This window comes from Trichechus manatus, unplaced genomic scaffold (assembly GCF_000243295.1).
Source record: "Trichechus manatus latirostris isolate Lorelei unplaced genomic scaffold, TriManLat1.0 scaffold00127, whole genome shotgun sequence".
In the NCBI taxonomy this organism is placed as follows: domain Eukaryota; kingdom Metazoa; phylum Chordata; class Mammalia; order Sirenia; family Trichechidae; genus Trichechus; species Trichechus manatus.
Genome location: NW_004444063.1, coordinates 4058630 through 4123127, shown reverse-complemented (window position 1 = coordinate 4123127; position 64498 = coordinate 4058630). Strand labels below are relative to the sequence as shown.

At 52.7% G+C, this 64498-nt stretch overlaps 1 protein-coding gene across 6 annotated transcripts; it reads left to right on the top strand.

The window, feature by feature from the left end:
• Positions 1-6080: 6080 nt before the first annotated feature.
• JADE2 (jade family PHD finger 2) lies at positions 6081-54268 on the top strand. Of its 6 annotated transcripts, none has more exons than XM_023738983.1 (12): positions 6081-6372; positions 16623-16680; positions 18843-18931; positions 31127-31284; positions 35858-36018; positions 36745-36956; positions 38254-38421; positions 39990-40106; positions 41621-42085; positions 48032-48149; positions 50813-50941; positions 52340-54265. In XM_023738983.1, the coding sequence occupies exons 2-12, from the start codon at positions 16623-16625 to the stop codon at positions 53152-53154; spliced, it is 2490 nt and encodes an 829-aa protein (XP_023594751.1). In that variant the 5' UTR covers positions 6081-6372; the 3' UTR covers positions 53155-54265. The 6 variants fall into 6 exon arrangements, with proteins under 6 accessions (XP_023594751.1, XP_004384770.1, XP_023594752.1 ...); XM_004384713.2 differs by lacking the exon at positions 6081-6372 and adding an exon at positions 7060-7246; XM_023738981.1 differs by lacking the exon at positions 6081-6372 and adding an exon at positions 7267-7522.
• The last annotated feature ends 10230 nt before the right edge of the window (positions 54269-64498 follow it).

The following is a 64498-nucleotide window of genomic DNA, read 5'->3' as shown; positions in this document are numbered from 1 at the left end:
TGTACTGGACTCAGTCCGGTGGAGGCCTTGGTAGCTGTGGACAATTAGTCCTTTGGACTAATCTTTTCCTTGTATCCTGTTCTCTTCATTCTCCGAATGGGATATTCTTAAGCGAAGAGAACCACATTTTCTTAAGTTTGATCACTCAAAAAATAATTTCCATATGGTGGAGACAGTGTACTGAATTGATACCAATTGAATAAACGTAAAAATAACTTGGAAAAACAAAAACCTGGTGGTGCAGTGGTTAAGAGCTCAGTTGCTAACCAAAAGGTTGGCAGTTGGAATCCACCATGCGCTCTTTGGAAACCCTGTGAGGAAATTCTGCTCTGTCCTGTAGGGTTGCTATGAGTCTGAACGGACTCCACAGCAACTTTTTTTTTTTTTATATAGAGCACAGTTCTACTCTGACACATGTGGAGTCACCATAAGCTGGAATCAACTGGCAGGCAACTATTTATTTTATTTTATTTTATTTTTAGTTTACAGGAGGAAACCAAGGCACAATGTGGCTAAGTGATTTGTGCAAAGTCACAGAGCTAGCAAATGGTGGAGACAAGATTCAAACCCAGGACTGCCTGACTTTGGAAGCCACAGTCTTAACCATAATGCCCACTACACTGGAAAAACTGATGCTGGAAATGACTGTGTATATTTAGCCATATATATTGCTTCATATGTATTTCATGTGTCAGAGAGGTTTGCTAGACTATGAACTCTTATGAGCTCTTGGAAGGCAGTGAACGTTTTGTTTCTTTCAGTATCTGTGGCAGCCATCACCATGCCTAGCACATGGAAGCTCCTCAACAAAAGTTATTTGAATTGAATGTCTACAGATACATGGTTATCCATCTTTATACACATTCACAAAGATATGTATAGAAAGAGGACATCTTATTTTCTGGCAGCATCTTGGAACAAGCTGGTAACAAGTATAAACTCTCCCACTCTCTCCTGAACCCACTCCGATCAAGCTTTTGCTTACACCACTGCACTGACATGGCTCTTGTCAAGGTCACCTATGACCTCCACACTGCTGAACCTAATGATCAATTCTCAGCCCTCGTCTTCCTTGACCCATCAGCAGCTTTGGACATAGGGCTTTCCTCCCTCCTGAAACTCTCTCTTCACTTGTATTCCAGGACATCATACTCTTTAGACTTTCCTCCTGTCTCTCTGGATGCTTCGTTTTAACAACATCTTTGCTGATTCCTCTGCGTCTTCCAGATCTCTTAACCTTGCAATGCCTGAGGGCACCGTCGTTGGGCCTCTTCTCTTTCTACGCTCATTTCCTTGGTGACCTCAAACAGCCCTATAGTTTTAAATACCATTTATCTGCCGACTACTCTCAAATGACATCTTCAGCCCAGACCTCGCCCCTGAGCTGAGACTGCCATGTCCAGCTGCCTACCAGATAACTGCACTTGAGTGTCTAATAGGCATCTCAAGCTTCACATGTCATCCTTCTCTAAAGCCAACTCCTTCCACAGTTTCCACATCTCAGTTCATGGTAACTCCATCCTTTCACTGGCTCAAGAAAAAAGTCTTGAAGTCATCTCCACTTCTTTCTCTCACACACCACAGCTAATCGATCACCAGATCCTATCAGAGCTACCTTCAAAATATACACATAATTCAACCACTTCTCACCAATTCCACCGCTACCACCCTGGTCCAAGTTAACATCATCTCTCATCTGGTTTGTTGCAGTGACCTCTTAACTGGTTTTCCTGCTTCTGCCCTTGCCCCTTTCAGTCTGTTCTCCCCAAGGAGGTCACCAGTAATTCAGTAAGTCAGATCATGTCATTCTTCTGCTCAAAACCCTTCACTAGGCTTCTCATCTCACTCCCAGCAAAAGGCAAATTCCTAACAATGCCCTATATAATTTCTTCCTTGTATATATTAAGCACATTCCTGCCTCAGGGCCTTTGCACTTGCTAGTCTCACTGCAGAGACAGTGGTTCTCAGCCTTTGTTTGCCAGTCTGTGAAGCCTGTGGACTTGTTCTGAGTATACAATTTTTAAATCTGTAAAATAAGTTATAAAAATTACAAAGAAAACCAATTCTATTGAAATATAATTCTAAAGTATTTTTAAAATGTGTAACATATATAGTAATATGTGTACTTCTTATTAGTTCATTACATTACAAGAGCTAGCAGTATAATTTGGAAGTACTGGTGAGTGTGATGATATTTTAAGAGATCTGCAACAACTGTAATGTGATATGAAAGTATCTGTGATTTCTACTAGCAACAACATCACAGGTGCTGCTAGTACCACTGTGATTTGTTGCCTACATTCATAATTGAAGAACATGCTAAATTTTAATTAGTGAAAATAAAGATGGAATTTTGTCCCCATCGAAGATCAAGACCCTCTGAATTTTATCCACAGACCTCTTGGGGGGTCTCCAGGTTAAGAATCTTTGGCCTAGAATGCTCTTACCCCACAGCTTGCTCCTTCACCTCCTTTTACTCAGCCATCTTCTCCTCGAGGTCTTCCCGGACTACCTTGTTTAAAATTGCATCCCCACGACTATGGTCTCGAGGAACATCTAGCTCAACTGGCATAACATAGTTTATAAAGAAAATGTTCTACGTTCTAGTTTGGTGAGTAGCGTCTGGGATCTTAAAAGCTTGTGAGCGGCCATCTAAGATACTCCATTGGTCTTACCCCAACTGGAGCAAAGGAGAATGAAGAAAACCAAAAAACAAGGGAAAGATTAGTTGAAAGGACTAATGGACCACAACTACCACAGCCTCCACCAAACTGAGTCCAGTACAACTAGATGGTGCCCAGCTACCACCACCGACTGCTCTGACAGGGATCACAATAGAAGGTCCTGGACAGAGCTGGAGAAAAATGTAGAACAAAATTCTAACTCACAAAAAAAAAAAAAAAAAAAAAAGACCAGACTTACTGGTCTGACAGACTGGAGAAACCCCTGAGAGTATCGCCCTCAGGCACCCTTATAGCTCAGTAATGAAGTCACTCCTGAGGTTCACCCTTCAGCCAAAGATTAGACAGGCCCATAAAACAAAATGAGACTAAATGGGCACACCAGCCCAGGGGCAAGGACAAGAAGGCAGGGGGGACAGGAAAGCTGGTATTGGGGAACCCAAGGTCGAGACGGGCAGAGTGTTGCCATGTCATGGGGTTGGCAACCAATGACCAATGTCATAAAACAATATGCATATTAATTGTTTAATGAGAAACTAGTTTGCTCTATAAACCTTCATCTAAAGTACAATAAAAAAAACTTCCTTTTTGCTTTAAAAAAATAAAGTACAATTAAAAAATGAGTAGGAAAATTGCAAAAATAAATAAATATAAAACCCTGATATGAGATCATATTTGCCTTTTATATTTATGAGTGTATCTATTGTCTAAATATACCATCATTTTTATAAATTATTTGTTTGCATTTGGAGGAACAAAACATTCCTTATCATACTAAAAAATTGCATCCCCACTCCTTATCCCACTTTCCTATTAATTTTTTTTCTGTAGCATGTATTCACCTTCAAACATAGTATATATTTTACTTATTTTTTACATAGTGTATCTCTTTCCACTAGAAAGTAATTTCTCCAAGACAAGAGCAGAAATTCTTCTGTTTTGTTGTGCTGCGACCCCCGTACCTACAACAGTGCCTGGCATAGGAGGGCCCCCTCAATAAATGTCCTTTGAATAAATGATTACATCTCCAAGAACTTTGCTTCTTCTCAGTTTTCTTCTGTAAAAAGTTAATGAATGATTTGTAAGACTTTTAATAAAGATCAAAGAGTTATAATTAGCCTTATCGTTATCATTATGTTAATATTTCCAAGGTTAACCTTAAACAGTAGCAGAGGCCTGTTGGAAACTGAGGGCCCTGATAGGGCTTCCAGACCTCAACAAGAGATATCTCCCAAGGATCCTTTAGGGGGCCTAGGTCTCACCCAAGCTTGAGGAACATCTCAGAGGAAAAGTGCCACCAGTAAAATCCTGCTCAGTCTTGCCAAGATGGCAGTCAGGCCCCCATCTCCAATCAAACCAATAATACAGCACTTTTTATTTCTGGCATTGTGGTAAATGGAAACCTGTGTAGTAGCCTTGGGGTCAGCTGGACCTAGGTGGTGCCCATTCTGCCACCACTTACAAGCTGTGTGCCTGGTGGTAAGTTACTAACCCTTTCTGAACAGGTAAGACAGGGTTTTTGTGAGGAAGAAATGGAATGGCTCACAGCGCACAGCACATAGCAGGTGCTCTATAAATGGTCTTCCATTTCTCTAGGTCATTTTATAACTGTGTGCCAGAGTATTTTCCCATTCCAGTTCACGGGAACCTGACAGCTAGGAGAAGGGAGCCTGACCTGTCCTCTCCTGCATGTAAATGCTCTGCAACCAGACCCAACCAGAGCAGACCCCTTGGATTCTGCCACTGTAGACTGGCTCTTCCCTCCTCCTGCTGGACCCTAGACAGTGTGGCTGAGACTACTATCTGGACCTTGACCGTATATTATGGTTTTCTCCCCTGGCCATCTCTTTTGCTTACACTGGGAGATTTTATATATGTCTTCATAGAGAGAAACACAGAAATTATTGTCCCCAGTTTTCCAGTGTTAAGAGCTTTCAGAAAGGATACTCACCCTTCCAAACAGAGGCACCAGGTAGAGCGCACACATGACCTCAAGAACCCTTCAATCACTCCGTTCTACAGATGAGGAAAAAGAGACCCATTCACTTGCCCATACCACATGGCAGAGCCAGGATTAGAATCCAGGAATTTAACCATTTTGCTACAGGACCACAACTTAGACACCTGTTTCCAGGCACCGAGCTTGGGCTTAGGAAAATCCTACCAATTCCACTGAGAGCCAGAACCAGGTCTAACTGGGAGGTGATACCCATCCCCTCCTCTTGCTAGAGGAACCTCCCCCCAGACTTTGTCAATGAAGGCCGAGGAAGAGAAGTGTTGCAGTGACTCCCTTAGAGCTCGTATTTCTTTCTCGTTGCAAAAAGTGCTTATTTCAGCATCCATCATCTCCCTCTTTGTTGTGTAGTCAATCCGCCCTGTCGGAGGATTATGAGTTTATTATTAGATTTATTTCTCCTATAAGCAAACGTGTTCACAACATTCCATCGGGTAATCTTAATTGTCACATAAATGTCATCTTATGTAAATTGAATATTTATCTTTTCATACAAGGGGGTGGAGGGAAAAGAAAGAATAAACAACGCTCAGTCTTGGAGAGAGAAGGAGGTTCCTGTCCCCGTGCACAACTCACCCACGTGCCTTCAAAGCCAAAGGTGAGCTGAAAAAAAATTATTGGATCATCTTTGAGGGGCAGCCAAGAAGGAAGGGGGGGAAAAGTTGGCAGTGATGCTTTGGGGATGTTGGGCTGAGCTCCCAGGTCTCCCCCTTCTCCTCCCCCGCCCGAGGCCAGATCACCCCCTCTCCAGCTGGGGGGCATCCAGAGGAGGCTGCAGTTCCATCCAGGAGGCCAGCCTTTCTCCTTCCTCGAGAGAAGGTGAGCGCGGCGGGCGCAGCAGGCTGGGTGGGTGTGGCCCGCGGCTCCGGGAACGGCCCCAAGGCCCCGCCACCGCCTGCGAGCCGCCCGCCCGCCCGCCCGGCGAGCGCAGGCTCTTCTTCCAGAAACTGCGAGGATCCGAGCGCACTGTTTGTGCACCACAAGGTCAAGTCGGGAACTGGAGCCGGAGGAGGAGGGGCGAGGAGGCGAAGGGTGGGGAGAGGGGAGACCCGCTTCCTCCCCAAGTGCCACCCTTTGGAAGTTGCCCCTCGGTTTTTAACCCTTTAGGGGGCATGAAAAAATGGGGTGGCGAACATGGGGGACAGGGTTACGTTGGGGCAAATGAAAAGTCCTACCGGGGTCAGGACGTGCAACCACCCACCACCCATCACCGCGTTCCCCACCCCCCGGAAATGCGGGGCAGCACTGGGCATCTGGAGCCACTTGGGCGGGGGGAGGGGGCGACGAGCCCGAGAGGGACCCTCTCTACGGACCGCCCCTCCATTCTTGAGGTCGCCCACAATTTCAAGTTTCCCCCGCCCGGATGTTAGTTTCCATCTGGTGTGGGTGGGGGAGGAGGGCCGCGCCCCCTCCCCTAGACTTCCGCGTGCCCCTCCTCTCGGCTCCTGCCAGTACTTTCTGCTCACTTCTGGCGCTGCAAAACGCCACGCGATTTATTCGATTCGTCTTTTAAAACTAGCGATTCAGGAGCTGGGCCTAGGGCGAGGGTCTTCTAGCTCTGGAGCCCTGAGGGGCGGGGTGCTCAGTGCAAACCTCGTTGCCTCCGCGAGTGTCGACTGCAGGCTGTTATTTGCAAAGAAACGTCTTTTTGACGCAGAGAGAAATGGCAAATTTTAAGTACGTCATTAATATGGCGCCAAAAGATTTTTTTAAGTATAAGCTTGCTTTTTTTTTTTTTTTTTAAGGTTGCGGGGGGCGCCGCCCGGGTCTGGCGAGCGAAGGGGGCGGGGTGTGAGCAGAAAGTGTGAGTGAGAGAGTGGAGGGGCGGGGTATGTATGTGAGTGTGTGAAGTGTGAACAGACCTGATGGGACTTGCACGGGCGCTGCCGCCGCTCGGGCCCGGCCCTGGGGACAGGGCGGGCTGGGGGCGCCCCAGAGCCCATGAGGAGTCCAGGCCCGGGGTGTGGGCTGGAGGGCAGCCCGGCAGGGTACCCTCCCCTTGGGACGGGCTACGCTACCTGGACCCGCCGCGGGAGCCCAACTGGCCGGGGGGGAGGGGGAACTGACGACGGGGGGTGTCAGAGGAGATCGGAGTGAATAAAAAAAGTGGCTACTCCCCCTCCCTCGCTCCTCCCGCCCGCCCCCACCCCCACCCCAACACATTTTTTTTTTCTAAAGAGATCACAAGGAAGTCTTGGTTTAAAAAGAAACAGAAACATACACAGGGGGTTGGTGAATGGTGCCGACCGCGGCCATCGCAGTTGGAGTCTATTTTTTGTGGGGGGTAGTAGCGTCCATGGAGTTACTTTGCGCCCACTCCTAGCGGCACTGGCTTGGGTCCGGCGGACTGACGGTCCTCGGCAGGGGCGCGGGGCAGGCGACGCCGTGGGCCGCACTGCCTCCCTCGCCGCGACCCCGGATGGATGCGCGACCCCCGCCCGCCCGCGCCGGCCCCAGGAGCTCTGGGTTTCGGGAGCATCCTTCCCGCTTTGGCCCCCGCCGCGGCGCGTAGCCGAGGGCAGCGCCCTTCGGGAGGGCATCACAGAGCAAGGTAAGATCCAGTCTCCAGCGGATGGGCCCTGCGCATCTCCACGGCGTTATTTTGTGTTTTTGCAACAGATCTGCCAGCGCTCCTGCTCCCTCGCTCTCTCTCTTGCTCGCTCGCTCCCTCTCTCTCCTGCTGGCTGCCTGTTCTAGGAAGCCAGCGCGCGGGGGGTGGGGGGGATGCACAGCACAGGGGAGAGAGATTGCGCATGTTGGTCAGTCGTGTTTCAAAGAGTACAGTGCGGGGAGGCTGAGAGGGGCGCATGCAACAACTTTTGGAAGGGTGAGCTCGGCGACCTTCTTTATTAATGACTGCGGCAAAGCGCCCCCGGGCCGGCGAGGGGGCGCGGGCGGGCGGGGGCGCACCGGGGCTGCAACTTGCCCCGCGGGCTCGGGCCGGGCAGAGGAGCTGCAGCGGGGTAAGGGTGCGGGGGAAGGTCAGGCACCTTGTGTGTGGGGGGAACACTTGGAGGACCCGGAGCTATCTGCCCTCTTGTCGCCCCGAGTTTCATTTTGTTGATACGCAGCACGTCCGGGCGCCGAACCGGGCTGAGCCGGTGCACATGACCCCGCGCTGGGCTCACGTGCAGCCTGTCCGGCCCCAGACACCTTCCGGGGGCCGCAGCCTCCGCCCTGTCGCCCCCTTTCTGGGCTGGGTGTACGCGGGGACAGCACGCGGGGGCAGCATGCTCGGCTCCGGGGCGCGGAGGCTCTGCACAAATTAGACAGTTTTTTGGAGGGGCGGGGGACACCCTTTCCAGGTGAGTGTGGACGGTGCTCGGCCCCGGCGCAGGGAGCGCGGGCTGGGGTCTAGAGCAGCTCCCCCTCCGGGGCTGCGCGGGAGTTCGGCGGGGGAGAGGCGCTGGGAGAGTGGAAATATACCGGCGGCGGCCGGAGCGGCGGGTGCGCGCCCGCGGGGCGACGGCAGGGGGCGTGGCCCTTGTTTACCTTCTCCCAACTCTGCTGGTTCTTCTCCCGCTCCGGGGACGGCTCCGCAGTCCCCTGCCCTCTGCCTTCGCCCATGCGCCCTGGGTGGTACCGGGAAGATGCAAGCAAGTCGCGGCCCCAGCCTGGGACGCACACACCTGACCCCCAAATGAGTGACATTGCAGCCCCCGCCCCCACCAAGCAGCGCTGCAGTCCCTCTGCCAGATCCCCAGCCCCGCCCCGCCCCCGGCAGTGGCATCTTCCCGGCCTCACCTCCTTCCTCCCTCCCTCCCTCCTTCCCACCCACTCGCCTGCGTCTGCGGAGCGGCTCCCGCCCGCCGCCTCCTCGCTAGGGTGCAGACTTCTAGCTCCCTCCGGTCCCTTCCCGCCCATCCCTGGGCTCTGAGACTACCCTCTCTCTCACGACTATGGGATAGGAGGGGTTTAGCCTGGCGAGTCTTAGCTTTCTGCCGGAGTATGGGGATGTCTACGAGACCGGCAGGAAGGCTTCACTCTAGCTTCCAGAGGCCCAGGACCACCCCCCCCAGCCGTGTTCCCCACAACACACTGCTGCCCACTCCCTAAAGGGCGCAGCTGCCCTTCCAGCATCACTTTCCCCACCGGCGTCACGCCCACCTCCCCGCGCCGCCCGGGGCCCGAACCGCCTCTCGCCCTTCCATCGCCTGGGCCAGAGTCCCCTGCAGCCTCCTCAGGCTCCTCCTCCCCGCTCCCGCGGTCGGAATCACGCCGGCGCGCCTCCAGCCTGCGGTCCCGCCGACTGCCTCCAGGGGCAGGCTGGAGGCACTCATACCCTCCCCCTTCCCAATCCCTTTAGCCAGGCGGCCAGGGCACTTTTTTACCAGCTTGGCCCCAGGCCTCCAGCAGGACTAGGGGAGCTCGGGGGAGGAGGGGCGCCCGGTCTCCCTTTGGTCCATAATGCCAGCACGCTGCAGCAGGCGACTCTGGTCTCTGGAGATTTCCAAACCTCTTCCCCTCGCCTGGCACTCCTGGCTCATATTGCTGCAGGTTTCCATGGCCCAAAAGTTTTATCCAGGGGCAGAGTTCGCAGGGGGACTTCGCAAGGCCTCAAGTTGGTATCCAGTACCGCGCCAAAGCAGATGGAGAGGGGCTGAGTGGGGCACTGCTGACCTGCCGCCCTTCTGGCTACCCCGGCTTTGTTGGACAGGGAAGGATCCCTGTTTGAGTTAAGGGAAGCTCTCAGGACACCCCCTTAACTTTAATGTTCGCAGACTAACTCTGGGCCCTGGAGGTGGTAGGGCGGCCTGGTCCCTCTTCCAGAGTGGCATTAATTCCCTCCCTTTACTGGTAAAATTCCCAGTAGGACATTTGGCAAAAGAGTGGGCCAGGGAGCTGCCAAACGGGCCTGGCCCTGTTTCCTGGGTTCCCAGGGTGCTGGCTTCTCCCTTACCCTGACTTCTCTCACCTTAGGGCCCCACGTGAACACACCAACCCTTCTGTCCCATCTTCCTCAGGCAGGTTGGGACTCGCAGAGTGCTCTAGCAAGCAGAGGAGGAAAATAACAACAGAATAACTGTAAGGGGAAGGAATGAGTAATAAAGCTAACCCAGGCAGGGAGGAGGGCTTTCGTGTTTAAGAGATGCTATTTGATTTTTAGGTCACAGGCTGCAAAAACAGGCTTTGATCCAAAGTGGACGAATAATTTATTGAGAAATTTTGCATGGTAGGAAAAAGATGTTTGTTTGATCTGGAGCCCTCTCAGTTGTCCCAAGTGCTGTTGGCTGTTGTTTTGAGTGGAAAAGCATTTGGTTCCATAGCAAATGCCTCACAGAGGGAAGTCCTTGCCCCAGGCAGCAGGACTTGCAGTGAATGTTGGTTTTGAAACTGTTTGGCCAAGGGTCTTCCGAGCACTTTTGGAGATTAAGCGTTTAAGGATAGAGTTGTTTGGGCTCGGGACGCAGCAAATGTTTCCAGAAGATTTTCCTGTCCCGTGTGCTTTTCTTTTCTTTTAATTGCCTGGCTAAACGGTCACTAACACCGATCCAAGAAGCTGTCAGAAATCTCCTCCACTTAGCTTTCTTTGACAGGTGAGCTGGGGCTGCTGGTTGCCAGCCCCCAAGTGACACCTCAGGGGCTTTCATACTGACTGTCACATCCTTGAGGTTGGAGGGATGGTGTTTTGGTTAACTGGTGCTCCCGTTAAGTGAGAGATAGTTGAGAGATAGTTGCCGTATGCCTGTGACCCAGGCCAGAGGCTTTCAGTTCAAAATCTTTATAGCATATCCAGCAGGCTCTTTGAGGACTTCACAGTTTTGCCTTAAGGTTCTCTGAGGAGAGGCCAGGTTAGAGTTGTGAGGAGGGGGATACCTCTGGTTTGTCCTGTCTTCTGCAGCACTTACCATGTGGGTCGAAGCTTAGGATCTCGAGTCCCAACTGAAAGCTTAGAAGCTCAGGAACGTTAATCTTGGATCCTAAGGGAGTCCTCTTAGTCTCCTGTCAAACAGCCCACAGAAATCTGGAATACCCCCAACCTTACCCTGGAGTTGTAGGCCTGTGCACTTCAGCCTGGTGGAGGGAGGGTAGGTACACCATCTGGAGTCTGCCTAGGTTTGAATCCTGGCTGTGCAGTTACCAGCTGTGAGAGTCACTCTGTGCCTCAGTTTCTTCTGTAAAAATGCGATTAACAGCAGTACCTACCTCCTGGTGGTACATTGCACAACATCAGGCGCACTTGATTAGTGTTAGTCATTATCTTTATTATTAATGATCTAGGGAGGGGTCGAATGCATCTTTGACCTTTGATGTCTCCCCTTTAGGCAGGGCGAGAGAGCCATCTCCCTTCCCTGAAGAAGAGATCCGATGGGTCCTGCAGTTACCCATGGGCAGCTAGCTTTGGGAGTGAGCAGACTGAGCTGTACCCTCCCTGAGGTACAGAGAGTGGAGTAAGAAGGGCTGAAGGACAAAGTAGGCATAGCCCTTTTCATTCTCTTAGGATCCCCTGTCTTATGCCCTGAGAACTGGGTCTAGAAGGTGGTCAGCAGCATGCTCTAGGTGACCAGGTGCCCTCTGAGACCCTTGGAGTTGCAGGTGGGCAGTGATGGGTGTTAGAGGAGGGTTCAGGTTCCCCTAGGCTTGGAGAAGCAGGTTGGAGAAACAGGTTTGAGGATCCGAGGATCCGAGGCAGCAGCCCTCTACTCTGTGTGTACAAAATCATTTTTGTAACTGCAATTACTGTCCCTGAAAAGGCATTAAAGTTAATGAGAGATAGGAAAGAGTGGGGCTGTGACCCCCGTTTAAAGCAGTTTAAGAGTATGCAGCTCTTGTTTTCTGAATGTCTGGCCTTCCCGACACAAGGAGGCTCTGAGGACAGGTTTTCCAGCCGAAATATCATTAAATTGTATTAGCATCTTATTATACACGCGTCTTAGCGGTCTGCCTCAGACAGGGAGAGTTTTTGTTTCTCTTTGAAAGATTGTGTCTGGAATGGTAAATTGCCTGTTTGAAAGCTTTTTTTTTTTTTAAGGACGGGGACGAAATCCTGCTGTGTGTGGTGGCAGGCAGGGCAGGCCTGGTGGCCCTGGAGAGCAGAGGCCGGAGGCCAGGTTTGGGTGTTTTAACTGCCCAGGGAGCTGCTGCCTTAGCAGGCCTGAAAGGCCCACTGTTCCCAGGGTCAGCTGGAAGGGCGTTAATGGAGGCCCAGGGTGTTTATTTGCGTTTATTTGCAGAGAGGTCTTTAAAGGGGGCTGGCATTGGGCATTGGTGTTTCAAGTCTAGGCCCAGGGCCTCCACTAAAACCAATGGCTAGTGCTGCCAAGAAAACATCTGCCACCAAATTGCTGCCCTATTACTGAGTTGACATTGACCATTAGCCAGGAGCCTAACTAAATAAAGCCTCCTGGAAAATGTGTGAGGCTAAGACGGGGAAGGCGGGCTGTGAAAACAGGACGAAACCTTGGGCTGGGGTGTCTGTTCCTGCAAGCCACAGGTGGCCAGCTGGGCTGTGTGGTCCCCACACTTCTGAAGGAAGGGGACAAGGGCACGCTCCGCACACGGAATGTATTGAGCCCCTTTTGTAAACCTGGTGCAATGCTAGGGAGGCTCTGGACTCCAGCGGGGATGCAGACAGACATGCTCCTTACTCTTATGGAACGTGCATTCCCAAGGAGAAGGACGTTAAACAAGCAGATAAATAAACAAATTGCGATTGGTGCTCTGAAGAAACTGAAGGACAGGGTAGAGAACTTTCTTTAGCTAGGATAATAGGCATAGACCTCTGGTGACATTTAAGCCCCAACCTGAGGGAGAAAAAGTGATGCATAAACCACAAGGAAGAGCTTTACAGGCAGAGGGAAAAGCCTAAGCACAAGCCTTGAAACCTGCAATGCTTGGCTTTCTGAGGAAATGAAAGGAAGCCAGCGTGGCTGGAAGATAGTGAGGAAGGGGACAGTGGTTAATAGGAACTTGTCCAGGCAGGAGATAGGCAGGGGCCAGATCATATAGGGTCTTGTGGTATGAGTTTGGTCCTTTGAGCAGCAGGGAAGCCCTTGAAGGATTTTAAGTAGGGGTATGGCATGATCTGATCTATGCTCTTTAGAGATCGTCCTGCGTCTTAGTTATCTAGTGCCGCCAGAACAGAAATACCACAAGTGGGTAGCTTTAACAAACAAATTTATTTTCTCACAGTTTAGGAGGCTAGGAAGTCCAAGTTCAGGGTGCCGGCTTTAGGGGAAGGCTTTCTCTCTCTTTCAGCTCTGGAGGAAGGTCCTTGTCTCTTTGAGCTTCTGCTCCTGGGCGATCTTCATGTGGGTTGGCATCTCTCTTTCCCCATGCCTGCCTGCTTGCTTGTCCTAATTTCTTTTATATTTCGAAAGAAATTGACTGAGAAACACCCTACACTAATCCTATCTCATTAACATAACAAGACAACCCATTCCCAAGTGGGATTATAACCACAGGCATAGAGGTTAGGATTTACAACACATATTTTGGGGGGACATAATTCAGTCCATAACACCCTGGCTGCTGTGTGGAGCCTGGATTATGGGAGAGCAATAATGGAAGCTGGGGATGAAAGAGGAATCCAAGTGAGCGCTGAGAGGGGCTTGTTTCTGTGTAGCAGCAGGGAGGGAAAACTTTGGTAGATTCAAGGTACTTGCTAGAGGGAGAGCCTACTGGACTTGCCAAGGAGTGGCTGCAGGGGTGGAGGATGCACAGAGAGGCTGTGGGCTGCTGCTCCTTCCAGGAGACTCTGGGACACCCCCCTTCCCAAAGGACAACTTTCTACCTGTGTCTCTATGCTGGGGGTGGCATGCAAGGCTGGGGCTGGTGTGAATACAAGAAAATGGAGACTCTTTTTTTCCTAGAGTCTCCTGTAGGTAGGATTTGGGGAGTATTTTTTTTGTCTCCAAAAGCCAAAGTTTGCCCTGAGAGAGATGGGAGGGTCTTGAGCTGGCTGGACCAGTGGAGAGGGAAAACCAGAGGCCAAGATCAAATCTCAACACCCCCAAACTCCACCTGCATTTGGGGCCCTGGGGTTCCTGCCCCACCTTGCTAGGTTGGAGGGGGGGATTTGTGGGGCAAAGAGCTAGCCTGTGGGGGCCCAGGCCTCATTTGGGCCTCCATTCACCATTGTGACAGTGGGGGCTTGCCTGAGGCAGGCAGGCCTTTGGAACAGACTGGGTTCAAAGGAAAAGAGCTTCACTCACAAAACAGTGGCTTCCCTTCGAAGCCTAGTGATTATTTTAATTAAACCACCACAAAATCTGCTCTCTTAATAACAGCCTCCATTGGGAGGGCCCTGGCCCAGGAGAGTGATCCCTGGGCGCTTGGGGCCTTTCATCAAAGGCAGGTTGAAAGGGGAAGTGGCTGGGATGGGGTGCAGGTCTGCATGCTGACAGGCCACTTGCTGACAGGTCACCTGCTGGTCCCTGGCAGCAGGAGACAGTGTTGTGAGAGGGGAATGCCTTGGGCAGCAAGGAATGCTGTTCTACGGGACCTTCCTTAATGCAGAGAGTTACTTTCCTCTCTGAGGCATTGAGAACTTCCTAAGTGGGTACTGGTCAGGGGACTCTCCCCTGGCCAGAAGCTGCCATGATATTCATAACTACTAGAACCTAAATAGAGCTCCTACCACGTGCTGACGGATTTGCGCTGCTCTCGTTTATTCTCACCAGCTGATTCTGGCCCACAGATGTGTTTAGTTTGGCCCTCTCAACTTGTTTTAAAAATCCTGAATCACTTGCCAATATTTTAAATGCAGGAGATTTTGTGTAAAGATCCAGATCCAGTTTGTGTCCTTTGGGAGGTTTGTGTCCTTTGGGAGGCTGGTGACGGGTAGAGCTCGGATTTGAACCCAGCACCCCTGAATCCAGAGCTTCTGCTTTTAATGCTATGAAAGACCTTGACTTGGAAGTCAGAGGTCCCAGTACCATCTTTGCTGGAAATGAAGAGAAATGAAATTCATGTACAGATTTCAGGAGAAAATAGGTGGTTGCATTTATAGAACCCCTCTCCTTTGCTGCCACCCCATCAGTGGTTGGACTGGGAAAGATGTGAGATAGAGGCAAGGTTCTGGTCAAAGTCTGCCTTTGTCATGCACTTGACACTCAGACCCTGGAGGACAGTGAGGGTGGCAGCTGTGGGTAGTGGGGCACGATTGCCCCATTCAGTCCATGACCTGGGCTGCTGGCCTGCTTGCACTCTGCTGCACAGAGGCGGGGAAGTCTGAAGGTCAAGAGCATGGTCTCCTGAGTCAGGTAGACCTTTTACAAGCACCGTGATCTTGGGCACGTCGCTTAACGTCTGAACTTCAGTTTCTTCATTTGCAAAAGGGAGGCATCCGTTATGCCCATCTACAACAAAGGGCTGTCTGAGGGCTTAGTGAAGTCCCTGGGTACAAGCCCCCCTTCCCCCCCATGAGTGCTTAGCAATTAGCCGTCATTGTTCCTGCCTCCCAGGCATCCATGCTGTTTGCATCACCACGTGTCCCATGGTACCTCACTCTCTGGAGAGAACTTGGCCTGCGCGCTTGGAGCTGGGCAGCAAGCAGCCCCATGAGCCTGTCTGTAGGGGCACTGGGGTGGAGAGAGAGAAACTCCTAGCTGAGGTCAAGTCCCAGGTAGGAGGGTCCTCCTTCTCAACTAGGTCTGGGTGGTCATGTCCTGGCTTAGGGAGCTAGTGCTCCCTGGTCTCTGTAGGGCTGCAGTAAGACAAGGGGCAGCCCAGGGCTTAGCATGAAGAGACTGGGCCAGGGGCAGCAAGCAGATGGCACCCAGAACAGGGCTGGGGGACCCACTTGGTCTACAGGTAGGCCAGAGGGGCTTTCTCCATGACACTGGCTGCCCATCCTTTGCGGTGGCCAGTGAGGCAGCGTCTCTTCGAGGACCAGCTGGAACATGGTGAAGAGCACTCTGGACCCTGAGACCCAGATCTGTTCTCACTTTAGGACTTCAGCCCTGGGTTGGTTAACAAGCCACTTGGGTGTGCTTCCCTCAAAGAGGAGACGGGAACAAGCTCTGCTGCTCGGGACTTTGCAAGATTAGCGAAGAGTGGGCGGGAAAGCACTTCCAACAAGTGAGAGCCGACTGAGAGCTTAAAGGCAGCTCAGAATGGGCTCAGGGATCAGACTAGTGGATTCAAATCCCAGTCCAGCCAGTGACTAGCAGGGCAAGGCACAGAGCCTCACCTGTCGATGGAGCTAATAGCCCACAACTCACGGGGCTGCTGGGAACGAGAAATAGTACTGCTGAGAGCTGCCCTTATTATCTTGCAGTTAGGTACTGGAGTTGAGATAGAGATTGTTTGTACTCTTCTCTGAGAAAAGGGTGTGACAGTGGGAGGGGTTGGGGACAGCCCAGCCCAAGACCTTGTTCTCTAGTGAAGCTGAGGTTTGGCCTCAGCACCCTGGGCCTGGTGTATCCCAGAGACTCAGCCTGGAGAATCCCCCATCCCACCCCACTCCCATCCCTACTGGCTGCCACTCTCAGGATGTGCCATCTGGGCTGGCTTGAGTTCAGATAGCACGGTCCTCCTGGAAGAACCTGTCTTGTTTCCTTTTCCCTCCTTGGCATCCATCAAGGCACCATTGTAACACAGGGGGTAGGGGGACAGGAGGCCTTGCAGTGGGAGTGTACTCTCTGGGTGGGCCTGAGTTTTCCTGAGTGGAAGCTGAGGCCCAACAGGTCATGGTCACTATTCAGTTTGGGGCTGCTGACCCCCTTGCCCTCCCCCTGTGTCATCTTTGGCCAGACATCTGCTCCTCTGGAGATGGGAGATGCAGCCCCTTCTCCCAACCCCAGGGCCCCTGGGTGGGTGGTGGGGCATGAGGCTGGCAGAGGAGAAGGCTGGGGGTGGGGCCTTGTTTCCATTCTTCTGCTGTAGTGGAATGAGTGTGGGGAGGTAGTTTATGGGCCGATTTTCTGAGAGACTGAGGATTTCCTAAGCCTCTGTGAGAGTAATGGGCCTGCCTTTTGTTGCAGATGGAAGAGAAGAGGCGAAAATACTCCATCAGCAGCGACAACTCTGACACCACTGACAGTAAGGCCTTCCATTTGGGGCCCCTGCAGGGAAAGCATTTGAATACTTATCAGGCCCAGGTGAGGGGAGACTGCCCCATGCTCCTGGCTCTGCGGAGCAGCCAGAGACATGCTGATGACAGCAGAAGTCCAGTCAGGTCCCTCTCCTCCTGAGAAGGCCCTGCACTTCACCTTGGCCTCCAGGCCTTGCCATCCTCTTCACTTTACTCCCCTCACCCTCTAGGTCTCAGCTCTGGTTTGAACAGATCCACTCCCCTCTGGGCATTTACATATGCTCCTCCCCTCCGCTGGGAACACATCCCCCCCATCACTGACACTCCGGGTTGGAACCAGGACCCTGTGAGAAGGTCTCAACACACCAAATACAAAAACCTGTTACTCTATTGTAATGACTTGATAGGTGTCCATTTCGTAACCAGACAGTGGTAAGCTCCTTGATATGATGGGCCATGTTTTACTGCTGTTTCCTCAGCTCACTGCTGAGGTCTCGCACGTAGTAGGTGCTCAGTAAATGTTTGCGGAAGATATTAATGAAGAAACCTGACCTGCATGGTATGTTGGGATAGAATCTCAGAGGTAGACTTGTGTATGGGTGGGTGTGTCAATGGAACATCTGGTGGGGGAGGGCTGTCAAGGAGAATATGAGCCTTAGGCAGTCTCTTCTGAAATTTGGAAGAGAGAAGGGAGGTTTGTTTGCCCAAGGCAAGAATTTTTCTGAAGTACTAGGTCACATGGCAGTTCTTCTCAAATACCCCAGGAAGCCAGGCCTGCCTGTGCTGGTGGGAGTAAGGAGGAGGAGGAGGAGCAGGCCTGCCTGGGTAGGAGAGCTACCCTGCCGAGGACATCCCACCTAGCAGTGCTGGCCCTCCCGGAACAGGCTAAGGAAGGAGCTGCAGTGCCAGAGGTCAGGCCTGGAGCCCTGCACCTCTAAACTTCAGTTTGTTCACACATGCAGTAAGCAAGTAGGATTAGGAAGATCTCTTAGGCCCCTTGTAGGTTCCAAAGTCCTGCAGCTCCCTGGGAGCCTGTGGACAGATGACCTAGAATGGCCAGTCAGGTCCTAGTCCCTTCGCTATCGCAGAGTCTCTTTGTCTGCCCTCTGAGGTCTGTTTGTTCAGTTTGGCTCCCGTGTCCAGCTGGTCAGCCCTTCCTCCCTGTGGTAGAGGATCGCAGCAGCTGTCCCTCTGTGGCCACAGCGCACTGCCTGTGGCCTGGCTTAGTAGAGCCAAAAAGAACCGTGTTGTCTGCTTCTAACTTTATTGTAGGCAGAAGAACACTTTGAGGGCGGAGCACCACAAGGGTGGGTGTCTGGACAGCTGAGCCCTGTAGCTTCAAAGTTGGGCCAGGCTGAGGCAAACTCTCCCCCCACCAGCCCCCACCACCATACCCACCCATGGATGCTGCTCTTGTTTAGCCAAAGCCTTGGGGTCTCTCTATAGTCATTCTTGCTGTTGTGTTAACCCATCAGGACAGAGGCCACAGACTTATGGCCCAACAAGAGGCTTAGACCCTAATAATAGCAACTAATGTTTATTGAGGAATGACTGTGTACCAGGGATTGTGCGAAGACTTTACAGGCGTGATGCCATTTAATCCTTTCAACAACCTTTTGAAGACAGTTATTCTCTTGCCTCCATTTTATAAATGAGGAAATAGGCTCAAAGAGTTTAAGTCATTTGCCCAGGGTGACAGCCAGTAAGTGGCTGAGCTAGGGCTCCAGCCTGGTCTCTGGGTCTTCTTCAGAGCAGCACTCTTCCCACTACCCTGCCCTGCATCTGTGTACCCACTGAGTATCATCCCATAGTATTGTGAAAGTACCTATCCTGGGTGGGGAGGTGGAAAGTAGAGAGGGAAGGTTTACTGACCAACAAGTAGAGGTCCAAAGAAGACAAAAGACTTGTCCAGGGTCACACAGTAAGCCAATTCTGATCCCTGGTAACAGCCTTTGATTTCCCAAACTCCTTCTGGTTGGTGAGTGGAGGAGGCTTCCTGTCGCCATTCATCAGTGGCTCAGATTAGGGACAGTTCACCAGCTGCTTTCAGAGGTCTCCACCTCCCAAGCATCCAAGCCAGAGCTTTCCATTCAGGCCTCCTCTCCTTGGACATGAGTGGGTGGTGTTCTTGGCCCTCAGGGGCCCCTAATAGGCTGTGCTTTCTCTGCAGGCCACACTACATCTGCATCAAGATGCTCCAAACTGCCCAGCAGCACCAAGTCGGGCTGGACCCGCCAGAACGAAAAGAAGCCCTCAGAGGTGGGTAGTGATGAATGTCCTGGAGGACAGGATCAGAGACCTGTGGGGAGTGAGGTGAAGAGCATTCCTGGCAGAGGGCACAGTCAGTGCAAAGGAATGCCAGTGTGGCATGGATGGGAGAAGGCTGATGGTGGAGGTGCCAGTGCACGTAAGCCTTGTAGGTTGTTGTAAAGATGTTCCTATCGATCTGAGCAAGAGGGGAAGCCACTGAAGGATCATGAGCAGGGTAATTGACATAGTCTGAAGTTTAGTAAAAAGTCCCATGGCTGCAGTGAGGAGGAAGGACTGTAGGAGGGAGGGCAAAAAGTAATCAAGGAGACCAGTGAAGAGGCTGTTGCATTCCTCCAGGTGAGAGACAATAGTGGCTTAGACCTGGGTGGTGGTGGTAGAGTAAGAAGCAGTAGGGTTCAGTACATTTTGGCGGTTGAGCCAAGGATGATGGGATTTGCTGATGTGGGGGTGAAGGGTGAGGTCCTCAGAGTCACCCAGTTTGTCTCCTACTCATTATGCTCATTTCACACACAGCTGCATTTTGAGCCTTCCTTACTTTGATCTGGAATGTTTCGTACCACCAAACCAAACCCATTGTCATCAAGTCAATTCTGACTCATAGCGACCCTATAGGACAGAATAGAACTGCCCCCATAGGGTTTCCAAGGAACGGCTGGTGGATTTGAACTGCCGACCCTTTGGTTAGCAGCCAAACACTTAACCACTGTGCCACCACTTTTCTTACCACAGGTAGAGATATTTCTGGCCTTTGCAGCTCTGTGGAGAAGAGCATTGGGGGTGGGTCGAGGAATGGACGTAAGGACATTCCATAGTCCCAGCTTGTTAGGACTCATCACATCTTAGTCTTCAGTGCCAATGACCCTAGGTAACCATTGCTCCAAGGGAAGCAGCCCCAGAAAAATCCCAGGATGGTCTAGGCCAGTCCTCTCCATCTCCACCCTCACAGCTTTACTCTAGTTCCCCTGGGGGCCTTCCCAACCAGGCTGAGGAGTTAGAATAGACCAGGTGCATGCTCAGCTCAGGACTCAGGATCACAGGTACTGGGGAAAGGCCCTCACCCATCCCCATGTGTCTCCCTCCTGGCAGCGCAGAGGGCTTGGCTTGCAACGCACATCCCTGAACGCTTCTCTTGAGAGCTGAGCATGGAAGAGGGCCTTGACTGCAAGAGCATTGAGTGCCTGAGATGTGGGGGTTTTTGAACCTGACTCTTAACTGGGACATTGTTTGGTAGCCTACAGAGTAGCCAGGTGATGGGCTGGACACTTTATATATATATACTGCTGTCTAATTCTTAAAACTAGCCCGGGGTTCTCAGTCCTTCTGTTACTGAGGAGTCCCAAAGTCATAGAGCTAGCACCTGAAGTCCTTGGGGGTCAACAGTGCAAAGGACTGGGAGACCAGAAGTTCTTGGGGCAAAGCCCCATGAGGTTGGGGAGGGTGCCTTTGTTCTAAGCCAGGCCCCTTTACTCCCCACAGGCCCTTACCACAGGGGCAATCCTGACACCACTGTCATTAGCCAGCCCCTGTGGGGGTCTTCTGCTGAGCCTTGCATTTGAAAAAGTACTCCACCTCCAGAAGCTGCCCTACCCTTGGGGTAGGGGTGGGAACCTTTGTGATCTAATGGCTCTTCTTCCCCTCCCCCCGCCATTCTCCCCCCTCTGCCCCACCCGGGAGAGCTTAATTACCTTGGGATCCCAACCTGGTGCCTTCCCAGGGATCCATGGGGTGGGGTGGTGGAGATGGATGGAGACGTCTCCTGGAATGCCGTCGGGGCAGGAATGCAGTGCTGGGGTGGGTGGGGGATGGGAGGGCGCTCTTTTGAGGCTCTCGCTGCTCTCCAGGCATAGACCTTCTAGGGGGAGGGGGGATGGGATGTGCTTATGTGAAACCAGGAAGATGGAGGCTGGGTGTGCTTGGGCCGGGGAGGCCCTGCCTCCCTGTGGTTGTTTGGCACCTTATGCTTCCCCCACCCCCTGCTCTTGAGACCACAGCTATTCCCCAATTGCTGTGATGAATTAGCAAAACAATAGTTACCCTTTTTGTGCCTTCCTGGCCCTGGGAGGCAGGAATTATCACACCCATTTTGAAGATGAGAAGCCTGCCTTTCCTAGAATCTGGCCTGCCCTCTGCTTTCTGTAGCTGCTTTGGTTGGAGTGGGGTGGGGAAGTTCTGGGGAGCCCCTAGGGCTGGTTCCTTTTCTGACTCCTGGGTGAGCTCAGGTCAGCCCCTTCCCCCTACTCTGCTCCCTCCCAGCACCAGTGGGAGGAGGGGCCGCCTCTTGGGGCTAGAAGATCCCAGGGGCTGGGCTGCCATCGACACCCAGGGGCAGGGGTGGGAGGAAACAGGTGTCAGCAGAGGCTGAGGGGAAAGAGCAATTTGCATGGCGCAGAAAATTCCCCGGCCTCTTGGGTTTTCCAGCCCAGAGCCTTTGTACCTTTCCTCACCTAAAATTAGAGTCGAACCACTGTAAAGGGTATCAATGCCTGGCCCCACCGGGACTGTTTGCCAAGCAGCGCTGTGCATGCTCTCCCTGGTGCCAGCCCAGGAGCCTCTGCAGGTGGCTTTGGGGTCTGAGTGGGAGACACTCCCTTCCCCACCAAGTCCTGCAGGAGTGAGGAGGTCCTCCCTGCCTTGAACTGTCGCCAGGGACAAGGTTTTCCTCCCACAGGAGGCTGGAGAGCAGCCTGTGAGGGAAACCTCGTCCTCTAAGCGAAGAGGTTGAGCCGTGGCCGGCATAAATTCTGAGTTACCGTGGGACGGAGAGGAAACCATCAATGAAAGCTTCCAAATTATTTGGCTCATGAGAGGGCGGAGATGAAAGCGGGGATTTGGCGGCAGATAATGTTTGCACTAAATCTCCTAGCTGGGCTGCGCCTTTCTCTTTCTGTGAATGGATTAGAGGCGGGGAGGGCCTTTATATTCTGCTGGGCTTGGGGGCGAAGGTCTCTGGACACCCTGCTGGAAGAGGGCCTGGGGGCCCCTTCTGCTCATTCCCCTGAGTAAGAAGCCTGTGGGGTGGTTGACAGGCCGGTCACCCGTTCTGCTCTCAGTCTGGCAGAATCCCTGGCGGGAATGCTTGCAAAGCAATGTGTGTGGGGCAGGAGGCCCTGACTGGTGGAACCCATGGTTTTCTTTGAGTTCTCATCTGTAAATGTGGGCAACAATGGCGGTGGGGGTGGGAAGGCAGGGGTGCTTGGCAGAGTACCTGCCCTGGGCATAGTGAAGCCAACAGCTATGGAAAGGGCTGGATTTGGGTTTGGGAGACAGGTGGTTCTGCCCTGTGGTGACCTGTCAGGGCCACACTTGCCGTGTACCTGAGGGTGCAAACCTAGGGATGGATGCCCTCTATACCAGAGGGAGAGGCCCTAGGCTGCAAGAAAGTGCTCAGACCAGGAGTCAGGACCCTGGACAGGGCTGAGGCCTTGAGGCCCAGTTTCCTATCTGGCCCTTACCTAGTGGGTAGCCCCCCTCAGCCACAGTGGGGGAGGGGCAAACCTAAGTATTGTGAGTTGAAGGGACAAATTCTAGGGTTCCCGGGAGGCTGGGTTAGTATTTTTGGTGGAAGTTCATAAAGTCTGAAGACTGCTCTGGGATCTCCTTAGCCAGTGGAAGGAAAAGGTGGGGCTGACCCCTAGGACACAGGCTCCTGCCTTCCTCTGATCTCCCCACCTGTTGGATCCCAAACAAGCTGAGGTCTGTTCCTTGGAGTGTGAGTTTGCCAGGGCAGCCCTGAAGGAGGGGGAAGGGATTGGCCTGGTTTGGGAAGGTGGTTATTATTGTATGCACTTCGCTGGGACTTTGGGTTTCTGACCTGATTCACCAAATGGCATAGCCATTATTGGTGCTCAGCCCTTTGTGGGAGGTGGCTCTCTGAGAATCTGATGGAAGCCACAGTCCAGAGGTTCTCCATCAGAGAATACCACTATCAACAACCTACCCCACCCTCAAGAGCTTGTGAGTTAACTGGTCTTATAGTGAGGTCCCAGGTACCTGTAAAACAAAACAAAGTAGAAAACAGTTGCCTTGGAGTTGACTCTGACTCATGGACCCCACGTGTGAGTCCCTGGTGGTGCAAATGGTTAACAATGCTCAGCTCCTAGCCAAAAGGTTACGAGTTTGAGTCCACATAGAGGCATTTTGGAAGAAAGGCCTGGTGATCTACTTCCAGACAATTAGCCATTAAAAACCCTGTGGAGCACAGGTCTGCTCTGACACATGGGGTTGCCAGGCCAGGTACCTGTACTTTTCAGAAATCCCTCCTGCTGGGAGCCATAAACTTTTTCTCCTCAGTTTGCCTAAGACAAGGATTCCCTAGATTGGTTGCTCACAGGGGGTGAAAGCTGTGTCTAGGTTGAAGGAGAAGGAGAGAGGCTTGCCAGCTGGGGCCAATGACCTAAGCAAAGGCAGGGAGTGGGGGTGGGGTGCGGTCCCCCAGCTCCTCCCCACCCCACAGGGGCTAGGGAACAAACTAATTTCTGCCACACCCTACCCTGGAAGGGATATGAAGGGCAGTTTGGAAAGAGACCTGGAGGCCAGCCCTGCAGTTTGTAGGCCACTGTTTGAGGCTGTGTCTTCCTCAGGCCTGGGGCAGAGAGGCAGGTGGAAGAGCAAGGCAAGCATGGGGGTTTCCCCTGGGCAGGCTCTCTGAAGTATAAAACTGTGTTTTCAGGAAGTCAGAGTCCCCAGAAGTCAGGCAGCAGGCAGAGACATCGGTCTTGAGGCCCAGGAGCTACTAGTATTGATATAATTCAGCAAGCACTTGAGAACACCTAGTCGGCCCAGTCAAAGTGCTAGGGGGAACGGAAAGAGCAGGCCCTATCCGCAGGTAGCTTGTCCTCTGACTGACAGCAGGATACAGGTGCTACACAGGAAAGTCTTTGTTCTGGGAGGTGCAGCCAGGGTAGGCTGCAGGAAAAGCCCAGGCTTTGCCACTGAAGTGCTCTGTGACTGCCCCATCTGAGTCTCAAAGAGTTCTCATCTATTGAGCCCTGCCCCTGCCCTGCGGCGGGCCATGTTTGTGTATTACCTCTTCCTGAGGTTTGAGAAGCTAGGGGTCGGGGCCCAGGGGTGAGTGGAGAGAGGGGTCAAGTGAAACTGGCTTCCCCCTGCTATTGAAGCCTGGACAGGTCCCAGAACAGGATGGTTAGGAGCTGGGATCCAACAGTTGGCTCCTTTGCATGCCCTGGTGACATGTCAGTGTATCCCTGGATGAGGACATGGGCTTCTGTGTGTACTGACAGGCAGTCCACAGGGGCCCTTTGAAGATGCCTAGCCCCTCGCCCCTGGGGACAGGGCCTGGGGGGAAGAGGCAATCCCTGTGAACAGCCTCTGCCACCAGAAAGGGGTTGTCCTCCAGATCCAGTGTTCATTACCATCCCTATATACAGACATCCCTCCCCTTAGAAAGGGCAGCAGGTGAAGATACATGACTCCATGCTTTTAAAAATGGGGCCCCTTTACCTTGGGTGAAGGTGAGGGTGGCCGGATTGTGTAGGGGCTGGGGTGGCACTCAGAACCTCAGGATAAATGAGATGCCTTCCTGGAGGAGCAGAGGTGTTGTCCAGATGTTTGAAATAACATTTTCATGTTAAAACAGTGGCATATGATGGAGCAAAACGCCCACAAACTTGAGAGAGGAAACAGGAGAATCCAAGCACAGGTTTTGTGCTTGCCCCTGTGGTTCTGAGCCAAGTTTCCAGCCCACCAGCAGTTCCTCTCAGACCCTTTGAGGCAGGCAGGGGAGTGTGGGAGAGTGCCTCCACTGGGCTAAGCGCCTGCTTTTAGACTCATGCTGCCTTCCTCTGGAGTGGGGGGCAGAATCCACTTCCAGTATAGTGGAAACATTGCCGCTCCCGCCAGCTGGAAAGGCCTCCTGGCCTCTGGGACTTGTCTTGCAAAAGAAATGTGCGTAATAAATTCTCTTTAAGAGCAGGAAGTGCTGTTATCCTCATGAAAGTAAGAGAAAGAGATGTTGAGTGATTTTTTTTTTTTTTCTTTTTTTTAAGTCTCTTACCAACTTAGCTTAGTGATAGCTTGAAACGCAACCAAACTAAGGGTGGCTATCCCTAGAGCCCTTTTCTGATGTTTTATACCTAAAGTGATTTTTTTAGAAGAAAAATATCTGGCTGGTTTGCAGGCAGTACTGTAGTGGCTAAAGGACAGTACAGGCTCTCCTACAACATACCAGACCTCAAACAAGTGGTTTAACCTCTCCAAGCCTCAGTCTTCCTATCTGTAACATGGGGGTAATATGGATTAGGTGAGATGATGTATATAGAGCATTTAGCACAGAACCTGGCCTCCCATGACAGGGCAGTTACTTGTCACCATTAGCTATCGTTTCTAATGATTTGAGGTGCTCCATTTAGCAACTGATTCCGAAAAAAAAAAAAATTGTTACAATTTAAGGTGAGGAATCTGGGGCATTGGTGGTTCAGTGGTAGAATTCTCACCTTCCATGAGGGAGACCCAGGTTTGATTTCTGACCAGTACACCTCTTGCACAGCCTCCACCCATCTGTCCCTGGAGGCTTGTGTGTTGCTATGATGCTGAACAGTTTCACTGGAGCTCTTAGACTAAGATGGACTAGGAAGAAAGGCCTGGCAATCTACTTTTGAAAATTAACCAGTGAAAACCCTATGGATCACAACAGTCTGATCCACAACTGATTATGGAGATGGCACAGGATTGTGCATGAGTTGGGACCCAATTCGATGTCAGCTAACAGCAACAATCTGGTAGTAATTTAGTTTGTCTTCGAGGACCTTCAAACATTCTTTGAAGATGATGGCAGTGGGGAAGGGTGTCACTGCTAACTTTGCATTGGGTGTAGTCAGAGGTCAAGGGGAGACATTCTTAGCCAAAGCCAGTTTCATTGGCTTTGGGACAGTGACCAAGCCCAGTTCTTGAGATCCACTTGGAAGAATGCTTTGGGTCAGCCCCCTGCCTATACTCGCCTTTTTGGGACAGGACAGGAAGTTTCAGAGTTTAATCACACCTCAGACAAATCCTGGGATTCATTCATTCATTCACTCACTCATTCCACAAACATTTTTGAGCACTGGTGTGTGCCAGGCACTGTACCATAAATGGGCACAATGATAAACAGGACAAATGCAGTCTCTGCCTTCTTGCAGCTTGATTAGTAGAGGTATTCGACATTAAACAAATAATTCCACAAATAAATTGCATTTCGTAGTTGTGATAAGTGCCAGGGCCTTTCCTTAAGTCATTGAACTTCTTGGTACATATTGGACTGAAATGCTCTTTGATACAATAATTCACCCCTTGAGAGAAGGAAGTATAGAACAAGGTCCCAGAATAAAATGTTCAGATAACATTCATGAATCTTGCAATCTTGTATGAAAACTCAACATGGTGCCTACAGGCCATGAGGTCAGCTCACATTGGGAATTGCCTGTTGTTAAATTTGCTTTTGGAGGTGACTTATATTCCACTGCAGATCCCGTTTTTAGTTCTTCCTGGGGAAATGGGGACAGAAAGTTAGATTTTTCAATGGTTGTAGCTTTCAATCTCAGAGGAAAAGGGAGTGGAGGGTCAAACACAAGTGTCTTAGTTATCTAGTGCTGCTGTAACAGAAATACCACAAATGGGTGGCTTTAACAAACAGGTATTTTCTCACAGTTAGGAGGCTGGAAGTCCGAATTCAGGTTGCCAGCTCTAGGGGAAGGCTTTCTCTCTCCGTCAGCTCTGGAGGAAGGTCCTCTATCTCTTCAGTTTCTGCTTCCTGGTTCCTTGGAGATCTCCATATGTCCTGGCATGTGTCTTCCCCGACCCTGCTCTGCCGGCTTGTCTAATCCCTTTTATATCTCAAAAGAGATTGACTCAAGATACACCCTACACTAATCTTGCCTCATTAACATAACAAAGACAACCCATTCCCAAATGGGATTATAACCACAGGCCTAGAGATTAGGATTTAGAACACATTTTCTTGGGGGACACAATTCAGTCCATAACCACAAGGTAGTGTGTTTCTGGAGCAGTGTCCCTGCATCTGGGCAGAGTAGGGTCTTCAGCTTCTCTAGGGCTGCAGTGGTACCCGTAGCACTCAAATTGTTTATTAAGTTAGTGTTTTAGACCTTTAAACATTCTTCATACTGCTTGAAGAAGCTACAATTAACATCTCCCAAGCAGCTCAGCAGAACTTGGTTGCTAGGCAGCAGACCTTTAAAGACAATTGGTCAGTTTCTGCCAAAAGACAGAAAAATAGTAAACATTCACATTGTAAGTAAATCACTTGTTTTTCAGCTCCCAACTTTCTCACGGTGCCAAGGCCTCCCGTTCATCAATGTCCATTTTATTTTTTAGTTTTCATAAATAATTCAAAGAAGTTTTACGAGAATAATTGAGCTTTTTTTCCTAAGCCTAACCCGCGGCAATTCAAAACAAAAAGGAGTTCAGATTGCAGTCAGGTTGCCATATTTGTGGACAGATTTTACATTAATATCCAGAGGCTCTTTTGGTAGGTATGGAATACCCAGCTGCCCAGCTGTGACCAACCATGGCCTTGAGCAATAACAAAGGAAAGTGGTGGCAGACTCATTGGGCTCCGGCGCCAAGACCCAGCCAGACCCCACGTGACCCTGTTGAGCTTATCTTCTAATGGAATAGACATAGCGAGAAACCAGGAGATTCAGTACAGCGGCTGTGGGATTCATATGAGGCACAGAACCCAGCCTGGGATCGGGGAAGGCTTCCCAGAGAAGATGTGGGATGGAGTCAGATCTTAAAGATGAAATGGGCCAGCCCACTGGGCAAGGGAGAAGAGTATGCCAGCTAAGGTACTCCACGTGCAAAGGGCAAAGAGTGCTGGGGAGGCTGCCAGTGAATCTGTGTGGCCACAGGGCCAGGGAGGTCCCAGGAAGGACCTGCAGTTCTTCCTGAAGGCAGTGGAGAGCCACTGGAGGGCTTGGGACCTGCAAGGGCCGTCATGTTTGCATATTCCAGCCTTTGGGGAGACCATCCGATTTGGCCTAAAGTTAACTCAGGGTATTGGGCCAAGTCTGAAAACCCCAATGAGCATGTGGCCGGAAGGAGCAGGGAAGCCCATGGTGGGGGTGGGAGGGTGCAGTGGCTCGGGAGTGTTATCCTGGGCTCTTCTGCCAATTCCAACCTGTAGGACCTTGAATGTAGGTTACTTAACTAACCTGAGTCACAGGCTTCTGAACTGTAAAATCGGGATGATGGTAGTGCCTACCTCACAGAGTTGGTTAAAAGATGATAATAAATTCAAGCATAGTCCTTAGACTGGTACTCGGTACCCAGTGCTCTTTAAGTGTCGTCTGATGTCATCATGAGCGTGCTGCCCTCCCTGGGCTTCCATGAATCGTCTGCCTGAAAGGGTCCATAGTGTCTGCCACTTGCTCCCTGGGTGACACAGGACAAAACTGCGGACTGTCTTGGAACCATATGCCTTTCCTCCCTCTCTGGACTTTCCCTAACCACAACATGAGGGGCCTCTGGAGTTGAGCCCAGGATCCTTTCCTGCCCCAAGTTCTTGGTGCCAAGCCTGTGCCTAGGTCAGGGCCCCTCCGCTGGTGTGGTTTGGCACTCTGGTCTTTCTGACCACTGGTCCTTGGGCTTCAGTCCCTGCAGACAGAGCATTTGGGTTCACATGGTTGAGGATTTCAGCCTCTGGTTGTATCCACAGGGTGTCTCAGCCAGTGTTGTTGTTGTATGCTTTTGGTTCGATTTCCAACTTACAGCAACCCCATGACAGAGTAGAATTACCCCATAGAGTTTTCTAGGCTGTAATCTTTGTGGGAGCAGATCTCTATATCTTTCTCCCATGAAGCCACTGAGTGAGTTCAAACCGCCAATCTTACGGCTAGCAGCTGAGTGCTTAACTGTTGCACCACCAGGGCTCCTTGCACCCAGTCAATAAAAACTCAAATCTGTTGCTGTTGAGTTGATACAGACTCATAGTGACCCTACAGGACAGAGTAGAACTGCCCCGTAGGTTTTCAAGGGGTGACTGGTGGATTTGAACTGTCGACCTTTTGGCTAGCAGCCGAATGCTTAACCACTGTACCACCAGAGCTTCACCTAGTCAACAGAGGTTCAAAAAGCACTGCGTAGGAGCCATCTGGGGGCCTCAAATTCAAAGGATAATTCCCCAGGGAGACCCTTTCATTCACACATTTATTCATCACTCAGCCACTCTTTACTGAGCGCCAACTATGTGCCAGTAACCATCCCAGGCCCTGAGAATACAGCCAACAGGACAAGTGTGGCTGGGGAAGAAGCACATGGATGAACCAGATAATTTTCAGGAGTATAAGTGCTGGGAAGAAAATGAAGGAAGGTGGTAGGATGGAAAGTATCTTTGTCAGGGGCAGTCGGCACTCCCTGAGTCGGGGTGATAGGGAAGGAATTCTCCAGGAGGTGACATTTAAACTATAGCTGAGAATGAGGGAAGAGCAAGAGGTTTCCAGTTCACCTGGGCCTCTTTAGAGGGGCAACAGTATCAGGGCTTCTGAAGGGTTGATTTCTGGGGCAGGATTATGGGCTATCCCAGGTGGGCGGTTCCCTGTGTCATCTGAGGGCAACAGGTCTTTAGATGCCACTTCCCTTGACCTGATTGGTTCTGGAGAACTTTTAGGCAGCCTTGAGTCCACTTTGGGTTCCCTTCACCCCTGCTCCTGTGCTGGGGCCCACGGGGAAGTAACCCAGCCCTGGGCCCGTTGGGCATGGCAGAGTCTCCCAAGGCCTTAGCTGGGAAAGGCCCCAGGCAGAAAAGGGAGGTTGCTACAGGACACCAAAAAGCACCCAGCACTGGAGTCTGTGCTCTTGTATTAGCTGTCTTACTGCTTGCTAATAAGATATGCAAAGTATCAGGGCTGTGAAATCTTAGCCACATTCCATCTTCTGTTTAATTAGCATTTAATTGTAATCTCATTTTAATTTTTTCACATTGGCACCCTAATTAAATGTTAGGGTGTTAGTCTTAACAGTTAAATTATATCAGCAAATAGAGTCTTCAAGAAACTTGACCTTTTTCAAGCCACGGCCCTCTCCAGCTAGATGCAAAGGTTAATTAGATTTCTTCTGCAAGATGCTGCTGCGTCCAGCCACCAGTTCCCATTCCAGTCTTTTCCTTGTGGTTATGGCCCTTGATTCAAATGAGGTCCACACAGCCGACGAGTTGGGCCTCTAGCAGGCAGAGGTTACCACTGAATCCGTGTCTCCTGAGTCTCTGGAAGGCTGTGTGAGCTGACTTGGCCCCAGGCATGTCAGTGGGTGCTGATTTGGGGTGGGTGGGGTTGGAGTTTCATCTAAGGCCTGGTGTTCTCCTTGAAGTGGTTTTTCTTGACTCAGAGATGTGAATTCTTCTTTAACTTGTGATTCTCAAGTGATGATCACTTGGTACCTGAGTAAGTCTCATGCTGTCTAGAGGTGCCATCAAGTCCCACGACAGTCCTTTGTGGGGGCCACAGTGAGATCAGTCAACTGGGGCAGGCGGCATTGCCAGCGCTGGCTGGGGCTGAGTGTGGAGATTGTTCTGGGATGGAGGGAGGGGGAGCAATAGACAGGCACTGTTGGAAAGAGCAGTTTCCCCGAGTGAGCGGGTATCAGAAGTGAACCAACACATGGTGTATGACCACTCATGGCCTGGCTGGAGGGGATTTGGATGAGCTTGATGAAGATAGAAGACAAGCCTATACTCCTTCCTCAGCAGACACAGAAGGTGGTAATGTAGAGTCACTGGAGAGTTAGGAGACATGGTATCCCTGCTCTTGAGGGACCTTGAGGGGCCTGACAAATGTGAAGCCATTCTCTAGGCTGCCCCAAGCCCCATCCTCACCCTCAGCTATTTGCATAAGGTCCTGGCATTCAACCCTTGTGCTCTTTCACACCTCCTCTTATGCCTGGTTGCAGATACACAACATGCTTTTAAGCCTCAACGGAAATTCCCTAAACAGTCACTTAATGGCAGCATTGCATTCACAGAAGCCTCTCAGCCATCCGTTTTTTTCTCAGTTTTTGCCTTTCTCTGCAAGTCTTTCCCTTGCCCTTAGGTGCTACCCCCATTCATCACTCAAACTCTGTCCTTTAATAGGTCAGAACACATGTGAATTCAAGCCAACACATTTATTGAACATCTACTGTTTGCAAAGCACTGTGCTGGGTTTAGTCTGAAGCCGCTCTTGCTCCTGACAGGTTTTTCGGACAGACTTGATCACAGCCATGAAGATCCCGGACTCATACCAGCTCAGCCCGGATGACTACTACATCCTGGCGGATCCATGGCGACAGGAGTGGGAGAAAGGTGTGCAGGTGCCCGCTGGGGCAGAGGCCATTCCAGAGCCTGTGGTGAGGTGAGCGGAGTGGCCCAGGCCGGGAGCCCATAGGGACAAGGAGAGCAACGGGAGGCTGCTCCCTGGGTGAGGGACCTACCAGTCCTGGGCTTCCTTTCTAGACCATCTCCATTTTATATTTGATTCTTTTGTCCCATAAACCACTGAAATGTTGCAGAAATACCTGCATTGACCTTTGAGGCTAAGGGCTCAGGCTTAGGATTAACTCTGGAGCCAGACTGCCTGGGTTCAAATCCTGCTTCTTGCCACTCAGATTCAGTATGACCTTGGGCCAGGAATTTAATCTCTCTGGGCCTCTGTTTCCTTGTCTGTAAAGGGGAAATGATAACACCACCTACGTCATATGATTGTTGAGATGATTTAGAGAAACAAGGTGTAGAAAATGCCTGGCACAGGCACAAGCAAGGTGTCTATAGAAACTGGCCATGGATTAGATTGAAGTAGATCGAAACTGGGTCCCAAAAGCAGGTTTTACTGGGGAAATCACCAGACTGTTAACTCATTTTTAAGGCAGCCATGCTCTTGGCTTCATAAAACTTTTCAACAGATTCTTAGAGGAAGATTCAAGGGCCCAGCACACAGCAGATGCTCAGGATGTGGTGGCTACTACCAGCCTCTGAGGAGGGCCTCTGCCAGGGCCAGGTCAGGATGAGTCTTCTCTGGGCTGCGAAGCATTCTGGCTCTTGTCAGGCAGAGAGCCCTACTTGTGGCTGGAGGCTTTTGTCAGGAGGCAGCCACATGGGCACGGGCTTTGCCTCCAGCTACAGAGTTCAGCCAAGTGCTTCTTTCTGCACCCTGGGAAACCCTCCGAGTCATGTCTTGGAGCAGAGGGGCCTCATGGCCCCGTATTACAGTCATGTGGCCTGGCTGAGCAGTTTGGGTTATTGGCAGTCTAGTTATGGCCTTGGTAGCTCCATGGCTCTTGCTCAGGCCCGTGTAGACCAAGCCGGGGACAAAAATTGCAGCCATCACCTCCCTTGACACTGGCACTATTGCTTCCCTGGCAGCCACACCCCTGGCTCGCTCATATACAGAGTGCCTGCTCGATGCCAGCCCTGTGCTGGGCATGAGATCACAGAGGTGGAGCAGACCCCGAGTCCCCACTCAGAGCTATATGAGGACTGTGTGTTGAGAAGGACCAGCCCTCCGCCAGTGTCTCCCGCCACCCACTCCTGAGGGCCAGATGCCTACCAATACTTATCCAAAGCCCTCTGAGAATCAGGGGAGCCCAGGCCTCTCCAGAGAACCTGAGGGCCCCATGGGGAGTGTGTGTGGGATTTGGAGAATGAATCGATTTTCCACACCCTTGCCCAGAGTCAGAAACCTGGGTCACACCACCAGTCAATCTCACACCTTTGCCTCTGCAGATTCAAGAGCTATTTATTATTGAAGACTTTGAGCTTGTTTCTTCACCTGTAAAATCGGTATATTAACAGTACCTGCCTGACCGTGTGGTCATGAGGATTGGATGAGACTGTGTATGCCAAATTATCATCACAGTCCCTGGCACATGCCAGGGCCCAGGGCAGCAGGGGAGGGGCCAGCCACCAGCTGGACAGAGAGAGGTGATCCCTGATCAGGCTTGACCCAGCAGTCTTGTTCCCCCTCCTTGATGTCAATGTCAGGTGGTTCAGGAAACTTCTGCTGGCCTGGGTAATTAACTGCAGATGCTTCCACACCAGTAGCTTTGCTTCAGTCTGCCTGTACGGTGTCTTATCTGTTGACATCAAGAGGAGTGCACGTGTTTGGGCAGCTTTGGCGTTTAGGTGCATTCCCAGCATACGCATGGTTGCCGTAAGCCAACATGAGCCTGCCCATGCTCTTTGGAGAGGGGATAGGCAGGAGGGGGAAAGGAGGTGTTCCCTTGGAATGAGCTCATGCCCGTTTCTCCAGCCCAGCCCCTCCATCCTCGTGGGCTTCTCCTACCACACAGCCCTCATCTGGCAAGCCAACACAGCAGTCACCATGGTCATAATTGTTATAAGACTTTTGTTTCTGAGTACTTGCTAAGCTGAGCCTGTTACGTTCATTTTCTCATTTAATTATCATATTAGCCCTATAAAGTACATATTACTGTCCCCATATCATAGATGAGGAAGTCGGGAAATTCTAGGGACTTCCCTGAATGATCGCTGGGGCCTAGTGGGCTGGGTCAGGAAATCAGAGGCCCTGGGAAGGAGCCCGGGGTGCCCCCGTGAGGCCCAGAGAGAGAGAGAGAGCCTTGTGCCTTGGTCACCCTGGGATGCTGGCTCTGACTGCCCTCCCCCAGCTGCTACCCCAGTCTGCCTCTGTCCTTCCCTCCCTGCCTGGTTCTTCTTGTCCACCTCATGGGAGAACCTGTTTCCCCCGAGACCATGAGCTGAGTGAGGGTCTGCTCTGTGTAGCCAAAAGACTCAGGCTTCTGGTATCTGGTCTTCTGGGGTAGAAACCCATCCCATTCCCCCAGATCTCAGCCCCACCCACCTCCTTCCAACTGACCTCAGCCTTGCTGCTTTGGCTGAGGGTGAGGCCTTGGCCTAGGATCAGGTCAGTCCATGCCTGGTGGGAGAGCTTCCTTCACAGCCAGAGCTACAAGGGGCCAAACAGATGGAGGGGAGAGCTCCAGGAAGCACAGGAAATGCCTTTTGTGGTGTGAGCCTCAGAGCTCCCCAGAGAGAGGATGGGGGCCCCAGGAGGCCTGGCCAGGTGGCAGCCAACAGGGTCAGCAGGTATGAGTAGTTAGGCCGATAGGTGGTGGGCATTCAGAGGAGGGTTGCCCAGAAGCCAGGCTGAGCACATGCTTGGGGCACAAGCAAAGCAGAGTCATAACAAAATTAGGGGCTTTTTTTTTTTTTTTTTTTTAAAGAATGTGTTATTTCACATGGAAATGAGAACTTGTTGGACTAATAGTATTACTTCTGTTTGGAATCACTTATTGGAGAGGAGGAGTGACACTATTATCATTGCTTAAGGTCTTCCTTACTCTGTCCTCCTTGCGTAGCAGAAGGTAGTGCCAAACTGTTTCCCTTTCTCCCTGACCCCTCAGCCTCATCTGGGCATCCTTCCCTCCCTGTTTGGACCTCTGTCTTCTTCATCCTTCATGCTCCTGTTGCCAACACCCGGGGCATTTCCTGGAGCCCAAGAGCCCGCCCCACAGCTTAGCCATGTCTCTGTGCCATCGACGGTCCTGCCCTCCCCTCCCCAGTCTGCAGCTGAGTCACAGACCCTGGCAGCCCTGCCTTCAACCCCCAGGAGGCCTCTCCTGGGCAAGCGAGGGGCCTCTCTGCCCTGGCAGGGCTGGCCAGATGGAGGCCAGGCTCCCCAACAATAACCATGGCAACTGGTTGGTGGTGGGAAGGGTTTGGCATTTTGAACTGGCATCGGGAACTGAGGGGCAGCACACAGCTGAGCCAAGGGAGGAAACTGTCCCCTCCCAAAGCAAAAAGCCCTTGTATTCCACTTCAGAAAGTGACAAGTGATATCCAGAGGTCTTAAAATACATACTCTTTACACACATACAGTGCTTGCTCTGTGCCAGGCACTTTTTTCTAAGAGTTCTAACATGTATTAATTCATTTAATCTTCACACCAACTCTAAAAGGTGGGTACTGTTAATTGCTTTTCCATTTTATGGATGGTTACACTGGGCCACAGAAAAGTGGTTTGCCCATAGTCACACATTGAAGTATGGAGCTGGGACTTGAGTCCACCACACCCTGCAGCCAGGGCCCTTCCCAGCAACCTGGGAGACAGAGCCGAGGTCCCAAGGGAGGGCTGAGCTGGGGGTGGGACCCTGTAGTTGATACATCTTTGTGTCCAGGTTCTCCAGTTTTTGGGTAACACTATAGTGAGAGACCACCTGCTCATGGAACATTGTATGTAGGGGAAGTGCAAGGTGTGCTGGCAACGCTGTGTCCCCTCTGGTGGTTGTGACTTTTTATCTAGAAAGAGTCACCCTGGGCTGCAACTATGTAGCTGGGTAGGGCCACTCAAGACCATGGAGTTTTCAGTTTGTTGGTGAAGGAGGGGCTGTGGCATGTGAAGGCATGGGACAATCCCTGGCTCCTTCCCAGTCTTGAGGGGTATGCCGAAGAACTTGAAACACAGCTGGCCTTATTCCCCTTGTCCCACAGTGGCTGGCACAGGGGTAGCCCAGGTCAGGACTTGGGACGCCTCCTACAGGCTTGGTGAGGGCATATCCAGATCCTTAGGCTTTATAGCCCAGGCCCAGCTCCCCTGATGGGAGGGCTAGTGGAGATGTGCCCCGGGCAGTTGGGATGTTTATAGAGTGATCAAGGGCTGTGAATCAGCCCATTCCCACTCTGCCCCTGAGCCATTTGGATCTTCAGTGTCCTGACTGTTTACCCATAGTCACCTGAGTCTGTGCAGGGCAAGGAGGTGGGCAGAAGGAAATGTAAGTAGGAGATGGGGGAGGGGGCTGCTTGGCATCAAAGTCTGCCAGCCTCACTTGCCTACCAACTCGTCAGCCAGCTGGTGAGGATCAGGAGTGCTTGCTGGAGTTCCCTAAACCCAGGGAGGGTGGCAGGCTGAGTGAGGGTCCCTCCCCTCATGACACCCCTTCTTGACTTCCTAGGATCCTGCCATCGCTGGAAGGCCCCCCTACCCAGGTGTCCCTGAGCAGCTCCGAACTTGGTGAGGGCTCCCAGCCTGATTGGCCAGGGGGCAGCCGCTATGACCTGGACGAGATTGATGCCTACTGGCTGGAGCTCATCAACTCAGAGCTCAAGGAGATGGGTAGGTGACCCTTCAGGCTGAGAATGGGATTGGGGGGACAGGGAGGGCAGTCTCCCAAACCTCAGCATCCTATCTCAGAAGGGCAGTGGCCAGGACTGGACTTTGGCATGGATCTGGGGCGGGGGGTCCCTACTCCATTGTAGATTGGAGAAATTATTTGATGTCTGTATAAAAATAATAGTATGTAGTTGCCATTCTTGGTTCTGGGGACTATTGTAGTAAGCATCAATGTTGCATGAAGAGTAAGGGAACACATATGAATCTAGAGTGACAAATGGGACCAGGGGTCAGTTGGGTCACTTGGTCAGGGCTCCTGGCTGGAGCCCACTCACATGTCTCAGGAAGGGCCAGCTCTGCTGTATTCAGCCACCTTCAGAGGTTCCCCCCATACGCACAATACAGTGGATTCTCTGTGGAGCCGGCCGCATCCCAGGGATACTCCCCTGCATCTGGTGATCTGCCTGTGGGGTCTCAGGCAGCCTGTCTGAAGTCATAATTCCACAGTGGACAGGGGCCTTGGAGATAGCCTGGTCCAGCCCATTCCGTTTCAGACGATGGAGCTGAGGCCCAGAGTCGGTGGCTGCTTTTTCACAGGTCACACAGCTGATGAATGGGAACACTCTTGTACATCTGTCCTGACTTCCTGCAGCCCCCAGAGCTGAGTGCTCCTCAGAGCTCCAAGGAGCCTGGGCTGCTAACACCCTCCCCTTTCTGTCCTCCCTATAGAGAGGCCGGAGCTGGACGAGCTGACCTTAGAGCGTGTGCTGGAAGAGCTGGAGACACTGTGCCACCAGAACATGGCACGGGCCATCGAGACGCAGGAGGGGCTGGGCATCGAGTATGATGAGGATGTGGTCTGTGACGTGTGCCGCTCTCCCGAAGGCGAGGATGGCAACGAGATGGTCTTCTGTGACAAGTGCAATGTCTGTGTGCACCAGGTGGGTAGCCTCTTAATGTCCCTAAACCCCACACACCACACACACACACTGCCTGGGCAGGCCTCCATCCCTCTGCCTGGAGCTCATCTTCCTGGCTGTAGGAGCACTGGGCCACTGTGAGCAAAGACCCCTAGGGAGGAGGAAGGGAATGGTGTGAGTACCCCGTGGTGCCAGGGACACCCAGGGCCACTTGACCCAGCCCTGCCAGCCAGACTTAAGTAAACTCCAGTTGGGTGTTCTTTTAATCCTCTCTCTTGACTCCCCTCTGACCTTCTCCACGGAGTACCTGCCCCATCCTCTACCCCCCACCCCCCCACCCCCAGCCCTGCTCCTCTGCTCCTCACCATCCTGTACTTACAAAGAGGCAGCACAGTGCAGTGATTGAGGGTAGAGCCTGGAGCCGAGCTGCCTGGTTTCAAATCATGGCTCTACCCTTCCCAAGCTGTGGGACTTCAGGCAAGTTTCTTAACCTCTCTGGGCCTCTGTTTCCTCAACCATAAATAACAGTGAGAGGATTAAGTTACTTACTACAAGTTATTTGCTTAAAACAGCATACTAACTGACAGAGACTGTAAATACTTGTTACCATTATTGGTATAAACCAGATGTGGCCTAACCAGCCCCCCTGTTGACTGTGGGCCCCAGATTGCTAGGTTTTTTGCATCTCTGGGCCTTGTTTACAGAAGACCTGACTAGGACCTAGGGGACCCCTCTCTGGGAAAGCCACTCTGAATTTGACTTTGAGGCTGCCCTTAAACCCACTGCTGATGGAATTGCTGCTGGGGAGCTCAGAGTCAGGGGCTTCACCTGGCTGGCAGGTGGGTAGGTAGTGTACCTCTTGTACATTCATATCCCCAGCAACTCTTAGGTCCACATGTCTCCCAAGACCAAGGCATGACAGAAGGAGCCCTGCTGACAGATCTCTGTGTAAATAATATGAAAGCTCTGGGCCTTGTCCCTAGGCAGTATATATCCTCAATTGTGTATTCAACTTAAGGGGCTTCGTGGACCCTCCTGAAGTCCATCTCCTATTTTGAACCTCTGGTTAAAGTGACTGTCTCCAGCAGGGGGCAGACCTGAGCGAAACACAGAGGACTTATCTGAATGGTGACGTATTAGGCACACTCTGCAGGCAGAGAGCTTCCCAGGAGGCCTCCCTCCTGGAGGCTGGAGTCAGCATAGCAAGGTAGTTCAGGGTTGGGGCTGGGACTGGGACTGAGGCCATTCCCAGCAGTCTGCTGACCCGATGTGGATTGGCCAACGACTCTGACTCATGACCACCCTGCTTTCTCCCCAGGCCTGCTACGGGATTCTCAAGGTGCCCACGGGCAGCTGGCTGTGCCGGACGTGCGCCCTGGGTGTCCAGCCAAAGTGCCTGCTCTGCCCCAAGCGAGGAGGAGCCCTGAAGCCCACCAGGAGTGGAACCAAGTGGGTGCACGTCAGCTGTGCCCTGTGGATTCCTGAGGTGAGCAGGCGTGGGGGCAGGGCCGCCCCGGGGGAACAGCCCGTGGAGAAGTGGGTCTAGGTGGAACTCAAAGCTCAGGCAGCAGGGCACTGGGAAAAGAGTGCTGGCCCTCAGGAACTGAGGCAGTGAACCTGCATTAAAACAGGAGGATGTCAGGCAACAGGTCTGGGCAGAGCTCAGGCAGCAGCCCCCAGGGAGCTCAGCCTGTGGACCTGGGCAGAAGTCAGATGGTAGTTCCCGTGGGACGGGGGTTATCGAGCTTGGGGGATACAAGTCTGGGGTCTGGACGGGCAGCAGACTATAGGGAAAGCAGGTTCTGGGTCCATCCAAACCTAGGCAGTGGTTCCAACCAACGTGAAGCCCCAGGTTTAAAACAAAAATGAGTCACTGACCTTAAAGAAAATCAGGCAGTGAGCCTAATTAAAATTTGGGTAGTGAGTCTGCTCCAGCCATGGCTGGGATGGAAAGGCAGGCCTGTGTCTGAGTCCAGGTGAGGAGAGTGAGTTAGCAGACTCCTAGGTTCATGGAAGCCCATCCCATTTTATTTGAAATGTGAAGTGTTGAAGTTCACCAGCATTTCAGCTCCTGCCCTGCTGTGTGCCCTGACCCAGAATGTGGCCCGCTTCAGTGCTGCCTAAGCCGGGAGCAAGCCAGGTGGCCCTGTCAGCGGGTGGCCCTCCCCTTGCTGGGCCTCATATCGCAGGCTTCTGTGATGGTAGTTGTCTGTGTCAGCAGTAGTCACTTGCTCCCAGATCAGCACTTAAGGGCTGGAGCTACCTCAGAGTGTACTCTGGGCTGGGCATAGTAGGGACAGAGGAACCAGTGAGGGCCCCACTGGGGGCCTTCTCAGCCTCAGGGTGTGGTATCCATGCGAGGGCTCTGTTCAGGACCTTTGGGCATGGCCCTTCTTCCAGTCTCAGGCAAGGACAGTGGGAGGCGAATTGCCCTGCCTCTGGGGTGGATGAATGGGCTGTTCCCAGTAGGAGGGGAGGGTTGTAGGGTTGGCCTGTTCCAATAGGAGGAACGGAAGTGGCTGAATAGAGGCACATCCCCCATGCGCTAGGAGAGCCCTGGAGGCCCAGCAAGAGGAGATGCTGTCATGAGGCCCTTTCCTGGTACCCAGCAGAATAAATAGAATGTATAAAAGTTGTAATAAGAACTCGGGAGATGCTATTAACAAAGGCCTGAAGTGTGGAGGAAAGGAAGAGTTTTCATACACAAACACACACACACACACTCGTCTACCTCAAGGCCCACCCGGTCACAGACACGCACAGTCAGCCAGTCGTGCACTGATGCACACTCTCTGATATGTTTATGAACAGTTGAAAATCAGTCATTGATGAGCACACATTACACGCTTACCCAGGTGGTTGACCTGGGACAGCTAGGAGGGACTTGGGCCTTTGAGCCATGCTTGTTTGGAGTCAGGAAGGACCTGGATTTGAAGCCTGTCCCGCTGCCCTGTCTGTCCCACCACCTGATTTCATCAGATAACCCTTACTTTGGGTTCCTTGGAGGCAGGCTGGGGATGAGGGGCCTGATGCAGCTCCCTGTGTCCTGCCCAGGTCAGCATCGGCTGCCCCGAGAAGATGGAGCCCATCACCAAGATCTCACACATCCCAGCCAGCCGCTGGGCTCTGTCCTGCAGCCTCTGCAAGGAGTGCACAGGCACCTGCATCCAGGTACATGGCTCACTGCACCCCCTGCTGCTGGAGCCCATATGGGAGCCAATGGACCGAGGACACTCCTGGGAGCCTAGGAAATGGACAGCTGCCACCGTCCTCCACCTACCTCCATGGTCACTGATGGGCCAGGGGAGGGCCAGGGAGGCATGGGACTGGGTCCCCACCTGGGGCAGGGCATTACTCCATCCCCTATTTCTCCAGGGAGCGGGGGCGGACCTGGGGAGCTAAGGTTTAGCACCCCACTGCAGTGCTGAGAACTCTGGCTTTCCCCAAGAGTAAGTGCCGTGGGCTGGATAAGTACATTGACCTCGCTTTTGACATCAAACTTGGTTTGTGGGAGGGGTAGGAATCAAACCTCTTCTGCAGCTAAGCTAAGACGCTCTCCCAACACAGGGCAGAGCTTCTCTAGTCTGTCCATATCAGAGATTCCCAAACTCTAGTGTGCGTTAGAATCACCTGGAGGACTTGTTAAAACACAGATAGCTGGGCCCCACTCCCAGAGGTTTTGACTCAGTAGGTCTGGAGTGGAGCCTGAGAATTTGGTTTTCTAGTGAGTTCCCAGGTGATGCTGATGTTTCTGGTCTATAGGTTGGCGGTGGAGGGTTATCCTTTCTCCCCCTCATCTCTCCAAGAACAGAGTTGTCATTGCCAAAACTAGATGTGCCTCATCCATTCATAAACCAAAAACCAAACCTGTTGTTATTGAGTCAATTCCAACTCATGGCGACCCTTTAGGACAGAGTACAATTGCCGTACAGGGTTTCCAAGGCTGTAAATCTTTACGGAAGCAAATCGCCAGATCTTTCTCCCTCAGAGCAGCTGGTAGGTTTGAACTACTGATCTTTTGGTTAGCAGCAAAGTACTTAACCACTGCGCCACCAGGGCTCCTTTTCACCCATTCATAAGACCTTCAAAATGCCTTGTAACTCCAGCATAAATGGTCACTAATAGTTGGATGGGCTATTGCTGAAATAGTCTTCAGCCACCCACAGCTGTCATCTGAGGCTGGGAGGGAGGGGCAGTTCCTGAGCATACTGGGCAAGACGAAAAGGAAGGGGTCCAAGTCCAGCCCCACCTCCCGGAAGATAAAGCAGGTGGGGAGGAGGGAGGACAATGATTCTTACCTTAGATAACATTGCAGAAGAGGTTATGAGCTAAGATCAGCTTCTTTCTTTTGATGCCTTCTGATCTCAAAGCTGTTTTGCCCCCGCAAAAATGCAGCTTGTCCCCAGAGGAGTTGCCCAGTCATCTGCTAGTGGTTGATTTCCCCGGGATACACAGTGCTGAGCCCCATTCCTTTTCCATATCACCCGGGGCTCCCTGTTCCCCACCTGCCAAAGCTTCACACTTCTTAGGATATTGTAAGTCTTATCACATTTTATTTAGGGTCTCACCAGTATTCTGGCCTCTCAGTAGAACCCTAGGGGAAGCCCCACATCCTTGTCGCCCCCAACCAGGGCTCCTTTCCTGCTCCTGGACTCAGCCTGACTCTGCCCTTCCTCTCCTGCCAGTGCTCCATGCCTTCCTGCGTCACAGCGTTTCACGTCACATGCGCCTTTGACCATGGCCTAGAAATGCGGACTATATTAGCCGACAACGACGAGGTCAAGTTCAAGTCCTTCTGCCAGGAGCACAGTGACGGGGGCCCACGGGGTGATCCCACATCCGAACCTGCAGAGCCTAGCCCAGCCGGTGAGGACCTAGAAAAAGTGACCCTAAGAAAGCAGCGGCTGCAGCAGCTGGAGGAAGACTTCTATGAGCTGGTAGAGCCAGCTGAGGTGGCTGAGCGGCTGGACCTGGCAGAGGTGTTGGTTGACTTCATCTACCAGTACTGGAAGCTGAAGAGGAAAGCCAATGCCAACCAGCCGCTGCTGACCCCCAAGACCGACGAGGTGGACAACCTGGCCCAGCAGGAGCAGGACGTGCTCTACCGCCGCCTCAAGCTCTTCACACACCTGCGGCAGGACTTGGAGAGGGTGAGTACCCCTGCTGCCCACCCACCGCCTGGTGGGCATCCCAGGAGCTATTTTCACTTCACACTCAACTGCCTGGGACTAGCCATGGTTCACCAGGACTCAGACTGTGAGCTGTGGCCCGCTGGTCCTGCCGAGATGCTAGCCAAGGGGCTGAGGGCTTCCAGGTCTTAGAAAGAGCAGGGCTGACTGATACTATGAGAATAGGGAGGACCCAGCTTGTTGAGTCTCTTGAGTCTCTTTCCCAGCCCTTTCTCAGGGTCATGAGGCTGGGGAGCACCAGCGATGGGACAGGACCCCAGGCTTCTGACGTCTAGTTGCCACTGACTCCATTTGTGGGCTCCATAGGCCCTGCCTTCAACACGGGAGCTTCTGGTTAGAATCTGAAGCAGGGGAGGAACTGGGGCCTGCCAAGCTGCCACCCTCACCTGTGCTTAGAGCCTGGGTCCCAGGTGTGAGGATTGTTAAATCAGCACAGCCGGCGTGTGCTGGGCCAGGCAGGACAGACAGATGTGGGCAGTAGACAGAGATCCTGGAGGTGTGCAGTGTGTGTGAGGATTGGCAGCTTAGCCTGTGTGGGACGGGAAGGATGATGCTGGAAGGGCCTGTCGTCGCTGGTAGATTTCAGGGGCTGGGTTGGTGACCAAGTGTGTCAGGAAGCTGCAGAATGCCTGATGTGGTGGGAACTTCCAAGCACTCCTGGAGCGGGGGTCATAGGGTCCAAAATGGATGAATTGGCTGAAAGCCCCCCAGCTGTGTGATGTGGTAGAGAAGATAGTGGCTGGGTCCAGAGTGGTGGCTTTGGGGTGAAAGCAGGAGGGGAACAGATGCCAAGATTTTGTGCTGGGGTATGGGCGGGCACGCAGTGAGAGTAGCGTACCTGGTGCATGGAGGCCCCCTCAAAGCCTGCAGCTCCTCCCAATCCTTCAGAAGGAAGGTGAGGGAGGGGGCCTGCCTTCAATGGAGTGTGTCCCCAAACTTGGCTGTTCTGGTACACCTAGGCCACCTCCAGCTGGTGGATCACCCCTCTCCAGGTTGGGGGCAACTCAAGGATGAGGCAGGCTGTTCTGGCCTCTCTTCCTCTCTGGGATAGAGAGGATTCCAGAGCATGTGGTATCAGACATGTCACAGTGCCCCCCAGTCTGTACAGACACACATGCCCACGCTCTCCGCAGGCTGTGCTAGGAAACAGCCCTAAGTGGAAGCACTAAGGGAGCTTTGTGTGACCTTAGGCAGCTGCTTTTTTTAATCTGCATCTCAGTTGGCAAGTCTGTAAAATGAGCAAATTGGCAGGCGTTGTAATGTGCTATGTAGGGGGAAACATGAGATGGAGGTTCCAGATTTGCCGCACTCCCCTTCACCACACTCATCTGCCCTGGGGCCTGGTCAAGGGGGAAATGACCGTGATTGGCCTGGGAAGGGTCAGGAAGGGACAGACAGGGAGGAGAGACCAATGCCCCAGGCTCCAGCCAACGCAGACAGCACGGCCACCTGCACTGCAGCCCCCACCTCCTGAGCAGTCTGGCCGCCTATTACATACGGCAGGTGTGTCAGGTACAAGCCCTCTGAGAACCACAGCTGCTTCCAGAGCTGTTCTCAGGCCACCCCCGTCTCCACCCTTAGTGTCTCCAGCACAGACACCAGCTTTTGCTCCTGATCTGTTTTCCAAACGACTCAGCAGATCTGACCTCCCTGGTCTGTGCTGGACATCCGTGAAGTCTGCCCACGTGCCTGGCCCTGGCTAGGCTGTGTGGGGAGGCCAGGGGGTGGGCTCACTTCTTTAATCATCGCAGTTGTCGTGGGAAAAGAAAGGTGGGGTGGATACTCCCAGCCCTACTGAGCAGTTGAGGAAACTGGGCTCAGAGAGACGAGGTGACAGGAAGCCTTAGGGGAACTTGGGTTTCCTAGAGTTTGAGCTCGAATTTGGGCCTGAAAGTGGGAGTTGTTGGGAAGAGAGATGTTGGCTTATCCTCTATTCCTTAAATGCCCTGGGCAAGAGTATCCCTTATCAATCCTCCCAATATCCGCACTCCAGTGTTAGCTGGTACAGGTGGGGCCAGGGGCTGGGATGCCAGCGAGCCTGCTGGGGCAAGGCTCTGGGGTTCCAGGACAACCAGAGCTGGGGCACAGACCCCTCTAATGAAGGGACAGGGTCCTCCAAGGTCAGGTGTGAACCAGTGCACTCTCCTCCAGGAGGAGGAAGCAGGAGAGACTGAAGTCTGTGCAGCTTCTTAGGGCTCGGGAGGACCCTGTCAAAATTCTGCTTCCCTAGCAGCCACTGAACTGGGCTTGGGGACACCAGCTTGACAAGATCTAGGACACAGGGCTCCGGGCACTAGCTGAGAGCAGGGCGAGGGAAGGAACAGCCCTGGCAGGACCAAGGAGAGGAAGGGTGTCAGACACAGTGATGTACCAGGCTCACCCAGGCCTCAGGGCCTTTCATGGCCACGTGTTGGTGGCAGTGAATGAACAGAGCTGAGAACTATGCTTGTGGGGGAGGCTTTCTGCAAAGACCCATGACCTGGTGGTCTGTCTAGGCCCGGTCTCCAACCATGGCCCAGTGCCAGCAGCCAAGAGTGTCCAGCCTGGGACTGGGCAGCTGGCCAGCTTGGGCATGGAGCCATCAGGGGGGTGGTGTAGGGGTTAAGAGTGAGGCCTGGGGTAGGCTGGGTTTGCATCCAGTTCCAGCACTTCTCACTCAAAGTGTGTTTCCACTTCTTTGAGTTTCCCTTTCCTTGTCTGTAGAATGGGATTAAGGATCACGCTAACCTTGGGATCGCACAGAACACGGGTACAGAGCTTAGCACAGTGCCCTCAGCTGTTGGCCATGATTATTGTGGTTGCTCTGGCTGTGCAAGCAGTTTGGCTCCTAGAGGAAAGGAGGCCATGCTTTGCACTCTGAGGGTGGGCTGCACGGGGGGCCAGCGGGGCAGGGGGTGTCCTCCCTGATTGATCATTTGCCCCCTTCGTAAGACTGGGCAGGGTGTTTTCTGAGAAGCAGGAGCCGGGACCGTGCTGCCAGCCCCAGCATGAAATTTTATCATCAGCCCAGAAAATTTGCTTTCCTAAAATTTCAGCCATAGGCCTTGGCCCTGGCAGGCAGCTCGGGAAGGCGTGGCTGCTGCAGCTTCCCAGAGTTATTCATGGCTAACAAAAAAATTGCAGCAGTGACGATTAGCCCAACAAACGCTGACTGGTGTCCCCTAGCAACCACACTGGCAGCCGGGCTGCGTAGGGGCCTGCTGCCTGTAGCTCGGGATCTGGTTACCCAGAGTTTATTTGAGACCTGGCAAGCTTGAGGAGGGGCCAGGAGAGTGAGGCAGCTCCCAGACACACATGCCCTAGATAATGGACATGTCGGAACTCCCAAGGGCCTCACTTCTACAAGCTCTCCCAAGGAGAGGAAGGCTTGGCTGAGAAGTGGGTCCTGCCCTCCCCGTCTCCTTATCACTTGGCTACGCCCCACTTATCTGTCCTTGGTGCCTGGATAGTGGTCCCCTTGCTTCCCCTCCTCCCCTACCAAAGCCTGCCTTGTTCTGGGCAGCTCAACCTCCAGACCTCTGGCTCCCTGGCTCCCATACCTCCCATCTCTAGGACTTCAACACGTTAGTGCCCTCACCCGACACAAACCCAGTCACCACCCCGAACTGCCGCTTCTTGACCAGAGCTCCTGTTCTCCCTGTTCACTTGCCTCCCAGGCACCTCACCGTTCCCTGTCCCCCCATTCTCTTCAGTCCCACCCAATTTGGCATTAGCACACCGCCCATGCCCTTTCCACCTTGCAGAGGCCACACACCTGGTGGACCCTCACCCAGGAGGAGCCATTGTCTGCCCGGTGACGGCAAGCCCACCAGGAGACATCCTGTAGCAGTGAGCAAGCAGGTGCCACCAAGGTACCTACCAGCCAGCTAGCAGGACACACCGTGAAGTAAATGTCATTTCCGCAGCCGATTTTTTTTTTTTTCTTCCCCAGTTGCTGTGGAGTCATTTCCAACTCATGGTGACCCATCTGTGTTAGAGTAGAACTGTACCCCATGGGGTTTGCAATGGCTGATTTTTCAAAAGTAGAATGCCAGCCAGCTCTTTCTTCTGAGGCACGACTAGGTGGAGTTAAACCTCTAACCTTTCAGTTAGCTGCTGAGTGCATTAGCCGTTTGCGCTACCTAAAGACTCTTCTTCTTTGTTACTACACTGAAATTCAAGAAACTGTAGTTTTACTTAACCTAGCTGCCCCTTTCTCCAGGAAGTCTTCCTCACCGCCCCAAGTCTTGTCCTGTCAGTACTTGCATAGCACCTGTCTGCTCTGCTGGATGGCGAGCCCTGAGGACGTTATTGCTCACTGCTGAGCCCAGGATCCATCACAGCACCAGTTCACAGAGCTGAAACCTGTGCTTAGGGGTGCGAGGGGAGGAGGCTGGGGGAGGGGACGCCCTGAAGGTGATCATGAGGAAGTCCAGGATTTGACAGGAAGTCTGGCCAATAGGCCAGAGCTAGGGGCCACAGGCTGGGGCCAGGTGATCACAGCCCAGAGCTGCCCCTTTGGGGGATTGTTGGCCGTGGGGAGTGGGAGGGGGTGGGTAGAGTTGTGTTGCAGAGGTGGGTGGTGCCATGGCTTGGTCTTCACCATCTAGGCCCGGAGGTGATATGTACCAGTGTGGAACGCTACCAAAAGTCCATGCAGAGCTCATCCTGTGGAGGCTTGAGTCTGGACCCGGTATTCTAGGATCTCCTTCGTGGTTGGGCTCAAGAAGGAAGGAGGATGCCCATGTGCAGCAGAGAGGTCTGAAATCACAGCTGCTTCCAAGCTTGAAGAAATGTGATCATGCTAAGAGGCGGGAGCTCTGAAGACTGAACTCATCCTTGAAGACACAACCCAGCTGGAGACAGGCACTAGCCTCTGCTGGAGAGAGACCGGTGGGACCCAGGATTCAAGCTCAGCAACTCTTGGCTATCTGTACCTACTACTAGAGGCTCTGTCCTGAGCTGAAGATGACCCCAGGCCAAGGAGCTTTCTCAAAGGAGGGGCCCTGATCTTGGCTCCAGAAGTGTGACCTACTCTGAGAGCAGCCGATGAGGGATGGCACACTGCAGTGAGGTGCCAGGTGAGCAGGCACAACATGACCCACACTTCAGGTGCCTCCCTGCCCCATGCACTAAGCAAGCTGGTCTCTGTGGCCCTGAGGGGCTCTTCCCGGCTGGCCTGAGGGAGCTGGAGAGGTCCCTGCCCCCTGAGGAGTTCTATCTCAGGCTGAGCAAACATGGCCATGTGGATGTGGGGGCCTTGGCTAGAGCATCTTGGCCATGGCTTGGGTCCCAATGCAGCAGGTGGACATGAGTCAGCCAGACTGGGCACCGGTGGGCCAGGGGCTGCCTGTCTGCTCAAGGCTATTCTGTTGCAGCTCTCTCTAGCTTCATGTACCGTGGTCATTCGTGGTTCAGGGCAAGTGTTGGTTTTCGCTATGGGGCTTATGGCTGAAGAGTTTCTTTGATGTGAAGGAGAGGCTGTGGACAGGAGGCAAAGGGATGGACCTTGAGAGGCTTTGATGAGCCTTGGACCACTGTATCTGCAGGGGAGAGCCACAATGTTGGAAGAGCCTTGGGAGGCGTCATGGCTGATTACACCAAGAACTTAAGACTGAGAGAAAGAGGTGGAGTTACCAGCCTGAGCTCACCCCATGCTCTCTCATGCCCACTCTGGCTCAGCCAGGGGCCACGGGGCCAAGGCTGTGCCTAGGCCCGTGGTTGGATCAGACAACTATGGCACAGAGCTGAGGATGCACTCTGGGGTCTGGGAATTGATTCCCAGATGTCCTGGGCAGGATAGGCAGTGGTGGCAGCTGAGGCCTCTGCCCTGGGCATGGCCTTCACCAGTGCAAGGCCCTCCAGAGCTGGGAGGTCAGGGGTGGCTGCCCGTGAGTAAGGTGGAAAATCTTTCTTGTGTTTCCTCAGGTTAGAAATCTGTGCTACATGGTGACAAGGCGCGAGAGAACGAAACACGCCATCTGCAAACTCCAGGAGCAGATATTCCACCTGCAGATGAAACTTATTGAACAGGATCTGTGTCGAGGTAGGCGTCTTCCCTGCCCACCGCCAGCCACGCTCTCTCCGGGATGGGTGCCAAGGAGGGTGTGTCTTCAGGGCCCGGTGGGAGCATGTGTGTGGGGCCAGAGACCACTGGTCCCCACCCCTGCCCTCCACCATCCAGTTAATAGGCTGAGAGGGGGACTTCCCAGTGTCCTAGTTGTGTTGGTAGACAAGGAACCAGAGGTTGGAATGTGGGCATCAGGCTTCCCTCAGGGAACCCAGGCAGCGCCAGGGCCACAGCAGTTCAGGAGCAAACTGCATGTGAGCAGGTGCAGACCAAAAGTCCTAGCAGCTGTATGCTAGTATGGAGGAAGGAAGGGTCAGAAGCTGGAGAGCCCCCACAAAGCCCACCCCATCTGCCTGGGTGTTAATTCTGAAGAATGCAGCTGCGCCAGAGGTGGAACACGACCTGTGTATTTTTTCTCTCTAACCGTTGGGATTCAGGCCTTGCACCAGTAGGTTTTTTCTCCGTTTTTTTCTGATTCTCTTAATATAACATGCACTCTAGAAATCGAAGGCCAAAGAAGCCCTGACATTGCTCTTACCTGTTAATTGCGGATATTGCCACACACAGGGCTCTTCCTGGATTGTTGTCATTTTAAGGAAGGCAATGCTTAACCCAAAAGAATGATGCTCTAATGTCAAATTACATGCTGCAGAAGTAGCTGGATGAGGAGAGCTTTTGAGCTGGGGCTGCCACTGCCAGCTCAGCCTCTGGGTAAGGCCGGGCCTGGAGTGGAAAGGAGCGCTGTTGGGCTACCGCTGGAGCACTTGATTTAAGGACCGATACTGCCCCAACCCTGCCCGAGAGCTGAGCTGCCTCGATAGCCTTTGGTATCACCACCCACTGTGGCCCGAGACATCAGCACTGCTACATGCATGTGCTGGATTAGGGCAGGTTACGGCCATGCAGAGGTCAGAGCTCACCATGGACCTGAAGACTGTGGCAGCTTCCTGGTTTCCAGAACTTACAGGCTCCTTCTTGTGATCATTGGTTCATTGAGTACTAACTGAGAACCGACTGGGCACACTTCAAGGCACACCGCAGGGGACTGAGTCGTCAGGGTTCTTGCCCTCATGGAGCTCACCGACAGGAAGGATAAAAGGAAGTGAACACACTGAATTGGCAACTGAGAGGCTGAAGTTGGTGCCGATGTAGGGACAGATGGTATCAGGGTGGCGTCACAGAGGCGATGGTGCTAGAGTAATGTCCTAAGGCCTCCTAGCACCTCTGCTGTGGCCACACATCCAGAAGGAGAGCTTTCCCAGGCCCCAGAGGCCCACACACACAAGGCAACCACAATCAAGGAAGCAGAGAGTGGAAACACACGAGCAGTGCCCTGAGGGACCCAACCCTGCATTACATTGGTGACATTTGCAGCTCCGTGACCTGAGTGGCAGAACAGACAGCTGCTTTGTTCAGGGCAGGGCATTTGGAGAGAGGGCTGGTTCACCCCTCCCGAAGCTGATGCCCACACTGTTGCGACACTTGACACTTGAGGTGTGATACGGGCTGTGAGCACATTGCCTGTTCTGGCCTGAGGACTGAAGAACGCCTCCCAGTGGAAGTGATATTGAGGCTGCCAGCTGAACCAAGTAAAAGAAAAGATAAGGAAACAGCATATTTGGAGACCTAGAGGCCAGACGTGTCTTGTTAGAGAAACTGGGGCAGAAGGAAGATGTGTAAAGTGAGGCCGTGGATGTGTCAGGGTCAGGTAGGCAAGACCTTGTGACCTAGGGAAGGAGCTGAAACTATTCTGAGGGCAGTGGGGAACCACAGAACACCCCCCTCCCAGGTATCTAGGCATTGATCCCATGTTATAGATGAGGAGACTAAGGCCAGCAAATAGGAGGCACCTGCCCTGAGGCTGCACAGTGGGTTAACAGCAGAGCTAGGAAGATTTTCAGAGCTGGGGCCACACCTCTCATTCAGCCTTCTCTTAAACCCTTGTTTGGGTAGCCCTCTTTCCTCTGGCTGAGACACCAGCTCAAGAGGCCCAGTGTTGTGGGGCCTCCTCCTCCACGTGTCCCTCCCCTACTCCGTGTTCTCTGTGGCTCCCTAGACCTAAGTGGTCATGGGCTGAAAGGGTATGAGGACCAGGTGTGTACTGTGAATCTTCATCTACTACCTGACCTTGAAAGTAGACCAGAAAACTGAGGCAGGGGACTTGGTAAAGGGAGCGGATCACTGCGTCAGGACTGGAAGGCAGGCCTCTTGATTCCTCAGGTAGTGTTCTTTCCATTTTCATGTCCAGCTCCTTCACCTGCCCAGACCCACCCTCAGTCCACCTTCCCACCCACCAAGAGGCCTTGTAGGTCCCATAGGGTATGATCTACGTGTAGGTCAAGTCTACATGGGCCTCTCCTCCGGGTCCTGTACCCTCCCCAAGACCCCAGGCTCTTCAAGGGCAGCAGTGGACAAATACCTGTCTCGCCCACACTTGGCTGTCGTCTGACTCACTGGAGCCTGGTTTTCCCAGGATCCTCACAGCTCTCACCCAGGTCACAGGGGCAGGGCAGGGTGGCTTGGAGAGGGAGTCACTGGATTGATGGAGGACTCCTGGAATGATACGCAGTGATCTTGGTTCTGACTGAGACCACTTGGGGTAACCACCCGCCTCCCTCCTCTTGCTTTCCCTGATGCAGAGCGGTCTGGGAGGAGAGCAAAGGGCAAGAAGAACGACTCGAAAAGGAAAGGCCATGAGGGCCCGAAGGGCAGCCCCGAGAAGAAAGAGAAAGTGAAGGCTGGGCATGAGTCTGTCCTGGGGCAGCTGGGTGAGTGAGTGGCCATGCTGGCCTGGTGGACATGGCCAGGCTCACACCATCACCCTGCTGTGCACCCCCCATAAGGCCAGGAGGACCACAGCACACCCACTGCACAGAATGGGAGACTGAGGCCCAAACAGGGTGTGACCAGACCCTCCCATGTGCTCACATCTTCCATCCATAAAGGAGACCAGGGTCTCAGAGGCCCGTCTGACATCCTGAGAAGCCCCCCTTCTGTGAACTGGAGGCTCAGGAACTGTTTGGTCATTCCCCTTGGCCGGGGCCCTGGATGTTAGATTTTCCCAGACGACTTCAGGGGGCCTCGAGGCCTTCTAGGCCCTTCCAGAAACCCAGCCCCATGCTAGGAGGTGAGGGTCTGCCAAAAACCTCCATCCCTGTCCCACTCTGGCAGAGTCATCTGAACCTTCAGACCCCATTGGGTGGGGAGTGGAAGCTTCCGATGGTTCCCCCAGTCAGTGCCAGTGAATCTTTCTGGAATTGCCCAGAGAGGCAGAGGCCCATAGAGTAGCAGTGGGTCCTGTCCCAGCTGCTGTCTTCACAGCAGCCTTTGAGGGCCCCTAGCATTGGGCTCTGGCCAGAGCCTGTCTCCCCAGGATGTTACTTGCTTTTTCCAGGGCACTTCTCAGGGATCAGACTGGAGTTCTCTTCCAGAGCTCTCCTCTAATAACGCAGAGGCCCCAGGTCATCTTTTGTCCTCAGTCTAATGAAGGGGCAACTTGAGTGGCTAATGGGAGACTGTAAGTCTCACCAGCTGTCCCCTTCCAAGACCTCAGTAAAGGAGGGAGGGCCCAAAGCCAGAACTGGCCCTGACATCCAGGAGAGACCTCCTGCCCAGATGGACCCCACCACCCCATACACGCCTGACATCTTGCTTTGGAGTTCCTGGCTTTGGAAGCTCTGGGAAGCATGGCTCATAAAAGTCCAGCGCCCCCTGGTGGCCTGAGAACGTTACTCTCCATCCACTACCCCTGCAGTGGGGCTGGGCTGGGCTGGGCCGCTTCCTGGGCACGAGGCCTATATGGTTACATAGACCCCACCCTGAGGAGGGCCTGGGCTTGGTTTAATGCTCTGCTTTTGCCAGGATGAAATTCTTCATAAATTTGGAACAAGGGGCCCCACATTTTCATTTCACACTCTACCCTGCAAATTATGTAACCAGCCCTGGGGGTGAGTGGACCTTCTAGGGAGAGGGGTATATAGTGTGGACCCTGCTCTTTGGTGGTGTTTGCAGAAGGGATGGACAAAATAAGATACTTGATTGGGAGGAAGAGAGGGTGGAAAGCACCCAGCTGTGTACTGGGGATGATCACAGAGGGCTGCCTGGAAGAGGGAGTGAGACACAACAGCTGCTGACATCTCACCTGCCTCCTCTCTCCCCTTGGCCAGGCCTGTCCACTCCATTTCCCATCGACGGCACCTTCTTCAACAGCTGGCTGGCGCAGTCGGTGCAGATCACAGCAGAGAACATGGCCATGAGTGAGTGGTCACTGAACAATGGACACCGCGAGGACCCTGCCCCAGGGCTGCTGTCGGAGGAGCTACTACAAGATGAAGAGACGCTGCTCAGCTTCATGCGAGACCCCTCGCTGCGACCTGGAGACCCTGCCAGGAAGGCCCGTGGCCGCACCCGCCTGCCGGCCAAGAAGAAGCCGCCACTGCCACAGAATGGGCCAGGGCCACAGACAACTCCAGACAAATCCCCCAAGAAGCCCTGGGGCCAGGATGCTGGCAGCGGCAAGGGGGGTCAAGGGCCACCTGCCAGGAAACCACCACGGCGGACACCTTCTCACGTGCCGTCTAGCCCTACGGTCGGGGACTGTCCCATCCCAGCAGCTCCTGAGAGCCCCCCACCACTGGCCCCTGAGACCCCGGACGAGGCAGCCCCCGTGACTGCTGACTCGAATGTCCAAGTGCCTGGCCCTACAGCAAGCCCCAAGCCCTTGGGCCGGCTCCGGCCACCCCGTGAGAGCAAGGGAAGCCGGAGATCGCTGAGTACCAGGCCAGATGCCGGGACAGGACCACCTTCTGCTGTGGCCGAAAGGGCAAAGGTCAGGCTACGCTTCGACACTGAGACTGATGGCTACTTCTCGGATGGGGAGACGAGCGACTCAGACATAGAGGCCAAGGACAGTGGGGTGCAGCGGGGTCCCCGGGAGGCGGGGGCTGAGGAGGTGGTCCGCATGGGTGTACTGGCCTCCTAACTCACCCCTACCCTGCCCTGGGCCCTGCCCTGGTTGCCCACAAGGCCTCAGCCCAGTCACAACTGCCATTTCCAATCTCTGCTGAGTGTCCCAGACCCATGAGCTGCCACTCTGTTATGGTTTTATTTTTAATATAGAGAGAGTTTCAGATTCCACACTGTTGTCTTTCCTCTGTGCTGGCCTAGGATATTAGGATTCCTCCATGACTCTGGCCACAAGGGCCATGGCAGGTCCTCTGCACCAGTCCTGCTGGGGCAGCCTTTGTATCCGGGGCTCGCACAGCCCCACCGGCTCCTGGCTAGACATTGGCAAGGTGAAGAGAGCCCAGGACTGCAGTCCGCTGCCACTGGTGACACAGACTTGTTAGGGCATTATTTCATGGCAGATGGGCCAGCCCAGGGTCTGCCCCGCCTTGCCCCCAAATCCCACTGGGGTCTACTTGGGGGGTCCTGCTGCACTCTACTGATCCCCAAGAAAGTTTAATAAGCGATCCCTGGCCAGAGTTCTACTCACTGTCACAAGCACAATGAGCTTCTATGAGAAAGCACTGAGGGGGCGCAGGTGGCCCGCTGGTTCCACGGGAACCAGAAGCTGTTCTTGATCAACCCACGTCATCTGAGGCCTGCCCGCCCACCCCACGACCCTCCCTCCGTTGCTGCTCTGCCCCTGCCAGCAGCGTCCAGCCCAGCGGTTCTGGGAAGGGGTTCCCAGAATCCTTCCTACGCTGCGCCATTTACTCAGGGGACTCCCAAACAGCCAGCCGCCAGTGCAGGCAGGGGGCTGTAAGGGAGGGCCAGTGCCCAGACGGGTGTGGGGCTCCGACCAGCCCACTGCAGAGAAGCACTCTGGGGCTCCAACTTCCTTCTTCCTTTGGGGCCAGTCTCAGCTGAAGTCTGGTCACTCTCAGACAGAGCTGAGCAGACCAGACAGTTTGCCTTTTCAAGTTTCCCAGTCCTGCTAAGAGATGAGCTTCTTCCTCGGTTTCCTTTTGGAAACTCGTCCTTCCAATAAGCAGTGGGATCCCGGGGCCCACGGCAGACCAGTGCTGGCCTGCTGGAGCTGTTTTCGGTCTTGCTGGATGTTCCTGTGTTCCTCTGTCCCTCAGAGCCTTAACTCCCTTCCCCAACCATGCCCCCCTCCCCACCACTCATGCCCCACCTGTCCGCCCCACCTTCTATGTCCCAGGTAGTTGCTCTGAAGAGTTTTAGGGAGTGGCCCCAGGGTGATAGCTCAGGGAACAAACAAAAAAGGAATTCTGTGAAAACTTTTTTTTTCTTTTACCAATTACTCCTGGGTCACTTCCACCACTGGTAAAACCAGAACTTCTCCAACAAGAACCTTGCAAAAGTCCAGTGAATCAGTCGAATCATTCTGTGGATGCCAAAGAATATTTTGACCCAATACAGCACAGCCTGGACCTGACAACTTGTCATTTGGACTTTTTTTTTTTAATGGAGTTCTTTAGCAACCAAGTATAGCAACATGTTCACCACACATACCCAAAGAGACAGAGCCCAGGCTCTTGGATGCCTTTCTGCTGCTGAACTGCCCCCTGGGGTTGGATTTCAGATCCTGAGCTGGGCCCCCTGTGAGCTGTCCTAACTCTGAGACTCACAGGGGGGAAGATACTGATGGTGAAACTAGCCTGGAAAGAGTCTCATGTGGTTCCCCCCCCCGCACAAATACAAAAGGCGGAAATAACTGGGATGGGGAGCACCTTGACTACCCACCCTCTGACTCCAAAATGATCAAGGTACGACAGTGGCGTTGTCATTGACACTCAGTTCCGTGTGAATTTTAGCAAAACAGGAAGGAAGCAAAGATAATGACTCAGTTTAGAGGATCAAGCAAATGTATCCAGTTGGAGTAGACTCAGAGGGAGTGGGCATCATGGGTTTTGGGTGTTGGGATGGCATGAGCTACCCCGTAGGGCTTAGTCTACCTGCCTGCTTGGTAGTAGTGGCCAGTGCAGTATCAGCATCAGCATCACAACCCCCGTCTTGGTTTACTGCCTTTGAACAGACCTTCTTCCTACCCCATGCTTTGGATCACAACCTTGCCTGTGTTGGATTGCCCCCTGACCCCTAAGGAAGCAAAGGGACAAGCTTGAAGAACAACCAGATTCTGCTAGGGGTTGGCGGTGCCAGGTATGGCTCAGGTCAAACAGACTAGGCACTTGCTCCCTTACCCCTTCACTCCATCTTGGATCAGGGTCTGGGCTCTCTCGGGGAGGGGGCAGGTGGAGAATCAGTAGAGGGGCTGAACTGGTTAAGCCAGAAGGGGCGGCCAGCCTGCATTCTTCACAGAGCCTCTGCTCCAGTTGGCTGGCCGCTGGATTCTGGCCTGTCTTGGTTGGCTATTGCTTTGGACCGAACCATCCCTGGGGGCCTGCCTGCATCACCCGGTCTGTGTCCTGTGTTTGGCTGGCTGGTGGCACCTTCATTCCCAGGCCAGGCCCTAGAGCTGTCCTCACCAGCCAGCTGTCCGTCTCCAGATTGTCCACTAGGCTGCAAGAAGGTTAAGGATACCTGTCCCTGCCCGTTTTCTCCCCCATTAGCCACAGTCTCTTCACTCTTGTTCTGGTCTACTGTCCACAGTGTAGAGGGCTTGGCTGGCCCTGAGGCCAAGGCAGGCAGCAGGAGGAGGAGAAGGCAGAGGCCTTTTCCAGGCAGAGGCTAAGGGAGATCTTTCATTTGACCACCTCTTCCCACACTCACTGTCCCTCAAGGAGGGAGAAGCTGCTCCATAACTCATTCTGGCTGTCACCCCCCACCCCCATCCTGGTCTCCCACCAGGACAAAAACGTCTTTACCATGAGATAAAGACCCACCACCTCCTTCCCCCTCATCGTGGTGAGAAGGGATAATGTGCAAGGAAAGTATTTTTATGTATCATAATTGTATTTTGAGAGAAGAAAGGTAGAAGGGTTTATTTTATTAAATGAGCTCTGACTTTGTGAAAATGTTGAGCATTTGCGATGTCAGGGCCGCAGTGTCGTTGGAGAAGCCACCCAGGTTTTCAGACATGGGTGTTCAACTGTGGGTGTGTGAGTGTACCAGGGCACGACTCATGTATCCATGTGCATACGTGCTTGTTTCGTGTGGTGTGTGTGCACACTGTGAGGCCTGCTGGGGCAGCTCTAAAAAATCAACTGCCCAGTTCTGATGGACATTGGCAGCAGCTGGACTTGGCATCTCCTTGCTCTCTGCCAGATGTGGCCAACCTCTGCCCATGTCCGCACACAGCTCTGCAGAGTGATCTGGATCCCTGAGCCAAGTTTTTGGGGAGGCCACGCTCCCATGCCCGTGACCCAGCTGGCCACATTGGCCAAAGAGCCAGGGCTGGAGGCTGGAACTTTTCGTTGTTTTTTGAGACACTTCCTGCCACCTTCTCTTCAGATGCACACAACACTGTGCTTCATATCGGTTATGCGGGGGATGATATGAATGTCACAGGAGGAGATGCCTTCTGTCTTTGTTTCAAAGAAAGTGATGTGCCATTTGTTAATATACAAGAGAAATATAGAAAATATATTGAAAAGAGCAATTTTAAATTATTTTTGGCTTATGTTGCAATATTTATTTTCTTGTATTAGAAAAGATTCCTTTGTAGAGAAAAAATGTATTTTTCATTAACGCAAAGACCTATTTCTCCTTTTTGTACATTGTCCATGTTTGCAACCCTTAACAAGCAATAGAATGTATGGCCGCCTTGATGTGGCCAGTGCCCGCTGTGCTCTGCATGATTCTCTGTTGCTGCTGCTGCATAGCTCCCAGCCCCATCCTGTCCTGCTCACTCCATGGGGGCCTCCAGACCCCGGCCCCTGCCAGGCCCTGGGTCTTAAAGAGCCCTTTGCACTCCTCATGTGTTGGCAAATGCAGTTAATAAAGCAGTGTTTTCTGTGCTGGCTGGTGTGAGGCTCCGTTGCACTGGGGTAAGGGGCTCTGTGGGTCAGTCGGGACTGCCTTCTATGCACACACGCAGCAGTGGATTCAGTGAGTTTCCCAAGGGGACCTGCTGCTACCTCCTAAGGAATGGTAATAGTGATGCTTATACTGAGTGCTCCATATGCACCGGGTGCTGTGCTTTAAGGGCATTATTTCATTTGATTCTCACTGTTTAATCTCCTGCAGTTCAGAGAGGATGAGAGAGACGTACCAGGAAAGACTTCTCTGAGGCAGTGACACCATTCGTTCATTTAACAAGTAGTCTCTTGACTGCACCCCTCATTCTGCCAGTGTGCTGTGTTGTATACCGAGCATATCACCAGGCCCCTGCCCTCCTAGAGCTTCCAGTCAACTGAGACCTGAAGATTGAGTAGGGGTTGCTAGCCAAAGAGCCACTGGATAGAAGGAAGGGACAGGGAGCTTTCCTGATAGAAGGCTCAGCATGTACAAAGATAGATCAGACTATGTCTGGAAAGGGTCTTGAACCACCCCCTGAGAGCCCAAGGGGAAGCTGTGTGGAAAGGGGGTTGAACTGGGACTTAAGGAATCTAGCTTCTGTATCCAGTGCTGTAGTTGTCAGCCACATAGAACTGCTCCATTTCCTCACCGGTACAATGGACAGTAGGTCACCAAGGGCCCTTCCAGATCCAAGGTTCTGTATGTCTACAAGGCAGAAGGCCTTGGAAAGAAACTTGGGGTAGAGTGTGTTTGTGCCCACTCTGAATGCCTGTGGAGGGAGGCCTTCCTCCGTGACATCCCTGCAGGGGGCCCCAGGGAACCCTGACTGACTAGGGAATGTGGGAGTTCTCTCAGGGCACCAAGCCAGGGATCCAGCAGCTGTGAGTGGGAAGGGCTCAGGGCCATACAGGCCGGTTTGCTCCCAGCCAGGACTGACAGCCAATGGCATAGGGATTTGCAGAAGATATGGTCTGGGCATCTGCTGGACAGGGGCACATTCACTCACCCACCTTCATTCATGCATTGATTCAGCCCCCGTGGAGCACCTGCTGCTGGCCAGGACGCCACCGTGACCATGGTCCCCTCGTGGCCAACCAAGCCAGTCAGGAGACAGACATATCAGATCATCCCAAATTACACAGATTGGGCTGCAAACAAGGGCATGGGGCAGTGAGGGAGGATAGAGAACTGGGGGCTGAGGGAGGTCTCTGCTGTCTCTGAACTTGCCTAAACCTCTCAAAACTCCTGTGAAGCAGAGCCTGGGGCGCCACCTGCTGCCCATCCCACCCAGGCTCAGATGCCTTCAGCTCCAGCTGCCAAGACCCACAGGACCAGGGCCACCTCGCATCCCTAAGGCTCAGAACTCCAACCTCCCTCTTCCCCCGTCCTCCTTGAGGCTCCTACATGCCAGTGCCTCCCTTTTCTTAGCCAGCTAGGGCAGAGAAGGTCCTCTGTCTCAGCCTTCAAGGACAGGGAGGCAGTTAAAGGGAAGTTGCCTCCTGGGAGAGTAAGGTGTTGACTGAGGCCTGCTGGATGCCCAGCCCTGGGTTGGGTAGGGAGGCCAAGGAGACCCAGGTCCTGCATTCTTGTAACTGCTGAAGAAAGGAAGTCAACCCTGGGTTAGAGAGGGAGTGCTTGGTGTTCCCAGAGCTGGCCTCAGTCCCTCTTACTGCAGCCTCCGCCAGAGGAGGAAGCAATGGCTCTGATTTTCTTGGAGATGAAGGTTTTAGGAATTACAGAGTCTCCTTCGACCCATGCTGGGAAAGGCAGTTTCCTCAAAGTGGTCTGATAGTTACCCACCCCCTTCCCAGAAGACCCCGACATTCAGCCTCAGCTGGCCAGGCTTTTGAGGGCATCCCCGAGGGCCAACTCCTTCACACTGTTAAGGCCAAGTCCCTAGCTGCCCGGTGTGTGTCTGCTCCAGACATCCACTCTTCATTCCCCTGATCAGAGAGACAGCAAGGGGACGTGAGCCTTCATGATCACTACGTGGGGGTTGCCTGATAAAATAAGAAGGCTCATAAAATGTGAATGCTAGGGTAGCCTTTTGGGGTTCAGGCCAGTCTCCCTGCAAAGTGCCAGAGGGAGGGAGGGAGGAAAGGATGGGGGCAGTGTCAAGGGACAAGCTTAATGTAGCAGGTGCTGCACACCACTCAGTGCTCCAGGCAGGCCTGGAGCCCAGAAGCGTCTACATCAGCCCATTCTGGGGGAACCTGGGAAGGGACCCAGAGGTTCTGGTTGCTAGCTGGTGAGGGAGACCTTCAGTGGGTGGGAGGTAGGGTTGCCAGATTTAGCAAATAAAAATACAGGACAGTTAGGTTAGAATTTCAAATAAACAACCAGTAATGTCTGAAATGTAACATTGTGTCCTCCACCACCACTGTGTCCCGGGCAGGGGGCTGATGCTGTGAGCAATTTACCATTGTTGATAAACTGGAGCAAATCCAAAACTATGCCGACAAGCCCACCAGCCACCTGCAGTGTGAGAGCAATGGAAAGGGGGCTGCAGCCAGTGGCCCAGGACACAGTACCCAGCCGGCACCTGTCTTATCTGTGCTACAGCCTCTGTTGCATCTCCTATCCCAACCTAGAGTTGAACAAAAACTCCATGGTATCCCTCAAGGAACTCTACTCCTGGGAGCTCTTCGAGGCCCACAAACCCATTTGCTTCCAGACTCAACATCGGAAGAGTTTGGTTGGGTCTCTGTCTTTGCTGGGCACCCATGATTCCCTGAGGTCCCCCAACTCAAAATCAACCCCAAGCCTTTTAAAAAAATTATTAAACCCCTTCCCCCCAAGGTTTTTTGCACAGTGCTGCAGAGAAATATGGCTGGCCCAAAAGTAAGGAGACCAGGTTTCTAGTCCTCTCTCCGCCGCTATCCTGGTATACCTTGGTTTCCCCATCTGCACAATGGGAGAAGAGGTTGAAGATACCAGGTGATCTCTAAAGCTTAGTCCCTGGAGGAGGGATCTGTAGTCAGAGGATGTGGTCAGTGAGAGCCAGGTAAGCGTTTACCAGAGCCCTTTAACTTGAAGCTGGCCAGGTGAGGTGGGGCTGGCTGGCAGATGGGGCTAGGTGAGCCTCCAGACTGGACTTGGCAGAGGCAGAGAAGGAAGAAGCTTTATCCACTCAGCTTGAGACCTTCACACAAGCAGAATGCCATTGTGGCTGCTGAGTCATTTGTCACCAGGGGAGGGGGCCAGTAGGAGCATAGGATTAGCCATAGGAGTGATCATGGAACAATGCCAGGCCTGGCTGGGGAGGTGACAGGGTTAAGAATGGAGCAGGACCTTCAGGCACTGGAAAGAAAGGTGAGGCATCTGTCCTCCAGGCTCTGGAATGGGACCCAGGTTTTTCTGGCAGGGCCAGGGCCTCTGTGGTCTGTGTAACATATGGGGGTTGGCTTGCCCCTGGTCTAGGCTAGGGGTTTATGTTCAGTGGGCGATCCCAATCCCCCTCATTCTTCTCTCTATCCTCAGCTTACATAAAGCAACATATGGCCATTCAGATCTAGAGAAGCCATCCATGAATTCACCATGAGGGAGGAAATGGCTAGAAATGGAATTCTGTGGGCCTTGGGGGTAATGGAAAATTAGGAGACCTACATTCTGACCCTTTCTGGGCCTCAGTTTCCTCATCTGTTAAATGGGAATGAGTTTCTACTGTGCCCACCAGGTAGGGTGGTTGAGAGGCTCCAAGCGGGCAATAGGAATGAGAGGGGCAAAGCAAGGAGCCACTGAAGGTGTTTAGAAGAGGGTGGGAGTAGGTGGTTTTAAGAAGAGTGCTCTGACCCTGGCAGACTGACCAGAGGCAAGGAGGCCAGAGAGGTTTTTTTTCCTAAAACTCACTTCCTGGAATTTGAGCTGGTAAGCCCCATTTGTTTACAAGTTCTCATGGGCCTCCCTAAGCTCAACTAGGACAACTATGGTTTCGGCTCAAGGCAGGGACTGGCCACGCACAGTTCTTGGATAGGGGCTGGTTGTAAACAGCTGGTGGTCATCAGGGAAGCAGTTCAAATGATGCGTGTGACAGGATCAGCTGCCTGGGCCTAAAACTCACCCAGCTCACAGCTTCTGGGCTACTCGGGCCCCTCCACACACTGGTAATGGGAGGCTCGGCCTTGTAACCAGCCTGCACACCTGAAACCTTGTAACCCAAGAAGCTGGAGGCAGTCGAACAGGACATCCCTTCTGCCTCCTTCATCCCCTTTTGCAAAGAAGGAACATTCCATTCCCAGGGATTGAATGTTGTGATCAACATGAGACTCAGAAGTGCAGCCAAGGGTTTGCAGAAAAGCCAAGGGAGAAAAATGACTCAGCATAATAAACCGTCACCTGTGGGTATTCTGAACTGACATTTTGGAACTCTCAGAGACACCCTGGTTCTGATGCTTGACATACAAAGCCTTGCTCCCCACATGTCAGACATACCCTTTAGCTTACTGGAGTGAGGTCCTAGGAGGGAGGGAGGTCTGTGGATGGGCATGATCTCTGCCACATCCAGCAAGCGAGTCACAAATGGGCCAGTATCAAAGGTGAGCAGAATGCCCCTGTGTAGGCTTCAGCAATCAGAGGGGATGCTCAAGGAGAAGGCAAATCTTAGAGATCCCTCCCCGCTGCAGGAGCACTTCCTTCAGTCAAGAAAGGAGATGGGCCTGGCATCGACATGCACCATCAATCCTGGTTCCTGCTCAGCCCTCGTCTGAAGATCTTCATCTAGATTACTGGTCCTGAGTTTGGGAAGGTGTGAGAGCTCATCTTGTCTAACCACCACCCAGCATAGGCACCTGCTGTCAGAGAGCCTCTGCTGCAGTTCTAGTGGCAGGGAGCCCATCACGTCAAAGCAACCATTGCTCCACTGTTAACATACCTGTGACAAAAAGGTCTTCCTTAAATTCAACTGTAAAACAATTCTGAGGAAGCCAGCACAACTTGTACAAGGCAAGGTCATGGAAGCTCCATAGACACATCCAAACTCCCTGAGGAACTGAATTGCTGGGCTGAGGGCTGTGAGGACAGTGGTCTCGGGGAACATCTAGCTCAATTGGCATAACACAGTTTATAAAGAAAATGGTCTACATTCTACTTTGGTGAGTAGCGTCTGGGGTCTTAAAAGTCTGTGAGCGGCCATCTAAGATACTCTACTGGTCTCACCCCTTCAGGAGCAAGGGAAAATGAAGAAAACTAAAGATACAAGGGAAAGATTAGTTCAAAGGACTAATGGACAACAACTACCACAGCCTCCACCAGACTGAGTCCAGTAGAACTAGATGGTGCTCAGCTACCACTACTGACTGCTCTGACAGGGGTCACAACAGAGGGTTCTGGGCAGAGCTGGAGAAAAATGTAGAACAAAATTTAACTCACACAAAAAAGACCAGACTCACTGGTCTGACAGAGACTGGAGAAGCCTCGAGAATATGGCCCCCCTTTTAGCTCAGTAATGAAGTCACTCCCAAGGTTCGCCCTTCAGCCAAAGATTAGACAGGCCCATAAAACAAAATGGGACTAAAGGGGCACACCAGCCCAGGGGCAAGGACTAGAAGGCAGAAGGGGACAAGAAAGCTGGTAATAGGGAACCCAAGGTTGAGAAGAGAGAGTGCTGACATGTCGTGGGGTTCTTAACCAATGTCATAAAATAATATGTGTACTATTTAATGAGAAGCTAGTTTGTTCTGTAAACCTTCATCTAAAGTACAATAAAAAAAAATTCAACTGTACAATAATTGTCTCCTTGAAACTTCTATCCATAGGTCCTCTTGAATCCTGGAGCCATGGAGATCAAGTCCAATCCAGCTTTCACTGGGCAGCTCTGGAGCTCTTTGATGACGGTTGAAATGACCTACCCATCTGACTTTTCAAGTTGAGTTGTTTCCTAGCGGATTAGAATGTAGGGTATTCCCCTCCTCTGCCTCCATTACTCTTCTACTACTTGAGATGGAACCAACCACCATACCCCTACCCTGTTCAGGCAAAGCCAGTCCCAGGTCAGGGGTTTGTGGGGAGAGGAATCAGAGAGAGGACGGATGCTGTAATATTCTCTCAGCTCCCCTCTCCCAGCTGTGTCTTCAGTGAGCCCCTACTCCCCACCCCCAGGGCTCAATCAGTGGTTTTGTGGGTTGGCAGTATCTGCTGTTTCAACAGTTTTAGCTTTACTTCAAATCAAAATCTTCCCATTGTCTGTGCCACACATTTTGGGGCATTTCTTCAGTGGTCAGTGTGGCATTTTGAGAAGGACACGTCTATCTGGACAGTCCCAGCTTCAAATAGTCTGTCCTGATCTGATGGCTTCATGAGCAGACTGTCCTGGTTGATCACTGGCTCCAACCTCGGCTTAGAAAACATGGTCATTTTTCATAAAATGTTGGTATTAGAAATAATCTACTCATCATTACAGGTGAAAAAGGTTTAAAGAATGGGAATGGACCTGTCCTGCTCTCCTGCTCCCTCTTTACTTCAAGCCTCATACTCTCAGGTTTTGCCTCTCCACTCTTGCTTCCTACACTGTACCGTTTCAGGTACCCTGAGCTCTAACAGCTCCAAAATCACAATGTGCCCTTTCTGCCTCCCCGTTTTTGTCTTTGCTGGTCTATCTGTCTGGAATATCCTCTCACCAGTTCCTACTCCTTCAAGATGCAGCTCTTGTGTCCCTTTCTGGAATCCTCCTCCATAGCCTCAGTGTTTGGGGCCTTCTTTTGTCCTCCATGCCTTGGGCAGATCCCTGCCTATTCTTGTCAGTGTGACTCCAGCCCATAGCAGGCAGGTGTTCAGGAAAGTTGACTGACTGAAGGAAACGCGGACAGAAAGCGAGACCAAGTGCTCAAGCCTGAATCCAACACTTCAACCCAACACTTGGTAATAACTAGTGGTTTCTCATAGGTAAGGCTTTGCGTGTGAGAGGGAACCTTGTAAGCAGGGACCCTGCCCCCTATTTTGCCCAGCCCAGCTCAGGCCAAAAAGACTGTCTAGTCACCATGTAAATCAAGAAAGGGTCAGAGCACTGCTTCTCCAAGGAGGATGGCGGATTGAGGCTTCTAACAATCCAAGAGGGGCGCCACTGCCACCCAACTGCCAGAGGTCTCGAAGGGCCTGTTAATTCTGAGCCTGTTCCCAAATAGAGGCTGGAGTGGAGAAAAACTCAGAGACTGTTCTCTAAGTAGCTTCGTGCCCCCGTCATCTGCCGCCAGGCAGTCAGGAAAGAAAGTAGCATTGCATGCTTTCCTTTAGGAGCTCTCAGAGCTGTGTCCTGTGTAATGGATGGATGGAACCAACAAGTTTCCACTTACTTTACCTCTGTGGGGCTGGGAACAGGGCTAGAGCTCTTCTGCCCTACCACTTACCCAAAGAGGGGACCTTGGCCTCTTGGTTCTCAAAACTCCACCTTGTACCCTTTCAAGTACCCTGAGCACTACCACTACCACCCTAGAGTACAGGAAAGT

Excerpts from the sequence above, each read along its gene's own strand:
- JADE2 (XM_023738981.1), top strand. The coding sequence starts at position 7,268 with ATGGGCCCTGCGCATCTCCACGGCGTTATTTTGTGTTTTTGCAACAGA. Across the intron at positions 7,523-16,622 it reads ATGCAACAACTTTTGGAAGG|ATGGAAGAGAAGAGGCGAAA; the intron begins GTGAGCTCGGCG and ends CTTTTGTTGCAG. Across the intron at positions 31,285-35,857 it reads ATTCCAGAGCCTGTGGTGAG|GATCCTGCCATCGCTGGAAG; the intron begins GTGAGCGGAGTG and ends TTGACTTCCTAG.